The sequence below is a fragment of the Phaseolus vulgaris genome, chromosome 10 (genome assembly GCF_000499845.2).
Source record: "Phaseolus vulgaris cultivar G19833 chromosome 10, P. vulgaris v2.0, whole genome shotgun sequence".
Taxonomy (NCBI): Eukaryota; Viridiplantae; Streptophyta; class Magnoliopsida; order Fabales; family Fabaceae; genus Phaseolus; species Phaseolus vulgaris.
In genome coordinates, this window is record NC_023750.2 from 420063 (window position 1) to 491632 (window position 71570).

Below are 71570 nucleotides of genomic sequence, written 5' to 3' on the forward strand. Positions count from 1 at the left end.
ATCCGTTTGACTTGAAATTTGTCGCATTTTGTCCCAAATTTAGTGGAGATTTTTACGTGGAATTTCAAAAAAAAAACTATTTCGGGAGAAATTTTCACCAATTTTCGCGTAAACCAAGGCTATCATCTACCAAAACTTGTGAAATTTTGCCCTACTTTCTGCAATGTTGTTTTTTGCGTCCGTATTGCGCTGAAAAAAATCACAGAAGTACTTTCATATGTGATTTGCACCTAGGTAAGGAGGCACGTCCATAAACGATTCAAAAAAAGAAGATACGGGGGAAGAAAAGCGAGGACGTTTTGTTTTCAGAAAACCAGGTTTGTTCACTCTCGGTCTGGGACTTACTACGCCTTACTCCTTGAGTGTTTTGGTCTAAAAAATTTACCAGACGTTCGTCACTGTGTCTATTTAGTTTTGGATGAGATTTGAGCCCAAGATTGGTCCCACAACACTGGCAATAAACTTTTTATTGATCACTGCCTGGGCTGAAAGGAATGTTTGTTTATGTGTGAAACTGTTTGATTTTTTTCGTGGGTGAATACTCATCTGTTTGACCTGAAATTTGTCACGTTTTGTCCCGAATTCAGTGGAGATTCTTATATGAAATTTCGCGCAAACCAAGATTATCCTCTACCAAAACTTGTGAAATTTCGCCCTCCTTTCTGTAATTTTTATTCTGCATCCGTGTTGCACTGAAAAAAATCACACAAGTACTTTCATATGTTGTTTACACCAAGGTAAGGAAGCACGTCCATAAACGAATCACAAAAAGAAGATAGGGGAAGAAAAGTCAGTACGTTTTGTTTTGGAAAACCAATTTTGTTCACTCTTGATCTGGGACTTACTACGCCTTACTCTTTGGGTGTTTCGGTCTGAAAATTTTACCAGACGTTCGTCACTGTGTCTATTGAGTTTTGCCTGAGATTTAATCCCCAGATTCGTCCCACAAGACTGACAATAAACTTTTTATTGATCACAGTCAGGGCTGAAAGGAAGGTTCATTTGTGTGTGAAACTATTTGATTTTTTTGATGGGTGAATACTCATCCGTTTGACCTGAAATTTGTCACATTTTGTCTTGAATTCAGTGGAGATTCTTACGTGGTTCTTCAGGAAAAAACTATTTCGGGAGAATTTTTAAGAAATTTTCGTGCAAACAAAGGATATCCTCTACTAAAACTTGTGAAATTTCGCCCTCATTTCTGCACTTTTTATTCTGTGTCCGTGTTGCGCTGAAAAAATTCACACAAGTACTTTCATATGTTTTTTGCACCCAGATAAGGAGGCACGTCCATAAACGAATCACAAAAAGAAGATACGGGGAAGAAAAGTCAAGACATTTTGTTTTCGAAAAACCAGTTTTGATCACTCTCAGTCTGAGACTTACTACGCCTTACTCCTTGGATGTTTTGGTTTGAAATTTTTACCAGACGTTCGTCACTGTGTCTATTGAGTTTTGGCTGAGATTTGAGCCCCAGATTGGTCCCACAACACTGGCAATAAACTTGTTTTTGATCACTGCCAGGGCTGAAAGGAATGTTCGTTTATGTGTGAAATTGTTTGATTTTTTTTGTGGGTGAATACTCATCCGTTTGACCTTAAATTTTTTGCTTTTTGTCCCAAATTTAGTGGAGATTCTTACATGGATTTTCGGGAAAAAACTAATTCGAGAGAAATTTTCAAAAAATTTCGCGCAAACCAAGGCGCGAACCAAAAGTTGTGAAATTTCGCCCTACTTTCTACAATTTTTATTCTGCGTCCGTGTTGCGCTGAAAAAATTCACACAAGTACTTTCATATGTTGTTTGCACCCAGGTAAGGAGGCACGTCCATAAATGAATCACAAAAAGAAGATAGGGGACGAAAAGCCAGGAAGTTTTGTTTCGGAAAACCAATTTTGTTCACCTTCTGTCTGGGACTTACTACGCCTTACTCCTTGGGTTTTTTTGTCTGAAACTTTTACAAGACGTTCGTCACTGTGTCTATTGAGTTTTGCCAGAGATTTAAGCCCCATATTTTTCCCACAAGACTGGCAATAAACTTTTTACTGATCACTGCCAAGGCTGAAAGGAAGGTTCGTTTGTGTGTGAAACTGTTTGATTTTTTCGTGGGTGAATACTATCTGTTTGACCTGAAATTTGTCGTGTTTTGTCCCGACTTCAGTGGAGATTCTTAGGTGGAATTTCAGGAAAAAAAAATTTCGGGAAATTTTTTCAAAAATTTTCGCGCAAATCAAGGCTATCCTCTACCAAAACTTTTGAAATTTCGCTCTACTTTCTACAATTTTTATTCTGCGTCCATGTTGCACTAAAAAAATTCACACAAGTACTTGCATATGTTATTTGCACCCAGGTAAGGAGGCACGTCCATAAACGAATCACAAAAAGAAGATACGGGGAAGAAAAGTTAGGACGTTTTGTTTTCGGAAAACCAGTTTTGTTCACTCTCGGTTTGGGACTTACTACACCTTACTCCTTGAGTGTTTTGGTTTGAAATTTTTACCAGACGTTGCTCACTGTGTCTATTGAGTTTTGGCTGAGATTTGAGCCTCAGATTCGTCCCACAAGACTGGCAATAAACTTTGTATTGATCACTGCTTGAACTGAAAGGAAGGTTCGTTTGTGTGTGAAACTGTTTGATTTTTTCGTGGGTGAATACTCATCCGTTTGACCTGAAATTTTGTCGCGTTTTGTCCTTAATTCAGTGGATATTCATACGTGAATTTCTGGAAAAAACTAAATCACAACAAGAAAGATTGATCTGTTTAGTCTTTAATTTTTGTTGATGAACGTCTACAATCAATTAAGTACTTAATCAACAGTCAACGCTTGTGGGTTGTTCCCATTAGCTTATGAGTCTGAAGACTCTGTCTTTTAGTCTACTTCTTTTAGTTTCTTGGAGGCTTATCTTATACATCCTTTCTACTTCTTAAAGGCTCCCCCTCATATGGACTTTTGTCTCCTGATACCTGCATCTTCTTTTAAGCATGAGTTTTTCTTGCTCCATTTGTTTTTTCATCATAAGAAATTTTTGCTAAGAGTTGTCCCCCTTTTTAAGCATCATCAACAAATGGGTGGTGTCTTGTGGGTAGAACTTCATATAGCAAGTGCGTAGTCGAACCATGAAGGTCTTTGTTGTGAGTAGAAGATAGCAATATTCCATGTGCTTTGTGAATATTTGAGCACTAGATGGGGAAAATGTAATGTTAACAAAAGGTATGGATGAAAAGGGGGTTACATATTGAAGAGGTTTCATTTCTGGTTCAATACCGCTTAAAATTTTTTGCACAAAAACTTGGATATGTCAAACAAATGCAAGTCATGAGACATCAAAAAATCTATATATTTCTCCATAAGAGATGGCAACATATTTTGCTACAACCATCATAAATACTCCTTGTTCAGATGATAAGGTTCTTCATCTTCGTCTTGGTCTAACAATACCTTTTTACCCTTGTAAAAGTGAAAGGGTGTTTGCGTTTGAGCACAGTCTATTGCAAGCTTTTAAGAGGTGGAAGGACTTAAACAGTGATGCACGAAGCCAAAAGTAAAACACTTGCTTTTCAGACGATATTGGTTCTTCTAGAGGACTCGTTATCGTCAAAGCCCTTCTTCTTAAATTCGATGTATCATTGTTGTATAATGAACATGTCTTCATATTCTTCTCATTTATAAGTGTCATATTTAATAATATTTCATATTAAAATTCAAACACTTATGGATACTAATTGATTAAATAACTATAATATAACCCTTAATTTATGAATTTAAATCTCTTTACATATTTTGTGATTATAATATGAATAAGAACGATTTATTCCCAAATTTGTGTTAATTTCAGGATTCTAGGTAAAAAATGGAGATGAAAGAAAAAAAGGAGAATATACAAAGATAAAAAGGGGAAGTTGGAACGCTCCAACACTCACCCAAGCTCGCCTAAGCTAGAAGCTTCTAGAGGATCTCGCCCAAGCGAGCTCAGTCACGCCGAGGCGAGATCATTCTAGAGACGTTGGGCCTGTTTTCGTACAACTCACCCAGGCGAGCCCGATCACGCCTAGATGAGAAGTCACTTAGCTCAAGCCCAACTATGTTAAATATGAGGCGTGAGGCATAACTGTAGACATTCATTGGGAGAATGAAAGGTGTTAAATAGGGTTCATGTTTTTGAACCCTATTAAGTCATCCATAGGATTCAATGGTCATAGAGTGCGTAGCTAAAACTATGGTGAATTGTTCCATATGAATGCAGAAGTAAGTCATACCAGTGACTTATTGCTCTAGATAACTTTGCACGAGGGATTAACTTGGTTTGGCAAAAACAGAAACATGGATTTTGAATAAGAAATTATATTTATAAATAATAATAACAAAGAAAATTCACAAAGCTATCACTAGTGCAGAAAAGGTAATACACAACGGTTATTTTGGAAATTACATAATGATTATAGGATCGTTGTCTATGAACACGTAGTTTATTCTATTGCGAAATAGACATCGACTCTAGAATTGTCGTGTATCAACACACATAAACGACAGTTATGGTCATAATCGCTATTTTATACTCTAATTACAATATAAAAAATTAATAATTCTATTCTAAACTAAAAATTAACATAATATAAATTAATAATAAATACAAAGATGTACAAATTAATAATACTAAAAAAATATTCAAAAAACTTAAAACCACCAAACTTGCGTGAAGGGCAGAAGAGGTGGTGAAGGGCAGTAGTGGCAGCGAACAGCGGTGGCGGCATGCAGCGACATCAGTAACGAAATATTGAATAGGCACGGTGGTGGCAACGATGACAGGAGAGAATAGAGCCAACGCGAAGGCAATGAAAACCTTCCTTTAGGCACTTCCTCATTGGAAAGAGTAACTCTTCAAACCTTTCCTATAGACTAAGCAAGGTGCCTCTTATAAAGAATTCTTCAATCCTCTTGTGTCATGTGTCAACTCATGAGTGGAGAGTTTCTTGTACTTAGTATTGTCACATGGCATGTTAGGATTGAAGAGTATATTTAGAACTCAATAGTCATATTAGAAGTCTCCTTAAGCTATAAATAAGATACTCCTCACTTGTACATTTTAGACTTGAATGATATTTGAAATTGTGCTTATGAAATTCTCAGCAAACTTCTTTGGTGCTCTTTGGCATTCTAGAAACTCAAGGAAGTTGTTCTAACCTCTTCCTTGGCCCTTGTACCTAAAACCTCACTCCCAAACCACTTCTCCTCCACGGCCATTCGATGTTTTCCTCAATGGATTCCTACAAGTCTTCCGCTACCCTCCATCAACTCCTCTCAAACTCAAGGACAATTGTATCACCTCCCAACAAGTTAGAAAACACTCTCGACAAGAGAGAAAACAATGAAAGCTTACAAGGTAGTCTTCATACAGTGAAGTATTTTCAATACAAGGCTCACTCCCCAACTATGAGTGCTTTTAACAATAAATGTGAAATATTCTCTCAACACAATAATACAATGAATGGTAAATTGTTTGAAGTAGTCTTTGTATACTTGTATGCTTCGTCATTTTTTGTTCTTCTGCTCCAATTGTGATCGTTGAAGCTTTCATTCATATCTTTGTTCACATAGTCGTTAGATTCTAGATAAGGAGATCTTTCCTTTTGATTGATTCTACTGCGTCTTGAACTTCAATTGTATTTGAAATGTTTCTTTTTTCAGTTCCAATGTGAACATTGATTCATTAAGGTTTTAATCCCTAGGTATCCTTCATTTCAGTGCATTGTTCATCTTCTTCATCACGTTAGATACTGAATATGGAAACTCTTAATTTGATTATATTCTCTGCACCTTTGAGTATATGAAACAATTGGAATTATTTCCTTTATAATCTTTGATGTTACTGTAATTACCTTGGATGCTGAATATGGAAATATTTTTTTTAATATTTACTATTTGGTTTAAAAAAATATTTCTCTTCTAGGAACATTGATATGATTTATCTAATACTCCTTGAATCACGTAAATTTCGCTCTTTACTTGTCACGTACTCATTATTTGAATATTTTCTTTAGTTAGCTCTTCTTGAAAGTTGTATTGATTTCTTCTTGATATCAGATGCTAAATTAGAACAGTTTTTCTTGTGTCTTTAAATCTTGTCCTCACTTTTATTTTTCAATTGTATCTCCTTTGAGATTCTCTTTCTCATTATGTGCAACAGCTTTAAATGTCTTCAATTTCATTTCATGAATCTCGCTCTACAATAACTTCATTTTTTCCGTTGGACACTCAATAAGGAAACTTGTCCTTGTTCTCCTCTACATCTTGATGATTTCTAAAATCATATCTAGAGGTGCTTTGGTTTATATATCTCAAGTGCGTATTATATTCTTAATATTTTTCAGTAATTGGTAGTGAAGTAATTAATGTGGATTCTTTTTAAGGTAAATTATTCATTTGTAAAGTTTTGATTTGAAGTTTTGGTTTCCATAAAAAAATAAGTTATGTTTTTTTGTTGTTATATGTATTATTCTAGGGAAATGTTTTGTAGTTAGTGGTTGATTAGATGGTTATTTTTGTTTGAAAAATAAAGTTAAAATGAAAGTTGAAAGAAGCAAAGGTAATATATTGTACCATTTAGTAAAATATGTCATTTATAATTTTATATTATTAGTACTTTGTATTGAATTCTGTGTGTATACAAATGCGAGAATGTAAAATTCTTTTAAAGAGATAATATTTAAAAAAAAAAAAATATGTGTAAGAAATTAAATTATATAAGCATATGTAACTTCAAGCATTCACCAATCTCCCACTATTAAAAGAGAACACCTTGATTTTCTTGCCTGATGCTGAAGCTTCTACGTAACTTTTACATTAGTTGCAAATTTTTATATTATTTTGAATGCGTTTCACATTAACATTTGCACAAAAGTTTGATTTTCTTGCCTGATGATGAAAGCTTCTGCGTAACTTTTACATTATTTGAACGCGTTTCACATTAACATTTGCTCAAGTTGTTCCAATTCTTAATAAAGAAAAATTATCGTCTAACGTAACTTTTTAAGACGCAAAAAAAGTTATTTATGGTGACTTTGAATTGATCAACGTGAATGATGCATTTTAAGACTTTACTAAAATTACAGAAATGTTAGAAGTAAATTAAGGATCCACTTAATATTTCTATATGTAAAAGAAGCAAGTTCCAAGCCTATACCATTTATGTGAAGCCAGTGAAGATGACGAGTTCAAGGTCCACAAACACCTCAAGTTCAAGATGCTCTTCTTCCTTTCGAAATTCCCACCGTGACACATCTGTGGCTGCTGCTTCGGCAAGGCCAAGGAGAGCTATTTCCAATCCAAATCACATACTTCCATCAAATTCTTCTATTCTGCAAAACTCCAACAACATCTCTCATCAACAAATGCCAACCCTGCCAAGTTCTCACCCTTTTATTTGGCAAAACCCTTATGTCTCTGGTCAACAACCCACGACACAACCCACAACAGTCTCAAGTTCTGATCCCATCTCTAATGAACAACTAAGCGGAAGATGGTTACGTTCATTTCAATCAAATCCTCCTACTATGCAAAACTCTGATGTTTCTGGTCAACAACCCACAATAGTGTCAAGTTCAGATTCCATCATCTTTGATGAACAATTGAGTGGAAGATGGTCACGCTCGTTACTATCAGATCCTTCTACTTTGCCAAACTCCAACTCCAACGTTTCTCATCAACAACTCACAACAGTCTCAAGTTCTGATCTCATCATCTCTAATGAACAACTAAGCGGAAGATGGTTACATTCATTTCAATTAAATCCTCCTACTATGAAAAACTCTGGCGTTTCTGGTCAACAACCCACAACAATGTCAAGTTCAGATTCCCTCATCTCTAATGAACAATTGAGGGGAAGATGGTCACACTCGTTACTATCAAATCCTTCTACTTTGCAAAACTCCAACATTTCTGATCATTAACCCACAACAGTGTCATTTTCTGATTCCATAATCTCTAATGAACAACTAAGGGGAAGATGGTTGCGTTCATTTCAATTAAATTCTTCTACTTTGCAAAACTCTGAGGTTTCTAGTCAACAACCTACAATAGTGTCAAGTTCAGATTCCACCATCTCTGGTGAACAATTGAGGGGAAGATGGTCACGCTCGTTAATCTCAAACCCTTCTATTTCGCAAAACTCAAATGTTTCTGATCAACAACCTACAATAGTGTTAAGTTCTGATTTCATCATCTCTAATGAACAACAAAGAGAAAGATGGTTGTGCTTGTTTCTATCAAATCCTTATAATTGGCAAAACTTCAACATTTCTAGTCAACAACCCACAACAGTGTCAAGTTCTGATTACATCATCTTTAATGAACAACCAAGGGGAAGATGGTCGCGCTCGGTGCTACCAAATCCTTCTACTTCACAAAACTCAAATATCTCTTATCAACAACACAACACATGACACTGTCAAGTTCTAGTTCCATTATCTCCAATGCACAATTAATAGGAAGATGGTTGCGATCGCTCTTGCTTTTATCAAATATTTCTTCTTCACATAGCTCCAACAATAACTTTGGTCAACAGCACATGACAGTGCCAGGTTCTGATTCCAACATTTTCTTGCATTATTATCTGTTTAAATGAGATATTCTTTTATACTTGGACATGTAATTTAACTTCTCGAATCTAACCTAATGATCTTACTACAGACATCTCCTTAAGTGCTTCTTTAGGTTCTATAACTGGAATTAGCATTTTTGTGGTAAGCCTTCACCTTAAAAAAAAATAAGTGATTCTATTTTTTATCAATAAAAGTTTTGATTAGCAAACTTGATTACAATATAGGTTCCCATTTGTGTGATTGTTGCTTGGATTCTGGGAATACAAATGAACCTCAACTTCAACCTTGCAGAGATAGGTTCACTTGCTTTGGCGATAATAACGATAATAACCCAAACTTTCATATTACAGGTATAGTAATTATGTGCGATCATTTAAGATGGTAGAACATAACACTTTGATTTGGTATATATCTTGATTCAGTATTTCTTCCATTTATATCTTTGTAGGAGGGAACTTCTCACTAAATGAAAGGACTTGGGATCTTCCTATGCTACTTTGTTATTGGGACATGCTTTTTTCATATAAAGAAAACCCTCCAATAAGCATTATATGTAATTCATATAAAGAACACCCCCCAATAAGCATTATATGTAAAATTGTCTGTGTCACCAGAAATATTTCCAATCTATATGTTTATGTACTTTCTGAAATTATAATCCATGTATAAAGTTTTGTCACTATCATAAAAGCTTGAAATTTGACCATGGATCAACCCCTACCCCCCCCCCCCCCCAAATAACTTCATTGTCCACAAAATGAGTTGGCTGAATGAAAAAGCTTTAAACCACCCCCCAAATAAAAGTCAAGATTTCAATTAATTTTTATATACTTTTATCTTGCAAAATGATCCCTAAATATTTTAAACTTATTATAAATTGATCCTTAATTAACTTTTACTATTAAGGCTCAACTTGACTTGTTTGACTAGGTCGACACAACCCAATCTGAGTTTAGCCTGACCTGATATTATTTGACATAGATCCAACCTTGGTCGACCTTGTCTCAGCCTAAATTAGCATGACATGTTTTGAACTTGGTTTAAAATGGGTCTAACTCAACTCAATTCGAAGTGGGTCTGACCCTATCACAATATAAATTAACATGACTTCTTCTGAACTTGACCTGATATGAGCCCAACTTGACTTAGCTCAAAGTTGGTATCATGTTGCCCGCATCACCTAACCTAATGTGGCTCAACTCAACTAGGTCCGAGAAAGCCTGACTCTACTTCACTCAATGTGGATCCAACACAACTTGACACGAGGTGGGCCTAAACTCATTCGGTTTGAGAAAGGTCCGACTCGACTTGACACAATGTCTCAATTAAAATGGAGTTAGAAAAAAAATAGGAAGAGAATAAATATGAATCTGTTAGTAAAAAATATGAAGAATTTTAAATTCATATTTTTTAAAATAAATTAAATATTTTAATTTTAAATAATCAAAATAATCTCACAAATTTCTAAAATTTCAATTTTTTTTATCTAAACAAAATATTTCAAATTCTCTGAAAAAAAAAGTCAATTACTTTCTTAAAATTCTTCGTAAAATCACATTATTATAAAGTTTATGAATTTGGAAATTTTAATTCACTTCATATCCACAGTACTAAATTATCAATTAGTTGAGTAAAAAGATAAGGATTTTGAAGATTTTATATAAACAAAGAAATCATAATAATTAAAAATATTACAGTAATGAATGAAAATAAAAAAATATCAAGAAACCAAAATTATGCATTAATTAATTGTGACTAAAGAGCTAAAAGAAATAGACGAATCAATATGCATTAGAAACAATAATTAACAATAACTTTAAGGTTTATCTGTTTCTTTTCTTAATTTTTTCATTTTAAAATAAAAACTAAAAAAATATTTGATAACAATATATTTTTAGAAAATGTTTAAAAATAATATCCGCTTTTTAATTTTAAATTTTTTTAAAAAAAATAGAATGTGTCTACTTTTAAAAATGTTTACTTTTCTATTATTTATGTACTTTTTGTTTTCATTTTTTTCTTTCTTATCCATACTCTTTTAAAATTATTTTTATCTACGTATTACAAATACGAATTAAGTATTTTTAATTTTTCTTAAAAATTTGATTAATCATCTTTAATAAATTATCTTTTCACAGTCGCATTTTCTTTAATTTATAAGTAAAAAATAATAGATAATTTAATAAATTCAATAAAATGTTAATATACTATAAGTGGTTCTCATACTATTTAAAAAAAAGTCAACTTTAAACTTAATTTTACCTTATAAAATCGTGTATAGTTCACTTATATTATTAAAAAAATTTATCTAGTTCTTAATATTGAATAAAAATTAAAATCTTAAAGAAGTGTGTGATATAAAGTTTATACTGACTTGGTTTAATTAATAAAAACATTAATAATTATAAAGAACCCAATAATTAACAATCAATGTAATTTTATTAGATGAATATCCATTATTTGATATTCGAATTTCCATAATCTCAATATAAGGACTTTGTTTCCAAATAAATGTTTGGAATAATTACATGAATTGATAATGTTTAAAGGCATAATAAATAATTAATCATGCAATTCTCTGCACTCCATTCAATTCTCCATATCAATCCACACATTAATTTATTAATATTAAAATACTAATTTCAAACTAGAAATTCTCTACATTCTTACCTAATGAGATAAACATAGATTGAAATAAATTATATAAATGTAATTTAATTCAAAATTAATTTAAATTTTAGCTATTTCTTGAGTTTCAGTCATCTTTAATAATTTTTCCTATTTAAAAAACAAAATATTAATTAAACCATATGAAAACAAATAATTTAGGTGATAAATAAAATGTAATACAATGAGATAAATGTCAAAATATGTTTTATATATATATAGATTGGTAAACAAACATAAATAAATTTTAAATTTTGATTCTCAATACATTTTTAACATACCATTTCGAATATAAAAATCTAGAATTCAAAATATAATCATATAAAAACTTAAATAAATAAAAAATAAAGTTGCAAATATCTAAATTCGGAATATCTAACTATCACTTCCAAATTTCTACATCTAAACAAATATAAAGCTAATAGCAATATTAAGTTTTTAATTTTATAGTAGGTGTATGTCTTAAATAATAAGGTGGAGTGAGAAACAGCCATAGAAAACACGTGTTTCCTTTTATCTTTCTTCTTCCATTCATACTTTAAATTGGCTCCAACTTCTCTCTCTTCGCACCAAACTAAGTTATCCTCCGTTTTTTCTCTCATTTCCGACACTTACCGAAGTTTCAAATTTCCGACATGGCAGAATCCGAGGAGAGAGCCACGCTTACGTGGCGCAAAATCCCTGTCCTCAAATCCTCCGCCAACGACGACGTCGTTCCTCCGCTCCGAGACGGCGTCGTCGTCCTCCACTTCGCACCCGGCAGTGGCAAACGCTGTAATTTCGCGAGCGTGTCGGTGGCAGAAAGGAAATTCGACAGGGAATTCTCGCCGACGCCGGCTCAGCTTCTGCAGCACCCACTCGCGTTGGGGGCATTGGTGCCTAAAGACGCTGCTCTGTTCCTCGCTGCCGCCATCGCCGGCGCCGCCGCGAAATCCGTCACCGCCCCCCTTGACCGCATCAAGCTTCTCATGCAGGTGCGCATTCGTTTCGTTTTTTTTTATTGCCGTTTTCGCGGATAAGTTAGTGTCTGAAAGTTCGGTCAACACAACATTGGGTATTTTGTAGACTCACGGCGTGCGAGTTGGACAAGAAAGTGCCAAGAGGGCGATTGGTTTCATGGAGGTATCGAATAATCACAACTTCTTTTCCTGTGTTTGGTTCTGTTTATATATATATATATATATATATATATATATATATGTCACTAGTGTTGAATTTTGTGACGCTTATGAATTTGTGATATAATTTAAAATTATAGTTTTGGTTCACCATGAATCCATGTTTTAATTTTATATTAGAGCTTCTCTTGTTAATGAGTTTCGGTAACATGTCTCCTTTGGAGAATGGGGCCATGTCTCCTTAGGGAATTTTTTTATTAGTGAGAACACAACCATGAAAAGATTTTCTAAATCGAATTTGAAAACGGGAAGTAAAGTTATGAAAAGATTATTCTGAGAACCACAAAATGTGGAGTAGCTGGCTTATTCTTTGGCCACTGTTGATAGAATAGTGTATGTGTTGTTATCAACTTGTCGAAGTCCATTATTGAAAAGTGGGAGTGTTTGTAAATGCTTGATAAGATATGTTTCTTTGCTTTTGGTTAATGGTTGATAATTTGTGGTGTTTGTTTAGGTTGTTTCCTCTTGAAAGCATGATGATTGTAGCTGTTGGAATATTTTAGGATTCTTATTGTTTTTCAAATCTTACTGAATAGGCCTGTGAGTATGATGCTACAACATTACTTGAGCTCAATTAATGAGCAGAATGGCATAATCAGATTTCAAATTATTAAGTGTCTTCTTTCCTTCTCCATTGAAACTCTATAATTTCAAATGTAGCTGTTTTATTAGAAAGGAAATGTTCAAATTGTGTCTGTGATGACTTCCAACTAATGGATAGAAGGACTTCTTAAGTTTCTAATCCTGTGTAGAGCTCAGTTGCTAATCTTTGCATAGCTGGTCCCAAGCTTGGATATAAGGCTGCGGGTTGTGTTATGCAGTTGCAGTCATTGTATAGCTTTGTTGAATCCCTATGATTAATTACCTTTTCTGATTAAGGATATATATATATATATATATATATATATATATATATATATATATATCATTTACGAAATGCATATTTTAGCTGTCTTTCCCAATTTCTTTCCTTGATAATCATGTTGTTGTCCTTATTAGATGCATGGCATTCTCTCATAAATGGTTTGAATAATACCAGTGAATTTTTTGTTGGGGCTTACATTGTCATTATTTACAGGCTATAAATGTTATAGGGAAGGAAGAAGGCATTAAAGGTTATTGGAAGGGCAATCTCCCCCAGGTCTCTATAATTAGGAACGAATTTATTGGTAATTGGTATTTCTGTATGTATATCTTCTTATTCTGTTGACTAGTCTTTTCATTTGTTTTAGTGTCTCTACTTTTAATGTTCCAGGTGATCCGAGTTATACCTTACAGTGCAGTCCAGCTTTTTTCTTACGAATTTTACAAGGTTAACTGTCAATTATCTTTCATGAATTTCTTATACCCCCAAATATTGCATGTTGGTGTCTAAGTTATACCTTTGAATTTATAGAAAATATTCAAGGGAAAGGATGGTGAGCTCTCTGTTGTGGGAAGACTTGCAGCAGGTGCTTTTGCTGGCATGACATCAACTTTTGTAAGTAATTCATTGTGATGCCCAACCTTGTATGATATGCAGCTGCTTTCGTAATGTTGCTTTGTTTAATCTAAGGGATTAAACCTTTGTGTGTTTAAACACTTATGAGCAACTTCTTATTTTTAAAATTAAATTTTTTTATATTTTTCTTACTTCTGAATATCAGTGTATGTATCTAAGGTTGTATATGTTTATTTGTAGATCACCTACCCGTTAGATGTTCTAAGATTACGTTTAGCTGTTGAACCTGGTTATCGAACAATGTCACAGGTATTTATAAACTTGCCTGCCTAGGTATTTTCACAAGATCTTCCTCTGTAACTGAAGCATATTGTTTCTAGGTTGCCTTGAGCATGCTAAGGGAGGAAGGATTTGCATCTTTTTACTATGGCCTTGGGCCTTCTCTCATTGGAATTGCTCCATATATTGCAGTGAACTTCTGTGTGTTTGATTTGTGAGTTGATCAGTAAGCTTTTGTCTTTTAAGAACATTGGATATTGGAAAGACGTTGACATTAATTTATTCTGACCTTCTATGGACAATAGATTAAAGAAGTCATTGCCAGAGAAATATCAGAAGAGAACTGAAACCTCTTTACTCACTGCTGTTATTTCAGCATCACTTGCCACAATTACATGCTATCCTCTGGACACGGTGCGAAGACAAATGCAATTGAAGGGTACACCTTATAAGACAGTATTAGATGCCATTTCAGGTTAGTACTTCTCGGATTTACCTTTTAGCATCAGCATGCTATAGTCACCCATGTTATGCACACATTAATGACAATAAAGAACTATAATAACCATATTTATAAGTTTTTCTTATCAGCTTCAAAGTAATCACCATTGTTATGTGTGTCTTAAGTCTTCTTCAGTATTATCATTACCTCATCCGTGGATTACATGCCATCTTTAGTTAGGAAAATTCATTCTACCATCATAGCAGGATCAGGAATGTTACTAATAAAGTTACTGTACGATAACCAGGGCATGTACACCTTTGAAGTTTTAATGTTTAAGTAGTTTTATACAATTATTTCATTGATGCAGGTATTGTGGCAAGGGATGGAGTTATTGGCCTGTATCGGGGATTTGTGCCAAATGCTTTGAAAAACCTACCAAATAGCAGGTACTTGTGATCTTCTATTTCTGATAAGTTTTCAATCTTCACACTGCACCTCTTGATATTCCAGTTCTGCTGATTCTTAATTCCATTCTTGTGACATTAACCACATTGTTATGGTTAATTACCTGATCCAGTCCATGTTTATATTTACAGCATCAGGCTTACTACATATGACATTTTCAAACGCCTAATTGCAGCTAGTGAGAAAGAGTTTCAAACAATTACTGAGGAAAACCGCAACAATCAAAAGAAACCCCAATGATTCATATTGTTGTACCCATTCTTTTCCTGCTGAAATTTTCAGGACCAATCCTTCAGCAATTAGAATTTGCAGGAATTGCCTTTTTGTTTTGATAGCCAAATTTTCAACATTTGAGTTTATAGCAGCAGCAGTTATGTTGTATCTCAGGGTTGTAAATTTTGCAGGACACATACTTTTTTTTCTGCTAAAAGTATTTTAGCTTTTGTTTTCTGCCAGGGATTTTGTTAAACTGTATTTTAGCTGTATTTTGACATACTTTTCCAAACACACTATTGTGAGATGAATTTTTTGTTAGTGCCAATAAAGAACTTGGTTTTGTCTTTTATTTAGTGTCCCTGGCATCAAATTCATCCCAGAATAGTATGTTGAAAATAATGTATTGATGATACTATCCATTAATATGAACAATTTATAGGAATCATAACGTGAAATTAATTTAATGTTAAGGTTCTGGTGGGGCCAAATATGCATTTAAAGTGGCTATCCTAATCACACCCACCACCAGATCAACATATAGGCAATTTCTCCTGATTTAAAATTCAACTATTGTCTTTGATTTCATTTTTCTTACGGATATACGAATTAGAAAATTAGTTTAGTATCTTGATTTTTAAACACTATTATGAGAGATTAAGAAAGTTTTAAGAAATTATATCAATTCCTCTAATTTAGTATTTATGTTGATGTGTCCCAAACCTTAAATAATTTATATAATATTTTTAATTATACTTCACACACCAAAAAGGGTTAATAAACAATAATTAGTTTTCAAATAATTCATAAATAAAATTATATAATATTAAGAAAAATAATAATGTATTGTAAATATAATGATTCATAACTCTTAAATTAATAGATGATAAAAGAAAATTCTATGAAAAAATAAATGATAGTATTTTTTTAAAGAAAAATGAATATATTATCTTTGCAACAAAAGTACAAAAAAAAAGTCAGTAGAATACTTATGTAAAAAGAATAAGAATGTGTTATTATCTCCACAGTAAAAAGAATAAAATATTTTATAAAAATTTAAATTACATAAAGTTTAAATATGATTATTGTGTTTCCAAAATATAAATCATTTTTACATTAAAAAATTATATATATATAAAGTTACAGCTAAAATTACAATCGGGATGAATTGATTGAGTAAAAAACATTTTCTAGTTAAAAAAAATGATAAAAAAATTGAAAATATTTAGGAAAATCAACATAATGTATTCATGATGAAAATAAATATGCACGCATATTTTTATATAAGTTTTATTCAACAAATAATCTACATTGAGTTTAATCCAAACAACCTTAGTTGGATTATTCTATTATTTTTTGAATTATTTGTTACAAGAAGTTATATGCAACTAAAAAAATCACAATCTTTTTTGAAATATTATTGAAAAAGAAAAATAAAGTATTAAAAACACTTAAATACGTATAACCACACTACCCTATTGTATTCAAGTGACAAATGTTCCTAAAAAAATTACAACATAAATCCTATATCACTTTCACTTTTGATTAAGTGATGATTATTTCTTCAAATGTAAAATATGATTCTTAAAATGTCACAGTGAGAATCAAATGACTCAAATCTTGTGTCATTAATATAATGGATAAGTTTGGAAGAATTTCTAGACTTTTTTTCCCAAATGGCATGCTTTTGGTATTTCCTGGATTTCACCATTTCATATTTAATTCTCTTGATAACATTTTTGGTCTCTCACCATCCTTGGATGAAGTCATTGATGTCCATTGCATGTCATTAAATTTTTTTTATTTTTTATAAAAAAAAATTATATTAGGCATCACTATGCTACTTGACATTTTAACTAGACTGACACTTCAAGTAACAATAATCATTTGTCATCACATGAAAAAAATGACAAATGATTATTAAAAAAAAAATACAAAAATATGAGGATACTAAACCAAAACTCATATGTTAACAAAAACGATATATAGGTAGACTATACCTATTAATAAAAAATTCTAGGTACTCATATGCACAAATTTGCATACATCTATGTACTATTTATTTAATTCATTTGTCTAATTTAATAAAAATAATAAGAAATAAAATAGAATATATGATAATAATTAATAGAAATAATAATTAACTAGATAATAATAAATGTTATTTTTTTTAAACTGTGCTAACATACAATTTCTTCTAATAACATTTTTATAATCTTTGAGAAATTTTATGAATAATGTATTTTAATCCAATTTTATTCACACATTACTTAACAAAAGAATGAAAATTAATTCTAGAACTTCACCCAGGTAAAACAAGATCTAAAAGGCTTATAATCAAATCAGGAAGAAATCAAGCAATGTACAATATTATATAATATAGTGAATTAAATAATATAACTATTTAAGGTGTAAAATTTTAAGTAGAAGTGAAAAAATAAAACAAAAAATTGGTTCAAGTCTTCCATTACTTCACTGTTGTCCTCAAAGAAATAAAAGTAATTCATCCTATTTCATTTGTAAAAAGTATAAATGGAGAAAATTTCTCTTAATTTTTACATATACTAATATAGTCTTTTACATTATAATGATAATATATATATATATATATATATATTTAAATTACCAATTATGTATTCATATACTAAACTTATATCATATAAGATTTGTTAATTTGAATATGATATGATGTTAATTAAAATATATGTAAACATTATCACAATGATGATTGTTTTTCCTTAAAAAGCACATAATTGAAAATAAATTAGAATAAAATAAAATAATTGACAGAATTTTGAAAGAAATAGAATCTATATCTGGATGTGAAGTCACATCAGTAATAAACTTTTAAAATAATAATAAATAAAAACATTCTTTTTACTTAATAATATAAATTATCAAGTTTTGATATAATACTATTTCAAAGAATTAAGACTAATCTAATTAAATGAAATAGAAATGAGAGTAATTTAATTTAAATATTTTTATATTAGATCAATTTTGGTTTTGAAATCAATTTTTTTTATCCCTCAAAATATATTTAGTGTAATTCACACACTATCCCATCAAATATAGTGATTATGGCCCAAATTTAACACCTAGGTGACTTTTTATAGAAAAATTTCGGTCAATTATGATATAAAATAATCACGAGTAAAGCTTACAAAATTATTTAATTGGTAATTATTGAAAAGCAATAACAATCATTAAATATTTAAAATAAGCATAATATCATTGTCGAGTGGAATACCGGGTGTAGCAGGTGAAAGCCAATTCTCGGGTAGAGTCGTGTGGAGGCAAGACACCAAAGTCTCCAAAACTTAACCGGTTGATTCGGTTACTGTGATCAATTCATTCGTACCCTCTTCTTTAGTTTCCAAGAGCCGCTATCTCTCTGCTTTTGCTAGTGGTACTGTCTTAGCTTTGATTCTCTGTTCTCTGTTTTGTTCTGTTTCGCGTGTAAGTTCCTCTGTTACGCTTACCCCTTTTCAAAGTATTCGTCTTCTTCAATAATATCTTCTTCTTCTTTTTTCCCTTATTTTATTTAGGGGTTGAATTTCTTGGCTTCAATTTCTGGTTGGAAGATTTGCAAAGTTCAAACTTTGCATGTGTTTTTTTTTGTGTCTTCTGTTGTGGTTTGTGATTTTTTGAGGAGTTTGAAAATAAAGGGTGAGTCAGGGGAGAATATTGCATGAACAGAGTCAAAAGGGTATTAGCTGTTTTTAGGCTTTTTCAATATTTTTCGTTGTATGTATTTGTTTAAATTTTGTTAATTGTGGCCTCAAAGCATGTCACAGGAAGAAAATCATGTACTATTATAATACATGCGCTAAGGATCTTGCATGTGCTTCTATTTTGATGATTGTTATATTGTTTTTTTGATGATTCACTTTGGTTTTTGATCTCTGAAATCAGAAGGAAAAGCCAATTTCATTTGCATGTGTGTTAATTTTTTTGTTTCTACAGAAACTCATACACTAGTTTCTCTAGGGTGGACTACTAGGTAAATATGTAACATTTGATCAACATCATTTTGACTCTATAGTTCTTGTGTGAATTCTGATCTTGTTACAATAAATATATGATTTTTATGAGTTAACCTATAGTGCATGGCAGCGGTTTGTGAAATTATGTTGTCGCCACAAAAGCTCAAACACAATGAACTTGTATATGGTGGTAGATACTTAACATTTTATCAGCATCAGTTATTCCATTATAGGTTGTATTTATTTACTCTGATTTTTGTGGGATCCTGATTTATGTGTTGAGCAAATTTTTTTATTCAACTTCTTGAAGTTCTATCTATCTCTTGTCCCTTTTTATTGAGAATATTATAATTACCTTATTTGATTACTGGAGATTGTGGTGGTACAGGAACTTAAACAATGAAGAATGCCAAGGGCAAGGGAGCAGCAAAGGTCTCAAAAGAAGCACTGAAGCCTGTTGATGACAGGTTAGTTTGTGTATCATCACGGCGAAATTATTTGTGGCATTATGATTTTTTCATATAACTATGTATCTCCTTGTCAGAGTGTTGGCTTTGTGAGGCATTTATTTATTTTTAAACAGTTTATTAATGTCGGATTATACATACTTGATGGTTCGTCCAGCTTTGACAGGAATAATGTAGTGATGGAACATATTTTTCTACTGTTTTCAGAAAGATTGGAAAGAGGAAGGCTCCTAGTAAGCCTGACAAGGGCAGTGCACCAAAGGCAAAGAAGGAGAAGGCCAAGAAAGACCCCAACAAGCCTAAAAGACCACCCAGTGCTTTCTTCGTGTTCCTGTTTGTATCTGTCTTTACACTATCTTTTTCGTATTCCTAAGAAAATATTCTGATCATTCCTGGTCTGTGATAGTGAGGAGTTCAGGAAGACCTTTAAGGCTGAGAATCCTAATGTGAAGGCTGTGTCTGCTGTAAGTAGCTTGTTAAATTGCTTCACCTTCAATTATGATGTACCCTTTTCTGAATAAACATCTGAATTTTTTGCTACACTCTTTAATTGAAGGTTGGGAAAGCTGGAGGAGAGAAATGGAAATCCCTATCCAGTGCTGTAAGCTGTTCAATTTTTTATAGATAATACACATTTTTGCTTTTATTTATATGGATTTACGCTTCTTTGTCGTGATTTTAGATGCATTCAGATACAAGTTTGTGTTTAAGTATATATAGTTTATTATTTGTAAGCTAATGTTGCTTCAATTGAATTCCAGTACATCAATACACATGTACCAAATGAACTCATTCCATTGAAAAAGGGATTTATTTTAATAATTAATTTTGACTCCTCTCTTTTGAATGAAAAGGAAAAAGCTCCATATGAAGCCAAGGCAGCAAAAAGGAAAGTCGAGTATGAAAAACTTATGAAAGCTTATGATAAAAAGCAGGTAAATAACTTGTGCTGGTTGTTCTGTTTTGTGTGGTGTTTCTAATTGTCTGTCTTGTTTATATACTTTGTTTTCTATAATGGTTACAGGCAAGCTCCGCAGATGATGATGAATCAGACAAGTCCAAATCTGAAGTGAATGATGAAGATGATGAAGCCAGTGCAGAGGTATATATTCTGTATATTTTCTTGAACTGAGCATGATAAGGAGGTTGCACTTAACGAATATTATCTATAATTTCTGCAAACAGAGTTGCTTTTTGTTTCAAGATTTTAGTTCTAGAGGGTGAACATGAGAAATAAAAAGTTTTGGTGAAGCAGTAAATGTAGTGGATTTAGCTTTTATTTGTTTTCACGTTCCAAGAAACTAAATGTGACTGATAATTGGATTCATGTTCAATGGAATTTGAATGGTTTTGCAAACGCTCTTAATTTAATTATTACCCAACTTACTAACCCTTTTGACTTACCAAGAGAAGTTTGTCAAATATGGACTTCAAAACGTGGATGGTACCTTTTTGATTTATCTACTTGAGATGTGGGGTTCCATATGTATAGGGGCACATAGCTTAAAAGCTATTGCTGCTTCTTTTGAATTTTTCACTGAAGGAAAAGAAAGATTTGTATTGCTTTGACTCATTGTTTTCATATTTATACAGGACCATCAAGAGGAGGATGAGGAAGAGGATGATGATGATGAGGAAGATGAGGATGATGACTGAGATGAATGTTTAAAACCTTGGTTTATGATGTTTTGTTGGTGAGGGTGGCTATTATCTATTCTGACTGTGCATACTAGGCCACTTTTTTTTTATGTTTGATGTCGGTAGAAAAGAATCTCTTCTTTTGTTGGCTCCATATATTGCCAGCTACTTGAGCTTCCCTCACTTAGCTATCGTACCTAAATTACTCTGTGCATTGTAGCCTTACATGGGTTGCTTTAAGTAATGTTAAGTTCTTTCTCTTCAATGCATTGACATAATAAATTAGTATAAACATAATCATCGTTTTTCTGATCAATCTTTCACTACATATATGAGAAAACTTTTGTCATTTTCATCTCATTGCGATTGTTCATCAGTGCAATGAGCTAATGTCACTCAGAAAATGGAATGACTTATCAATTTGTTGTCACACCTGCATAATTGATTGATTCCAGGTCATTACTATGTTTTAGCAAAATTTTGATGAAACATGAGGTGAGTGGAACTATGAAAAGATTTAAATGCTTTTAGTATCTATTTTGATTTCTAACCCTTGAAAGTGTTTTTCTATTTTAATTTTTATCACACAAACTGAATTTTGGTTTTGATATTTGATACTCAAGAACTTTAATGGTTTTAGAATATGGCAATTTCATACTATATCAATTAGTGTTTGTGATTTCATGTCAAGTGATATATCTTTAAAAAAAATCAAAAATTTTAAAATTAAATATTATTTATATACCTTTAAACAATTATTAGCAATAAAAACAGTTTTCAAAATTTAAATAAAATTGGGGATTAAAAAAAATTCCACTTGTTTTAAATGACTAAAAATAGTAGAAAAATATAAGAATAACAATTCATACTAGTATTAATTTTCATGAAAGTTGCTTTGTCAAACGACTTACTAAATTCCTTTCAAAGATAGTAAATTTTCACTGATTTTGTTTTGTTAAGTTTGAAAATTACTTTATATTCACTGAGTGGAAAGTAAGATTTTTTTAGATTTTAGATTAACAAGAGGGTTACCTTTGTTTAATTTGAAAACTAAAAGAAGTAGATTTTCCAAAAATGAACTTGAGAAAGTAGAGATACCAAAAGTATAGTTAATTCTTGATTTGAATAATGTGTGAGATTAAATGAATGTACACATAAAATGAAAATTGGCTATTTAGAAATACCAAACAACCCTAATTTAGAGTAATGGATGCCGAAGCAATAAGTGTTGATTGAATAGGTAGTTATAATTTAATGAGTTTTGTGGTAGTGCTTTTGATGGCTTTAAATAAGTTATTTTGCAATTGCGTAATGTTGAAAATGAGAGTGCTTATTAAGAAAGGTAGCAACAAATTTTGTAATAAACAATAGATGGTGCCATTAAGTATATCAAAGGACTACATTTCATCCTCCTACGTTTTTATGATTAAATAGTAACACTTTAATATTTGATGAGAAAGTTGTTCTTAAAGACGCGTTTGACCTTTGGGAATGGGATTTTGAAACGCCAATAATTATCTAATGTTTATTAAAAAAAAAAACAAAAGATTCAAATGTTAAATTTCTTTCTTTTATTTCAAACTTATTAAATTAAAGTATTTATTAAAAATGTAAAATTAAAGTGAGTTTTAGGGTGTGTTTAGATTGAGGAGAGGATTTGAGAGAGTGGATTTGGAGTGATTTGAGAGGAAAGTGTAAAGAAAGTGAGGTTTTTTGGATTAGGATATTTAGAGTGGATTTGTGAAGAAAGTTTATTGAAGTCTGTGAGTGATATGATAGTTGTAAGAAGTTTTTTATTTTTTTTAAATGTGTAAAATAGAAGTTTACAAATTTACCCTTTCTTTAAAAAATATTTAAATAATAAAATATAAGATTTTTTTATATATAAATTTTAGTTAATTAAGATTTTATAAATATATATAAAAATATTTTCATAATACTATTATTATATAATTATCTTTTATTATAAATAATTATATTTATTATTATAATTAATTATTATTATTATTATTATTAATATTATTAAATAAATTTATAACATCAAGGATAATATGGGTAATTAACACTGTCTATGTGGCTTTCTTCGTATATCTTCAGGCACAAGTGAAGATAAAAAAGTTATTTTCGTGCCTTTCTTCGCTCACAAATACTCGGTAATTAATAGAAACAAACATAAATAATCCATGCCTTTCTTTCTTCGTGTACAGTAAATAGGCATAAACAAACAGAGGCTTAGGGTGTGTTTGATTGGGGAGGGAATTTGTGGAGATTTGAGGGAGTGGATGTGTGAGGATTTGAAAGGATGTGAGGTTGTTTAGATTCATGATGTTATGATGAATTTTTGAAAATGATTTATTGAAGTTTGTGAGTGATGTGATGTGATGGTTGAGAGAAATTAAAAATTATTTTAAAGTTGTAAAATATAAGTTTATAAATTTATCCTTGCCATTTAAATATATTTTGAATAATATATTTTTTTTAAATTTGAGTTAATTAAATTTTTGTATATAATATCCATAATTGTCAATATTATTATTCTTACCAAGTTCTTCTAGGATTATGGAGATAGACAAGCATAATCATTGTTACATCTCTATCTTCTACCTTGACATCAATGTTTTAAAGTTCCATTAAGATTAAATTGAGTCTGAAATAGTGTATTTTCTTAAGACGAAACTCAAACAACCTCCTCTTCAACAAAAAAAAATGGACTTTGTCATGAACAACTTCTTTAACTTTGCCACAATGTTATTCACAACCTTGTAAAGAACATCGCGTAACAACAACATAAGGATTATTGAATCAGTCTTTTTCTCCCAATTTTTTTTCCAGAACTTCATGTGCTTATGGAAAGTGGTGTCCACATTTGTTGCTCCTTGAGCAAACTTTCATCTTGATTTTCCATATCTAAAAAATGTTTTTCCCATTGGACGTCTCGATCTCAGATGAAATACTCATATTCTTACAAAAACTAATCACAAATGCAAAATGAAATCAAAATTGGCTTTGATACTAGTTTCTTTTGCACTTAGTGCAAAAATGAGTCCAAAGAACAACGAAAATGAAATATTGATTTCAAATCATACCAACGAGAGACGAAGAACAAAGAACACACAAAATAAGATAAATATGAATAAAATTGTCTTGTTTTTTATTAAGCTTTATAAAATGATATTTCATTGCAACTCAATGTAAATGACATGGAGTATATATCATCCTTATTCAGGATTAAAAATGGTTACATGTTAGTTAGAAGAACACAATGACAACTAATTAACATAACAAATTGCTTACAATGATGATCTTACAACTAACATAACACAAAAATTATAATCATTGAGAAAATTAGGTCTAAGTATGAATCTTTGAAACTTCAAGACAACGAAGATATATTATCACTCATAACCAACAAACCATCTTCACTGATGATACAATCACTACTTTCACTCTACCATAAAAATTATACACAAGTGAAACTCGTTATTGCCATTAATTTGATTTTGTATTAGTTTAAGATAAATACTTAGATTTATTCATATATATGTTTTTAAATTATTTAGAAGTCATCACCATGGTAGTCAAAATCTTGAGTTGCATCGTAAGATCGTACAATTTTACAATATATAGTCATGGTTCCGATTTGGAATCACCATAATAATAAGATTCTGGCAGATAGCGAGGGATTAGCGTTGCAAATCACAACTCACGTGAGATCGTCGAGTTTCACGATGTTGAAAATCGTCATATGCATCACTTCTTACATCATCGTGGCGGCACGACAACAATTACACTGTCGCGAAGGCGTGCGACACGGTGGTTGAAAGGTGGGTGTGGTGTGGCAACAACAGATAAGGTAGTTGATATTAGAGTTTCTTTCTATTACAATCTTCCGATTTACAATTCATATTTATCTTTCCGATCCTAAGTAAGATCTTGATGTTGACTACCTTGGTCATCACACACATAAATATCTTTTTGATTTGTATCAAGATCTCACACCCATGCATAACATAAATAAGTTTCCATTTTGTGTGATGAAGGGAAACATATGTTATGTGTAAGATATTTTCATAAAAATAAATAAATAAACTGTGTTGTATACTTAGCAACACATAGGGTGGCATTAACAACGACCAGAACTCAATATTGTACATGCCTAAAGAAAAGGAAAAGAACAACTAATTTATATCCAAATTTCATAAGCTGAACCCAACAGGGTTTGGATTACGGAGAAACTGGCAATGACAAAAGTTGGTAATAGCTACTCATGATCAACCAAGAGAAGATGCTAGAATGATATTTAATAGATAGATGATACATAAGAGAAAACACCAAGTCTACATAATATGATACTGTTTGTCTGAAATGGTAGAAAGGAAGAAGAAAAATAAATACTATGTTGTAGCTAACTATCTTCTAAAGATCCAACAATCATCTCATCAAATTCAAGAAATTAAATTTATAAAAATGAACAACCACAATTGTTCAGCTTGGTGAGTATTGTCCTATTGAAAGATGGGAAGGTCACTGCGGGTCAGTTGATACTGGCTTGTGCTGACTTGTGCAGGAACAAGGCTACTTAAGGTGGCCTCTTCTCCAGCCTCTGTTGACATTTTCACAAAATAACTATGCCTGAAAAATTAAATCATTAGAAACTGCTTACAACTCAATGGTAAAAAAAAATCAAAAGCCAAAAACAACTTATATCTACCATCTAGTATCAGCTGTCAATTCAGGATGGAAAGCAGTCCCAAGTATGTTCCCTTGTCTCACAGCAACTATAACCTTGCTTTCTTCCTCAGCATTCTCCTGTCATGTCCAAAACTACAATGTAACCAGGTACTCAATGGGGGAAAAAGACCAAGACATTAATTATGACAAAGTTGATTAATTTCCAGTGGCAATTGGAAGACAGTGTTAGTATTAAACTACTTTAAGGAAAATAAGAGCTGTTAGGTTATAATATGAAACATTGTTTGAGATTAGCAGAAATATCAATCTTGTCAAGCAAAGAACTAGAGATTGTGTAAATGTTCAATAAAGTCATATTGTTAGACCATTTCTTTTTCAATTGCTGAGTGGTTTTGAAACCATACATTACAACAAACGAGTTAAACGATAGAATCTAAAGACAAATATCTGCAAAACACTCCCATAAGATTGTGAAATAAAACTACAACATAAACTAAATAGGGAAATACAGACTTAGCTAATTCTTCTTTAAGGAAACTAATCACCCAAGGAGCATTTCCTTGAAAGCAGCATAGCCAGAGCAAACACTTCAGCAGCATGCTATGCATACCACACCAGTTGGCAGCAAAAAGTTTCTATACTTCAACCTCAAAATTCAAAATTATAGCCACCTTATGCATGTTGCAAATGTCACTCAGCTAGCAGTTTATGATGACATTCATTTTTTTTATTGATAAAATATGGATCAGTATTAATATACAATGCTGAAAGGTAATGATCAATCTGCATTTACATATTAGTATAGAAACCTAATGATACCAACATATTGGGTTGGAAATTAAGTATCCGATAAGGAACATTGTTATGAGCAGTTTTCACAAAAGAAGGAAACTGTTCCAAGGAGAATAAGCATACAAAACAAGGAAATACAAGGAGATCAGGATCATTGAATAATAGTGTTCCAAACTCAAAAGAATTGAATACTTGTATACTTATATTTATATCTATAATCTATCAATGATTTCCTCTCATTTATCTACTTTCTTCTTTTAGTTTACCCTTCAAAATCCTGCCAATAACATCACTAAACGAAGTCCCAAATATAAACTATCAACAATGTCTATTTGATCTTTGCTAATTCTTGAATTTCTTATGCTATTCTATCCATGATATATATGCACCTTTGAAATTCTAACGGATCTGGAATAAAAAACAACTAACAACCAAAACGTAGAATTGACAAAAATGATGAATAACTAACCGTTTTGTCTCCAGTAGGGGAATCAAAACTTAACAATCTGTCAGAAGATACGGGATAATCAGCCAGCACTTGAACTTCTGGCCCTGCTTCAAGAATTGCAGGTGCACGAATAAAAACTCCACGAAATGTTTCAGGACCACCTTCCTGGGAGGCAAGCTGTGGCACTGAAAGCTCTGCCTCAAAGCTTTGAATCTAAACAAACATGTATTTTGGTTAAATGTGATAAGATTATTTAAGTGCAAAAAAGAATTTGTTTTTCAAGCCATACATATTATCTCTTCACTAATTCATTTAGTTTGTGCATCACATATTGTATTACATGAATCTTTAACAATTATAATGGCACAAATGCTAAAAAATTTAAAACAAGAGAAGTTGATTTTGCAAAAAAAACTAACAAAAATCTGAACATTGCAATTATTTTAGATTTTGATGCTTCAAGTTAATAAGAAACTTGACTCAAGAAGGAAACAAGTAGAACAGGGAAGGAAGGAAGGAATACATAATATATCTTAAAATGTGTTCTGCTTGCAATACCTGGCTACCAAAGAAATTTCTATGCACTGTACAATCAAGTCCACCAACCAAATCTTGTCCACCAGTCTTCTGTCCTGAAATTATGTTTGCCATTTGAATTTTTTAAACCACTACCTATTTTTCATGTGAGAAAAAAAATTAAAACTATGATAACTGATATTGTCTAAAATTCAACACAAGGGAAGAAAGGAGAAGAAAGAAATAAACCTATAGCTTTATTTGCCAAGAATATAAGCCCTGCACAGGTTCCCCAAACAGGCTTTCCCAATTTTACAAACTCTCTCAAGGCAGGAAACTGAAAAAATCAAAACATTCAACATAAATCACCAACACCAGAATCACCACTTGCTTCCAAGAGCATAAAGTTTACAACAGTAGAGTGTATAAAGTTCAGTGCACTATCTAAAATCCACTCATTCATAGTCACAAAAACACAAAATCTGGTTCCCTTTACATCGTTTTCCTTTGTCTCTCACCTTTACCCATACCAAAGTTACAAAACTCTCAATAACCTTACAAACAATACCCAATTCACTGCACCGGGCTAGATACTAGATTCTCTTTGAAGCAAGTCTTGCAATAATAACTTAAAAGGAATAAACCACATACCTACATGAACAAGAAACTGTACCACAAGCATGATAGCAAGGACTCATGACAACTACAGAAAACAAAATTAAAATGCAGAAGTGAATACAATTTGAAAATCCTTGATTTTGTCGCAGTTTATCATCACCAAAAAGGTTGTCAGAGTTTTACAACATGGTGGTATAATCAAATTCGTGAAGTTCAAAAAAATGCTCTTTCAAATTCCTTTTCTTTTAAAAAATTTACGTCCAAGTGACCTTTTATTTAAAAAAAAATCATAAAAGGTGAAAAAGTAGAAATATCTTAAGCGGGTGAATCGTATCGATGATTACAAATTACATAGATTCATTCATGTATCATAAGATACAATTCATTTCAGGTTCATATTGTGATACGAAACAGTAGGTAGCCAAAATGTATCGAATCGTAAGATTCTAATAAACTCTTTCCTCGTCGTAAAATGTAAAATGACCACAAGTATAGGACCAAATGAATAAATAGTTAGACCATCACATTACAAGAGAAACATAAAAATTTGCCCAATTAAATTCCATTTAAAAGAACACATACAGATAGATACATAAAAGCAAGGTTAAACTGTTCACTTGTTATAGTTTTCCCCGTCAAGTTTTTATCCCTATACAAGGAAACTAAGTTTTAGCTTTGTTCCGGTATCGTCAAATATAGTCCAACATCGCTAAGGGCGAGGTCAAGCCAGTTGAAATACACCTTCCTCCCTTAACCCTTAATCCACCAGGCGCCTTTTAAAGAAAAAACCGGAGCACCGACCTCCTCGGATATGGTGATCGACCCTTGTCATGTTATCTCTACTTGAGGTCGGAATAAGCTTTAGTAACAAAACAGTCTTTTAGCATTTTATCATCCCCACCAGAAAGTTTTTAAACAGTTTTACAACATTTCAAATTCTTCTATGACATGAACATCAGAGACCAAACTTAATTGTGACCTATAAGGACTAAACTCAAAGTTTTTTGTGGTATAGAGACTAAAATTACTTAAAACAAAGGCAAAAGTAGGACCAAGCGAATAATTTAACCTAGAAATTAAAAAACTGGTATCGAAAGAGACCAAGTTATGATACTCAGCGAGCTTAGCCATGGTGGTGCTTTCTCCACCGGGGATGATGAGGGATGTAACGGTGCGAAGCTGCTCCGGCTTTCGAATCTCCACACCTTTCACCCCTAACCTTCTAAGAGCTGCAACACAAGAGAACGAAGATGAGACCAAAACACTGAATAAATGAAAAATGAAATGGAAGATGAACGTGCCAGCTATGTGCTCGTTGAACGATCCTTGTAGCGCGAGAACGCCAACGACGGCCATGTGGCGGAGAGTAGAGAAACGAGGTAGCAACGGTCGGAGGTAGTCGAAAAGTTTTCAGATTATAACGTTCTGTAGAAACAAGTTTTGCTTTTGTTTTTGTTTTTGTTTTGGTTTTGGTCCTGTCGTTTGGGTTAGTGCACTGTGTTCACAACTTTCCCTGGCAACTTGTTCACAACCTTAGGTTTAGTTAGCGCCGTGAAACTAAGCATGGTTGCAGCGTATTTATTTTTTCTTTCAAGAATAAATAAATAAAAATGAAGGAGTGTGGCAATTCTAAAATTTGAATTAACAGTAGGATTTGAAAAATAAGATAAAAATAAAGAAAATTTTGAATATGGATTTAATATATTTTGTTTCTATACATGTAAGTTGTATATTTCGGTATCCGTCCATAATTTCTACATCTTTCAAATTTTACTAAAGTCACTAGTCTATCATTCGATATTTTGGCCTCTAAACTTAGATGAGTTTGAAAGCGTTGTTCGACAAATTGATCTCATCACTTGGCCATTCAGTCCAAACAACACAAACAATTTTCAGAGTAATGTGTGTGACGATGACAATTATCCGAATAATAGATATAAGTACCTAATTAAAATTATAGTATAATATGGTCTAGGAAAAATACTCAGATTATGCAAAAAGGTCATATATTGTTCACAACTGAGATTAGGGTCCACCATATAATAAGTATAAATAGGAGTCCAAAGGACAAGTAAACTTAGTTAGAAAACATTACATTTATTGTTACCTAAAACACACAACTGACTTAAGCATCAGAGTGTTTTTACAGGTATCTTACTCTCACATGACACCGAGATGAGTAAAGAGAAAAGCTCTAACATTCAGAAGAAAGTCGAGAACGCGATCGAGAGGACGTGATCAAGAAGGAGAAATTAGAACAATCATTGCTAAGACATTCCAAGAGGTATAAATTGAATGTTTGGGACATTACCTTATTCGATCTGGTGAGAATAATGATACATTTTGGTTTTAGTTTTGTTAAAAAATATTGGTTTTTGTTCTTGTGAAATTTATTTATTTTTCAAATAATCTTAGTGATATAATTTGTATTTAAACATGATTACTTAATTATAAAAAAATTGTTAATAAGAAAAAAAATTTAGTGATATATATTTTAAAGTTGTCAATGATATATTTTTAAAAGCACTTTATTATATGCTAGTAAAAGAGGATAAGAAACATTTTTAAAAAAAAAATACAGGAAATATAATCAATAAAATGAAAATAGTTTACAATCATATACGAAAGAAATATGAAACAATGATGCACATGTATTTTGTTTACCTCATTTTATTTTACAACCATCTCTCTTATTTATTTCTATAAATCACCTATTATTATTTAACCTCTGATTTTAAAAATACAGAGCATGAAGTGTTTATTCTTCTAACTTTTATATAAATATAAATTTAATTTTTATATTGGTAAGAACATTTTTAGTTTCTTAAAATTAAATTAAAATATAATATCATGTAATACATACGCGATGATAAAAAATAAATAATTTTCTTAAAATAAAATTAGTATGTATGAATCCTTATGTTATTCCTTTTATATTCCTAACAGTGATATTTCTCAAACTTTATAATACACATTATTGGAATATATATATATATATATATATATATATATATATATTATGGTTCGTAGGAAGACCCGTTGGTTCTGTGTACTCCACACCTCACCCGCCAAATCAACCTGTTGCGAAAATTAGTTGTAAATTAACAAAAAAAAATGAAAAAAAAATGGGACCATACGTGTTTGGTTAATATAATATTTTATATAAAATAGAACTCGTTGAGTTTCTTAACCAAAATATATATTAGTGTCATCATTAGTTTGGATATGAAATTATATCCTGTTAATATTATTTATTACTAATAAATATCCTTTACTATACATAAATAATTTTATTAATAAAACACTATTCGCATTTATAATATCATTATATTGGTCTTTAAAAATTAAGAGTATATATTTTTTATTCTTCTTCTTTACGAAACTCCTTAAGGGTTTTAATAAATTAATTACAAAGTTATTACACCAACCACTCATGCTTATCCTTCTCAGCATTCTCGATATTAATGGCATGAGAATTTTTAGTTTTTATTTTTACCTAGAAATGCAAAGATAGATGATACATGAAGGATTAACTTTTTCTTAGAGAAGATATGAAATAAAAGCTTCTCATAAGTAAGTAACTTTATAAAATGAAAAGTACAAGGATTTGCACTTTTTCACAAAAAAAATATTACAAAAATAACTTAAAAGCAAAATTACTTAATTGTTGTAAACTCTTATATGGTCCTTTTGACAATTTTATCTTTATTAAAGTTTTTAGAATATGATTATTCAGTACAAGAAAAATAATTTTTAATAGATATTATATTTAGTATTTTTTTGACGGTTTTAATTCTAGTTAAATGTATTATTTATGATTTTTTTTTCTAGAACATTCAGCATAGTTAACATAGATCACAAACGATTTTTACTAACTCATAACTATTTTTTGACGATTTTTAAACCCTTGTTATTTTCAGGAGTTTTCAAAACCCCGTTGTTTTTAGGGAGTTTGAAACCCCGTTGCTTTCAGGATTTTTAGTAAGGGTTTTCATAACCCCATTACTTTCGCTTTCTTTTCTTTCAATATAAATAATCTCATTTTTCTCTATAATATTTTCCAACTTTATTTCTTTTTCTACTATGTAAAAACAAAACATTAATTACTAATAAAAGATAATTTTTTTTAATACATATGTACAGAAAGAGAAATAGCTGTTATATATTACGAAATTACAATGTGAATGTAGCTGATAATATATTATGATACATTTTTAATATTCAAACAATTTTTAATAACTCAATTTATTTTAATTGAAAAATAAAAAAAAATACTTTGAAGAATTAAGTACTTCAAAAACTGTGAGTAATATATTCTTTTATTTGTAGAATAATTTTAGTACTTTTGCGCACACATACGATAGTTTTACCAATTAGAACAATATAACTATTCTATGAATACTGTAATTCCGGTAAATTTTGGTGAAAAGTAGTTTTAAGATAATTAATTTTGTTTGAAAAAAAAAAGGTTTTTACCTTAGAAAATTGATATGTATGGAGTTAAAATCTCAAAAAATTGTTGAAATATAATGGTAAGTTACAAATTTTCGTATTTAAAAACAAATCTTATTTTTCAGAAAAAATGATCTTGAAAAATCTGAAGTATTGTCCTAAATAAATAGCTGAAATGGTAAACAACATTTTAGGATAAAAAAAGTTGAAATCAGAAACTAAATCATTCCAACATTTAAGACCACCACTTAAGGGTGGAGCAAAATATGACTGCAAGCAGTGATGAACTAACTGAGATGAACATGCAGTGATGAACTAACTGAGATGAACAAGCAATACTTTAATTTAATTTCAATGGATAATAGGTTATTATTTTCACTATGGAGTCATCATGTATTTACATTTTGAATCAATCCAGCACAAACTGAAGATCAAACAAAAGGGAATTTGAAGTAAAAGGAATTTGAAGTAAAAATTATCTATGACTAAAGGGAAATCAGAAGTGCTGCTGAGAATAAGAATTTAGTACAGATCTGGCACCATGAGAGGAGATTTATGAATGTACATATGCAACCTAATTAAATTCTACAGCTCCTCAAGCAGATTCAAATTCATTAGGTAAAAATCATTAGCGCTGAGGATAAGACATAAGTGAAGGATCTGATAAAATCAGAGGCAACTTGTCAACGAACGTAAATAGTCTTTTTAGATTCTCCTTGTTGATTGAAGCCAAGTCATTTATCTCATTGTTGTTCAAGTAGATCCAAAGGTCACCAGAATTTACTCTTTGAAGACTGTTCCGACAGAAAGGGCAAGATTGAGATCTTGAATGCCTAAAAAGCAACAAAAACTTAATCCTTGAAATGTAAACAATGTCAGCAAGTAGCACAGTCAAAAAGTTAACTACTAAGCATGACTCAAGCCTTATATTTATTCTCACTTAAAGAATCTTATTAGGATGAATCTGTTCATACCACCAACAGAATAGATGAGAAATAATTTCTTCTTCTTGACTGATGGTAGATCATTTGTTTATATTGTTCTATACTAAGCCAAATATAAATACAATCAGTCCAGTTCTGTTGTACCCTACAACTACATGTTCTTGGTATCAAGCAATATCTATTAAATTGCAATTCCAGATGTTTAAGACTATAAACTGTTTTAATTTTTTTACTACTATTTTACCATTAGAACTTGTAAATATTTTCTCCATCAATGATTTTGACTGCAGTTAGTTTGTTTAAGAGGGTTAGATGATGCTTTTCTTGAAGTTGTTTGTTTTGCCTTTTTACTTGCTCCTGTAATGTGCTGCTACAGTTTCACTTCTCGTATTATCGTAGCAGTTTTTAATTACAAACTAAACTACTATTATTTGCCTTCCAAAAAAATGACTCAAGTTTGCGAAAGGTTTGGGAAAACAATGTGGGAACCATATCATAATGTAACAGCAATTACAATGTGCTCACCATTTCCTGTAGCATTTTATACACAACGTGTGGTTGCAATTGGGCAAGACAACCTTGTTGTTCATCTCCATGCAAATACCGCATTCTTCTTCTCTCTCAATATCCATTTCAGATAGTTTTCCTTTTCTTACATCTTTGGGCATGTACTTTGTAGCACATAACTGCTTCTGTTTTCTTTCTTCTACATCAGTGATTCCTCTGTGGAGTTGAAGTAAAGAGGGAAAGATCACACCTGTTGTTGAAGAATATAAGTAAAAGCAATATCTGGAGTTTGAGCCACTTTTTCTAAAGGAAAACAAAACCATCTAAATGCTTCATAAAGGTATGACATGGTTTCAAATTTTTTTTCAGGTTAAAAAGGAGTTTTACTTCCTGGTGAGAGGAAGGGATGACAAAGCAGTCAATCTTGAATTCAATCCCAAGGACAGGCATTGTGGCATAAGCTAAAGCTAAACCTTAAGGGGACTTTGTGCCACATAAGCTAAAGCACTCTGACCAACATTCACTTACCATAGAAATCCTTCAGACTGGCTTTTCTCTCATAAATCGACATGGTTGTCTTCCCATCCTCATATACCTGGGACAATTTCAACACTTTATTACATGCTTCACCAAAAAATGAAAGCATTGGTCAACACTATCATATTTGATTGTGGACTATTTAATTGAGATCCACGAGGGGCAGCAATTTCACCTTGTATATGAGAACTCTAAGCAATCCCAAGGCTCCAGCAAGATGACAGTCAGTCCACTGAACCAGAAAAAGGAAAAATTGAGCAGCTGGACTATAAGACAATCGCATCTGTAAGCAGGCCCCATCACTTTCTCTTGGATAATCAGAAGCACTGTGCGGAACACAAGGTTTACATAATGAATTGGTTAAAAGCAAATACGGAAAAAATATATTTTCTAAGAAAAAAAGTATTATTGAAAAGAGAACATTAACTTATAACACACCCAATTCATGCCCGAACTCCACACTCAAAATTGTAATAGCCACATAAAGGATCCATCCTGAATTCCCCACGTAAACTTATCTCATTTTAATGCGCACAAGCACAAGGGTCACATATTAGTGTTTTGACAGAAATTGATGTCATCAGCAGAAAAATAAAACTGCAATTGAAAGCAGCAACTTAGAGAGCCTATACAAAAGCATGTGTAACAGTGTAAGTTCATTTGTTCAGAAAAAGTGAAAGGCAATGTCCACTTGAATTTTGCATAAAAAGCATATACAATTAACAACTGGAAAACATTAATATTAATGAAGATACACTTCAAATCTTAATGGCGGGCAATGCATCCTTGAATTTTGCCCAAAAGCATCTACCGATGGTTGTGAGCAAAACTGTGGGGCCATGTTTAGAAACTAGCTACTAGCTGATACCTAAAAATTTCAAATTGATAAACTAATTAATAAATATAAAAAACATAACTATATAAGTTTTATTGTATAAATAAAATTTGTGTTTTTAGACATAATATATTATGACGCAATTTTAATTTTATATTTTTAAAAATAATTAAATTTGTATTTAACTTCTTAGTATTTCTGTTTACTTTTTTTAAAATTGTATATATTTTCAATGTGGAGAAGTAATTTTATTCCAAAATAATTTCATTTTTATTTATTTTCAAAATTTTAAATTAATTTACTTTGAATTACATACATTTTTAAAAAAAAGATTATAACATATATTAAAATTAGTATAATAATTTAATAAACATTCGATATTCAATATTTTAAAACTTGAAATCACTCTCAACATCCTACTAGAAATATACAAAGACAACTCTTAAATAATAGAAAAATATATTAAAATATAAAATATAATAAAAATTTAAATAAATTACAAAGTCCTAACCTCTTAAGATAAAATACATTGAAATGTTTTACCTAATATTTTTTTAATTACTTAAACTAGGTTGTAAGCTATGTAGATAATATCTAACTTAACCTTATATATCAAACAGACATTTTCTTGTTAAGACAGTTAAGGGAAAATAAAAATGAAATAACCCACAACACTTAAATGGGCATGTTCAGTCTCGAAAATGGCAAAAGCAAAACATACTTGAAAAACGAGTTGAAATAAATAATAAACATATAAAGCCAAAGAAAGGAGCCTGCTTAGTGCTTTTAATATACATTGTTCAACCAATTCCAAACTTTGCTTTGCTTCACACTCAATATGAATTCTTTGCATTGTGAACTTTTTCAACATTCGTTTAGCATTTGGTGGACATTTCATTTAAATAATAAAAAAAACACAAAAGAGTCTATCCCTGACATATTAATAAAGAAACACATATAAATCCCTAAAACTATTTAGGGTTGGTTTTGTTTAAATATCTCAAACTAACCTTTTTTTTCTATACCTAAAAAATTTACAGATCTATATGATTTTTTTTTTTTAATTTCAAGAACTAAATTTACCATTTACTAAAAAATTACGTAAATGGCACGCACACTTGCTATTTTCTCAAATTAGAACAAACCAGAGTCCATAACTACACACCCACAAATTATAAATCCTAAAAACAGAAGAAAAAAAACACAAATTCCATATCTCGCATTCAATTATTCGAAGGTTCGAATCCTCACTGAATCTCAACAACTCTGTTTTTGAATTAGGACGTTATCCCCAAATATCTTCTAACAATCTCTAATTCAAGAGAAAACTACAATTACCAACTCCATCAAAGTCCCAAATCTCTGAAACTAATCAAAACCAAAACAATTCAATTCCACAAACCAAAACAGAATCAAAACTATTAGCAAATATTATTGCAGAGAGTGAAAGGTGGAGTGAATTACAGAGTATTGGCAAACAGAATGTCAGCTTCAAGAGCTTTGAGGGAATCCTTGAAGGACTTTCGCATCTCTCTGATACGCTATCACTGTTCCTTCTTCTTCTTCTTCTTCACGAGAGCAATTAACTCATTCGATGATAAATAGCACGTGGTGACGAAATACCTCCTCAGAAACTTGAACCGGTTCCTCCTCAGAAATTAACGGAGGCGAAATTAAGAGGAAGAGAGAACGGAGCGAGGGAAAGAGGAAAAAGTTTTGTGGTTTTGGCTTGAAGCACACGTAATCGCTTTATGCATATCTCATCTTCCCCATTACTTTATTCTTATTATTATCATCTGCGATCACCAAATTATAAATCTTAGATTTTAAGAGGATATGATTAGGGTTTAATCAAATTATCACCAAAACTGTCAGAACAATTTTAATCACGCTATTAATACAGATTATTTCGTATTTGTTATGTGCAAAGTTTTTCTTATTCATTTTACTTATAACTGTTTTAAACAAATTATATTACTTTTAACCTTGTATTGGATTCACTACAAATTAAGCTTAACAAATTTAATTATAACAAAATAAAGAATAAACCGAAATTATTAAGGTATTTATGTTATAATTAAACAATTTTTTTGGTATCGGTCTTAAATATTTTTTATATTTAACATTTAATAGATGTGTTGATATACTAATTTTAATAGTATCACATGCATATCTAAAGAATATTATTATTATTATTATTATAATAATATATAGTTTACTATAATTTTTCCTTCTCAATCTATACAGGCACTACTATCCTAAAAAAAAGATATTGATGTGCTTGCAAAAATAATTCATAATTTACTAAAAAAGTATGAAAATGTTCATTTTACATACATAAAATGTTTCTTTCAGCTCATAATCAAATGCTTTTGAAATAAAAATGTTAGATAAAATTGCAAATAATTAAAAAAAATCAGGGAAGTAGAACTATAGGAAAATATTTTTGAAATAAATAATTTTTTAAAAATATATAAAGAAAAGTATTTGAACTAAGCCTGTATTTAATTTAATTTTTAATACATTGATAATGATAATTTGGGAAGAAAATATTATGTGAAATATTTGAAAAAATTGAGTTGAATATTAGGATAGGAGATTTGGTTTGAAATTACGGAAGTGACACTATGGTTGACGTGGTGGATATTTATGAAATAAATAAATGAGTAGCTGACATAGTGTTAAATATGACATTCCACATGGTTCTGTTTCTATTCTTCACTGACAAAGTTACTACATTAAACAATCAATTAAAAAATAAAACAGGAAAAATCAAAATAATAAAAGCATAGTCCAGGTGGTATAAAATTTCAATACATCTGTCTTCTTCTAGACAGTTCTGATAATAATAATAATAATAATAATAATAATAATAATAATAATAATAATAATAATAAGTATATCTATGACTATTTTTTAATTAAATTTTATAAAAAACAGATATAAAATCATGTTTTAATTAATTCGTAAAATGGTAATCAGAATTAGTTTTTATTACAAGAGAAATATTAAATACATTAAAATTAGGTAGTATTTAATTGTGAATATTTTAATATATAATAATATGTTACTTCTTATATTTATCGATTATTGTAATTTGATTTTGTATCAAATATAATATAATTTAAAATCATATATAGTAGTTTAAGATATTCACTATAGTAATTACACCAAACGAATAAATAATAATTAAGATATTCACTACATATAGTGATTTATTATGAGACGAGATGGAAAGTTTTATTCTCAAATAATAATAATATATATATATATATATTAATCTAAAATTTTGTCGTAGTCCATTATGTTTTTTTAACTATAGCTCTTTGAATTAAAAGAGCTTTGAATTTCATGAAAACATTTGGTGCGCTTGATATAGATCTTTATTAGACTATTACAATTGAATTTCTTATATTTTTACCTTTAATATTGAGTAATTAGCTGGTTTTTAAAATCATACTTCAGTAAAAGTATTGTTGTAGAAGGAGAAACATTTACTAAGAAGCACCCAAATATTAAAGTGTGTTAAGACAAATACAAGCTAAGTTTTAATCTGTTAAGTTTTGTCATCTAACACTTAATTTTTATCATAATAAATAAAATATTTTTGATTTATTATGTAACAATTATTAAACAAAAGTTAAAGAAGGTATTTGATCATGACCAAAGAATAAGTCCTTTGATAAAGATGCAAGTCATGTTTAAAGTACAAGAAGTAAGACTAGACGAGATCACATGAGACAAATGTAATAAAGGAATAGACAAGTCCTCATGAAGAATTAGATGACCCTTACAAGTTCACACGACCATGTTATTATTAGATGCATTACTCTTATGTATACCTTTATCATCAAATGACTTTATCTTGCATGTCCTCAAGATTAATCTCTTATGATATGTAAGTCTCACAAGATGATAAGAAAGAAGATATGAAGTTTGTTGTTGAACCAATCTTCTACAAAAAAAAAAAACATCAGGATAACGCAAGGTTAAGACAAAAATGAATAATAAATGCTCTTAACATCAATAAAAAAAATGTAGCGCTAGATGTTGAGAACCAATAGTAGTTGAATACATTGTTAAGACACTCGATGGTCTAATTATTGTTGGACAGTCTAATCACTATTGCATTTCCTACTAGACGATCTTATGAGGATAAACACGTCTTTAAAGGTTTTGATAATTGATAACTCTCTATTTTTTAATATTTTTCTTATTTTCTATTTTATATTTGTATTTTCTAAACAAAATAGATTTTTTACAAAAAAACATCTTAAACATGACTTTTTGTAGCTTCTATTTTTCCTGAATTGTCTAATGTAATGTTTTGACCTTTTAAAGAGTTAATTTGGAGTTGGAATTGACCTAATAATCATGGAAGAAGCTGTTAGGAAGAGAGATTTGGAAATCAAGAACTAAAATGATAAAGAACTGCAAAAACGAACTCTAGAAGGTCAACCTTTCGCTGGAGACAGGCAATAGACAGTCAATAGTAGTAGTAGTTGGCTCTAGAGGGTCAATAGTGCTTGAAAACGAGCTTTGGAATCATCTTGGGAATTATGTGAAATTTTGTTGTAATGAAAAGTTGATTTGGAAAGTGATCTAAAAAAGAGAAAAATATGATAAATTAGAATATGAAAGAAGAATATATGTGGTCTGAAAAATATAGAAAAAAGAAAGAAAAATAGAAAAAGTGAAGGTGAAAAGAAGGGATTATAGTCTATGAGCAAAAAATGTAGCTTCCTACTTATTTTTTGAGCCTAGTTCCCCATTGTTCTTCAAATATTTTCAGGTTGTAAAGCCTAAAATCCTTTTGATTATCTTAGCTTTACCCTTGCCACATTACAAGCCATATAGAATTCCTTTTGATCTTAAGTTGCATATGTTTTGAGTAGTGGAAATTAAAGGTTTTTCAAGTGCATGTTAATGCTTATGTTAATGGTTATATTCATGATGTTCTTTGAGTGAAAAAATAACCAAACACTTGAGAGAATGAGTGATACACATACCCTGATTAGGTTATAAGTTTTGGTTCATAGTTTAATTTGATTTAAATTTTTCTTAAATTTGGTGTGCGAAAAACGTCTTGATTGGTTTGATTCTTTGAAACTTCTGTTGATGAAATTTTTGTCTTTTTGTCCACATCAGTTTGTACAATTTTATGAAAAATATAAAAATTTTCTTGTTTAGTTTCGTCTTATTTTGTCCAACTAGTTTCTTGTTTATAAGTGTGGGAATGTGATAACTCTAAGTTTTCAGTATTTTTCTAGACTATTGCATTTCCTTGAGGTCTCTTTTGTTCTTATTTTATGCTTTTAGAATAAATTTGTATTTGCTCCAAAAAATAGAATTTTTACAAAAATGTCTTAAAGATGATTTCTTGTAGCTTTTATTTTGCCTTAATTATCTAATGTAGTGTTTTGACCATTTGAAGAGGTAATTTGGAGTTGGAATTGACCTAAGAAAAGTAGAAGAAGTTGCAAAAGAAGGGAGATTGAGAAACCAAGAGCTAAAATGATGAAAAAATGTAGAAATATGCTCTAGAAGGTCAATCTTTCGTTGAAAATGGGCATTAGACGGACAACAATAACAATAACTGGCTCTAGATGATCAATAGTGTTTGAAAAAAGAAAGTTGTTAAATTTAGTTAGGTTGTAATTGAGAATTAGGGATCATTAACTCTCAAAATTGAAACTCATTCCAATATATAAACTCTAAAAATAGAACTAATTACATAAAGAAAAAAAATTAAATTAGAGATAAATAGATATAACCGTAAGTAAATTCAAATATTATTATTAATATAAATATTTTTATTAACATTATTAATAATAATATTTTTTATTATTATTAATATAATTTTAATAATATTTTATAATATTAATTTTATGGTAATATTAATAATATTAGTATAATATGAATAATTATAAATAATAGTCATAACTAATATTTATAAATAATAATTGTAAATAATAATCGTAAATAAAAAAAATAATGAAAAAAATTTAAAAAAAAAAGATTTCAGCTTACCTACGGAATAAAGTTGGTAGGTATTGTCTATGATTTTTTTAATAAATAAATTTAATATAATAATTATCTTGTTTTATTATATTCCTCAAGAATAAAAGTTAGTCAAGTTCATAATAAAAATTAAGATTAAATATATTTGAAAAATAAAATAAAGAAATAACTTTCGACACTATGTGTACAAGTGGTGGCTCATTTGTTCAACTAGTAATAATTTCTTAATCCATACATGTCAAAATGATTGACCATAAAAAATTTAAATTTAACAACAAGTAGTAATCAACTACAACCAAGCATCTTTTGGAAGCGTAATAGCTTCTTATTGACCACTATGTTAACAAATACTTTCGCACTAAACTAAAGCAACCACTGATTGCGCAAGTGATAATTTAAAATATTTTTTGAGATGATGACATTCCAAATCAATACTAATCTATCATGAAATAAATAAAGGAAGAGCACTTGTACCAGCTACCAAATTCTTTCACAAATGCATGGTTATGACCTTATTTTACACTTTAAATAAAATTTACCTTCAACTTTGTTGTTAGAACTCAATTTTTTAAATTCATTTGCACTAAATATGAAAAATTAATCTCATACACGATATTATTATGTTAATATATTTACTATCCAATATCGAAAAATACTGAGTAGAAATACCTACTGAAATAGTGGAAATTAACTATAAGCAAAATCTGCATAACACATATGTACTGGAAGTAATTAAACTTTCGTTGTCGCTTGATATCCGATAATGGATATTAGTTACTAAGATATTTTCATAAATCCAAAAGTCTATAAATACCACCACACAGAGTATTCATCTCAACTTCAATATCTTTTACTTATTTTATCACTTTTATTTCTAAGTTTTCACTGACTTGAGCATCGAAGAACCTTTTGCAGTGGATCATGAAGCATATTGTTTTAGTTGTGTTCAATCCTGAAAATAAAACTAAGTCTCCCTAACCTGATGATGGCAGAGCCCCCAACCACACACAACCACATAATAATGAGAAGGAAGATCTAGAGGTTGTTTATGTATTTATTTGCACATATGGGTCTAATTGAGCTTTTGTTTATTTTTGTAAGCCCAATTAAGAGAACTCTAGGGTGAAGGAATGTAAAAACATATCCAAGAAGACCTCCAAGTCATCAAAATATAAACTAGAGTTTTGGTCAAAAGAACACAAGAATACTGAGCTTTTGCTGACTAGTCAACATTATTTTGGGGCCAAGCTTTAGCTTAAATAAATTGTATAAAGTTGTTTAGGATTTCATGGGCCATGTATTGGGCCTAGTAGCATAAAATAATTGGACCAAATATTTGGGCCAAGTAACATAGGTTTTTGGGCTTTTATTTGTGTCAATAGTAAAATACGTCTAGTTATGATTAAAAGTGATTAGTTAGGGTAACAATTGGTCTTCTTTGAGCCCAATGTAACCCTAAAACGTCTAGGGTATATTGGAGGACGGAAATTACTTTGGCATGGAGCACATGGACGTCCACATGGAAGCCTAGGAGTGGAGAGGATTTAACATCGAAGGTGTGAGCTAAACATGGAAAGCATGACTCCACATGGCACCTTCTCATTGGAGAGTATTATTTTGAATTTTCAAATTTTGGCTCCAAAATGTTTAGCCCTCTCTTCTATAAATTGAGTTGCTTGGCTCAAGAATTACTAAGATCAATTTTATGAGTGTTATGGTACCAAGTTGCTAGCTTTTGCACTCTCTTGTCTAAACCTCTTTAGGTTAGACACCTTTGGTCTTCTCCTTCACCTCTCTAAGTGATATGGCCCAACATAGCTCCATTGGAGCCATCCTTGTCTGTTCCATCCATTTGCTTCTGCCATTCATCTCAAAATTCCAAGGAAATCAATTGGTCATGATGGCAACATAGGTTGAATCCAAAGACAACATTACATGCACATAACTCATTGTATACAATCTTAGATTTACACAAAACTTAGATTTACACAAAACTATAACCAAATGAAAAATGTAGTAAATCTAACACTACACCGTTGCAGACGATCGTCTGATAGACTCTCTAGTGAACCTAACTATGCAGACGGAAAAATAAAGGATATGCAGGTAAAGACGTGTAAATAAAAGGCAATGTAAATGAAAATAGAAGTGAAGAACAAAATTGGTAAGACCCAATTGTCATAACGTTTACCATACAATCGCTTGTTATTCGTATGATGGTTGCTTAATAGAAAATGAAACAAATTTCAATGAAAGATTATGAACTTCATAAATGTACTTCACTTAACTATCAAACAATTTGAGAGGAACCACTTAACAGATCATCTGACAGGAAAGTGAAGAAAAACAATAACATAAATTGCAGAGAACGTAAATGACAGAAAACTTAAATTGTGAGAATCATAAATGGTAGAAAATGTAAATGACTAGAAATGTAAATTACTGGAAAACATAAATGACAGAAAACGTAAAATAGATTAGTGCAGAAAATGTAAATGACATCGAATTAAAATGTAATAGAATTGAAAAAAAAAAGTTGACGACATCCTTTTTTACATTAAATAAATAAATATTTAATTTTCGCAAAGTGTAGGGATTAATGCATCGCCTTCTGAACTCGGCACCATAGCCCTCTATATTAGCCGTGCCAAGCTCGACATTTTCCACCTTAACTATGCTTCTCTCTTAGCAGTTTTGTCCCTTTCTTTGCAAAATTGAGTTACGCATACCTCAACCTCGTTAAGTTTAGTCATTGCCTCATCAACGTCCTTGAGCCTTGAAGGTGCAATTGGCTCCAAAATAGGGTTGAATGGAGCCTAAACTCAAGTAAATTAAAAAACAAACATAGTGTTGATAAGTGTCAAATCTTCCTAAATTTCATATCGTCCTTGGTAACCGATCGACCGAGTCAAAGAGGGCCTAGATAGTACCTGGATTGGTTGTACAATTGCTGACATGTAAGTAATCTCCTCGTTCCTTCATTTGAATCTCCTTCCTCAAATGTTGGTGCTCGGTCAGGGTTAACCTGAAAAAGGTGCTCCGCCGATCAAGTACGTAATCTGTGTAGAGATGTATATTTGTAAACTGATTAAAGCGTACCTTGCACCTCTGTAGAGGGTGTTTTTATAGTGTTGGTTATGGACCCTTGTTGTGTTGGGCTGAATATCAGTTATTCATTGATGTGCATCGTGATCCTTGATTTGTAGGGAGATATATTAGTATATAGGTATGTTGGAATATCCGAAGAATATTTGTACCATCTTTCAGTTAATCAATATTTAGTTGATTTGTCGGAGATGTTTTCTGCATATTCCGGGATATGAACGCGACTTATTAAGTTCTTTTGTAACTGTCGTTCTTGTCATTTTTTGTGTATATTGAGGTGTTCTTTGACTCGGTCGATTACCAAAACCGAGACTAGCTTGTCCGGTACTGACCGATACAGTATGCATAATGAATGTTTTACATGAAAATTATCACAAAAATAATATATTTTCCCTCAAATTTATGATTGATCCTAAAGAAGATGAAGATAAGCGAAAATTAGAAGGAAACAACAAAACAAAACAAAGGATTAGAAAAATTGACCAATCCGCTCAGGGCATGTATCATAAGCTAAGCGAATTGGTTTCAGAGAGCAAAGAAATGAATACCCTAAGAACATTGGGCGCTAAGATATGAGATGTGCGGATTCAGGCTAGAAATAGATCAGATTAATAGAGTTTTGGAGATTGAGCAAATTTAGGAGGCTCTGAGCAAAAAGAACCCTTCATGATTAAGAAAGAACAAATTGGTTTGGGCTTGGATTGGAGCCAAAAAGGTTTCTTCAAATTAAGAAAACCCAAATTGGCTTAGGCTTGGCTTGCAGCTAAAAAGGGTTTCTTCAAGGTTAAGAAATCCCAATTTAACTTAGAGAGACTTGAAGCTTACGTGAGCCAAAAAGGTTTCTTCAGGGGTTAAGGGAAAGTTTAGATTTATTAAGATTTGACTTGGAGAAAATCAAAACCCAAATATTTCTTCATGCTTAAGAAAGTATTTCATTAGGCCAGGCTTGAAGCGAATCTCTGCAAAACTAAGAAACCTCAAAATTTGCTGAAACCCAAAAAAAGGGCTTGAAGCCAAAAGGTTGCTTCAGAATGAAGAAAGCCTATCTGATTGGCTTTCCGCTGAATGGAAGTTGAATCTACTAGAGCTCCTCGCTAAACTCTAGAAATAGAGAGGTCCTAGAACTTCATTTAGAGGCTTAAATGAAGGACGAAACATAGATACATATAAAGGAATAAGACCTGAGCCCAGAGGCTGAAATAAAGACAAATGTTAAGGTAAAGGTTAAAGTGTAAGCTGTTGACCAACAACATTCAGGGACCCATGTTTGTTATTCTTAGCTTCTCATCCTTGTGCTTCACTATAAGATTTACCATGAATTGCTAAGTTTATCTTATTGGAATTGAAAAGCAATATGATATTTCTTGGATTATTGTTATTTATGAATGGATGTTTTCTGTGAAATTCAAGTTCTATTGGTTTGATAGTATATTTAATGCTTAATGGTGAGGAACAACCAATGATGCTCATGAAGCTCGAATGAGTTTGGAAAGCAAGTTCATGTATTTGAACTCTATCAAATCAACTAAGTATGTCAACTATTAGGAATGTAGTTGAGTATTTGGTTTGAACTATTCCATCTTAATAAAAAGTAATTGATTATGATAATTTATAATTCTAAATAACATAAATACAAGAAATTCACCAGATTTGATCATAAAAAATAATAAAAAATAGTAAACTCGAATAAACATCACATTAGCAATAAAAAAAAATATAAAGTTATTTCAATATATTTTTATTCTTCTACTCAATTACTCAATTATTATGTCAAAGTATCAACCTCACTAAATAATATATAAGGATTATTATAATTCTTTCAAAGAAATATATACAACCAACTATTATCATATTTTCAGTTATTTTTAAGGATATTACTACTATCAATGCTGCACCCAGGTAAATCTAATAGCTACCTTTTTTTCAAAACAATTTCTAAACACCAAATAGATTAACGAAGGAATAAAGCCAAAACAGAAAAAGCCACTAGATTTTTTGTGTGGAAGCCACTGAAGCATGGAACCAGCACCACAAATTCCCAGGAATAGAAATCAGAAACAGGAAGCCGAGGGGTCCACAAACAGAGTCCACGTCATCACATTCAGATAAACATAACGATAAGTGAACCCTGATTTCCATCGTTAGATGGATACTCTCGAAGATCCAACGCTTGAAAATCCCCACTCGCGGATTATCCAATCTCCCACCTCTCGTCAAATATATCTCCCATCCCTCTCTCTCACACCAACCACTAACTACTCTACCAAGCACAACTCTCTCCCCCCCACAGCGCAAGTTAGCACCAACTCATGGCCACCGCAACGGCAACAGCAGCGGCCACGTCCTCCTTCATGGGGACGCGCCTCCTGGAAGCGCATTCTGGGTCGGGGCGGGTCCAGGCCCGATTCGGGTTCGGGCCGAAGAAGAAGGCCGCGCCCAAGAAGGTGTCGAAGGGCTCGGGCACCGAGAGGCCGTTGTGGTACCCCGGCGCGAAGTCACCAGAATGGCTTGACGGGAGCCTTATCGGGGACTACGGGTTCGACCCGTTTGGGCTCGGAAAGCCCGCGGAGTATTTGCAGTTTGAGCTGGACTCGCTGGACCAGAACCTGGCTAAGAATGAGGCCGGGCTCATCATCGGCACCAGAACCGAGGTTGCAGACGTGAAGTCCACTCCCTTCCAGCCCTACAGCGAGGTCTTCGGCCTCCAGAGGTTCCGCGAGTGCGAGCTCATCCACGGACGCTGGGCCATGCTCGCCACCCTCGGAGCCCTCACCGTCGAGTGGCTCACCGGTGTCACATGGCAGGACGCCGGCAAGGTACGCTTCTCTGCCCTTGCTTCTTCTCCAGATATCAATCAAACATTTCCTTCCATTGCAGTTTTAGATGATCTTTGCTTGAAAATTCTTCACATCCTTCGGTATGAAAATAAAAAAGAGAAATTAAAAGTGATCTTGCTAAAATTAATTTATATTAAATCATAAGACCTAATTGTATCTAGATCTAAAACCTTTGTTGACAGAAGTTTTCCTATAATTAACAGGGATAATTTTGTTTAGTTCTTTAGAAAAAATATTACAAGAAGTAGCATGAGAGAATGATATTGAAGAATTTAGAATGTGTTTTGCATGGTTTAAGGTGGAGCTAGTAGAAGGATCATCGTACCTTGGACAACCACTTCCATTCTCAATCACCACATTGATCTGGATCGAGGTTCTGGTAATTGGGTTCATTGAGTTCCAGAGGAACGCAGAGCTTGACCCAGAAAAGAGGTTGTACCCTGGTGGCAGCTACTTCGACCCTCTTGGTTTGGCCTCAGACCCAGAGAAGAAAGCCACTCTTCAATTGGCAGAGATCAAGCACGCACGTCTTGCCATGGTGGGCTTCTTGGGCTTTGCAGTCCAAGCTGCTGCCACTGGCAAGGGCCCACTCAACAACTGGGCTACCCACTTGAGTGACCCACTCCACACAACCATCATTGACACCTTCTCATCCTCTTAAGAAAAAACAACTCTTGTACCTGCTCTCTATATTATAAACGTCTTTCGGCTTTGCGTTGTAATTAATCAAACATTTCACTTAGCTGAATTAGTACTTGTCAAACTGGTAACTTTTATTGGAGAGGCTTAGCAGAGTTCTTCTGCTTCATCGTAAACTGTTCTTCTCCTGTGAATCTTAATTAAGCCAAAAATACAGATAAAATTCAGATCACCATCAAAGGTAAGGGCAGGGGATTAGTTTGAGGCTATATTGCAGATTATGTTTTATCCATTTTAATGATTTTCATTCTGGATAACCCCTGGCTTACTGAAGTTTGTGACAATGGAGTTTAATACTTAATTCACGCAATTCATTGCATCTAATAATACTGCATTTTGATTGGCATAATCAACCGCTTATTATATGAAATACCATGGTTTCATCTGTTTGGGATTAAAGGTGGATTAAACAAAATGATACAATTGATTAATGATATTTCATTCATTTGGTTTTGTTCTAGAAATGAAGGATTAGTAAGCCCATTCCTTTTTTTGTTCATTTCTGTTTCTTTATTATCACCCACATGTTCATGTTTTTAGTTTCTATTCATTGCATTCATTACTAAGTATATATGTTTAATATCAAGATTCAAATTAAAAATAGTTTTAAATGACTTGGTGGTAATAGTGAGATTCACCTATTAAATAGTTTTAATAGTCTTATCTTTAGGGTTGACCAACGACCTACCAAAAATATTAAGAACGAATCTAAGTCAATTGGGTAAATGACATAACATTACACATCCCCAAGTTTCAAGCTTTGAGTCCACAGGTTAAAAGAAAGGGTAAACCAACACCATAAATCAAGCCTATGGAGATTAGATTTGGATTGTGATGCTACATAGTCTCTCAGCCTTGTCCTTTTAGCCTCTAGAGCCTAGAGGCTAAAGAGTCTTGATGTCGCCCCTTTCTTTACGATACATGTCCAACGTATAAACTTGGCGATGACCCATGCCAAACAGAGAATTTGCGACAATGCCTACCAAGTGCATAGAGTTGATGACAATTCCTACCTAGTGCATAAACTTGGCGACAATCCCTACCAAGCAAGAGGAATTAGTGATGATTCCTACCAAGTGAAAGAACTTTGCAATGATTCCTACCAAATACGAGGCTTGACAACATTCCTGCTACCGACTTGGCGACAATTCCTACTTAGTGTGAGTGACAAAAATACCCTTTCTTCATTTAATGAATCACATGTTTTATGTTAGGGTAGGTTGTCAATGTATCATTACTGTTATTTTTACTACTTGAGTGTCAAAAAAAACTTTATTTATTTCAGAATTGCTCTATCTCTTCATGTGAAGTCCACATTTTAGCAAAAATTTATTTTTTCAAATCTTATGCAAGATTGTCAACATATTGATGTGAGTTGATTTTAGATTTAGCCATTTTTAGATGTGATATTTTACTTAAGATTGAGATTTTAGCAATTAATGGTGAGGACCTAAGGAAGATTCTCATTGTACACGAACTTAACCAAATAAGTAAGTGTGAATGTTCACTTCACAAACACAAAGATGGAAAAAAAGATATAGTGAATATGGAATGCAATTGCAGAAATGAAATGGGAACATGGTAAGTGATAAGTGTCTAATTTCAGTAATATTTCATATTAAAATATAGGTACTTATGAGGATTTATTGCTAATTTACATATAAAATAATCCCTAATTTATGAATTTATATATTTTTACATTTTTTATGATCTTTATTTGAATAAGAGTATTTTATTCTCAAATTTGGTGTTAATTGCATATTTCTAAGGAAAATTGGAGATTTGGATTAAAGATGAATGATTTGAGCTAAAAAGATAAAGATAGAAGGTCCCAGAATGGAAAAAGATGCAAAGAAAGATTTGGCCTTTTTTATGTTTTATCATTTAGCCCATTAGCGCGACACAATAAACAACCTAACCCTAGAAAACTAGGATAAATAGAGGGCTAGAGGCTCAACCTTAGTGTGCTAGATTGAGAGGAAAACACCATAGAGTGAATTGTAACCCAATTGGGAGAATGGAAGGTGCTAGAAGTATGCGTGGCTAATTCTACCCTTTGGGATTAGGAGTAATCTGCTCAAACTCTTATGTATTGAGGTGATATCTTATATATTAATATTCTGTTCTTGATTGATTATTGGTATTGTTGTTTTACTTTTAATTTTCCGTGACAAATTGAGAATCTTAAATCTGACCGGGAGGTATTTTTAGGGTTCGGACCTAAACAACAATACTTAAAAGTATGAGCTTCGTTCTAAGTTGTTCTTATAATTATGCGAGGGATCGATAGTTAGGGGACATTCTTAAGGATTTTATATGTGAGGAATCGATATAAATGATTTTTATACGGGCATCAATTTTAATCAAAGAACTTAATATTGACATGCTAATCAAAATACTTGAGAGTGAGAAAGATGAAACTAATCCTTATTTTTCCAATTGAAACAACTAATTCTTTGTCTGTTTTCTTATTGATCAGTGTCAACACAATTAATTCAAAACTCTTTTAATTGTTCTATTTTTATATTTAGCGATTATTGTACTCGATAATTCACTGTTCCTTGTGGGATCGATATCCATCCTTAGGGACAATTATTACTTCTGACAAACGCGGTGCACTTGCCGTAAAAAGTCATCAGTAAGCATCAATGGTGGTCATTGCCAAACCAAATGATGATCCATACTGTATAAATGAGCCAAAACCCAAAAACACAATTTAAGAACAAATATGAAAATCAAGAACATAAATGGAATGGAAAAATGGAAAGGAAAATGGAAGAAGAAACATAAGGAAGGGATGGTGAGGATGATCACGCCACTTGGGGTGTGGAGGCCACCAAGATAAGTGGAAAGGCCGCCACTTGAGTTCCTCACACTCTTCAAGATAAGACCATGTAAAGAGGAAACAAGCCTCACTATAAGTTCTCACAAATTGTGCAGAGTTTCTTTACTTTTCAAATTTCAACATGAAAATACAATAAGGGCGACCTCCTATTTATAAGTGAATGAGCCTTGGAAAACAAACAAGAAGGGTATGATGGGAAAAGAAGAAATATGGTGCGGCTAGGGTATTGACCTTGATCAATGCTGCACCATCATCCTACATTCTAGAAGGTAGGTCAAAACAAGCCCAAAGTGATAGCTCACCCCTTCCTTTTATGCTAAATGACACCTATATTCTACTGAAATTAAAAATAATGAAACCCACTAATGCTCAACACCCAAAGCCTGTGCTCTGCTACTCGTGATCCTCTTGGGCAAACTAGGTACTGAGGTCGTGATTGGAGAATCTGGTCCTGACCTTATGTCTTGAGGCATGCTCCTAGTCTTCCTTCTCAGAGGTTGGGTCTAGTCAGGAGACGCACTCTTTCCTAGGTCCTCATCACCTATAATCACTTATTTCTTCAAACAATTTAATGACAATAATATATAAAATATAAAATAGAAAAAATATGATTAATTTACACGGTGTTGTTTTAATTCTGAATCCATGATTTTATATTTTCTATTTTCTTCATCTTAGCAGTTGAATGAAGATTAAAATAAGTTTTAATTGGAGCAGTTGAATAGTGCACTTTAAAACCATTTTCTTGCTAGTTGCTGCTTACAATATTGTATATAGACTTTATCTTTTCCTCTGCCAAACGCAGTCTCCTTCATCAATTGCAACACTTCTTCATCAACATGACACGGTCAACGATTTCACCCTCTCCGATCTCCATCTCCTTGACGCTCTTGTTCATCACTTCTGCGTGCGCCACATCGTTGAACGAAATCGAGAACTGCGAACCCAAACTTTCCGACGGATTCACGGTTCCAAGCCAAGTAGAGAAACAAGAACAAGACGCGATCAAAGAGTATTTGGATAGCGTATTCGAAAACGCGCTTTTCGGCAGTGATTCTACAGAAACAGTGCAGAATAAGGAAACATATCCAGATACCTATGTCATCGAAGCAGAGAGCAATACACAGATTAAGGACGAGGGTACGTGAATGCGTAATTCTCGATTTTTTTTGTTTGCTTGCAAATTCCATATGGTGTTCTTATTTGTCTAAGTTTTATTTCTATTTTTTTTTTTGGTTTAATGTTTTTATGTCTCTATGCATTAGAGATTAAATACTTGCTTAGAGAGTAAAGCAAATTCAATATAACTTTTATTTAAAATAATTATTATAACAATAAAAAATATTTAATTGAATGGAAGTATAATTTTATTAAAGCATAATTATTTTTTTTAATTCTTATAATTTATTTTCTCAAATAGTTTAACCTTTTAAGAAAATTAAGAACAATAATAAAAAGGTCACTTATTAAATGATTTTATTAAAATAATCCCATTCTTTCAATAAATGTATTATTATTATTAAAATAATATGGATGCAGATAAATCAGCTTATAAACAGCCCAAAGAGTCTGTGGAAGAACAGAAGCTGGTAGTTCCTAGACATATACAAGACGAGGGACCAGAATCGATCAAAAAATATTTGGATGACTTATTCAGCATCGCACTCTTTGGCAAAGATTCAACTGAAACAGGACAAAATCAGGAAGCACATCAAGATACCAATTCCAATCAACTTCACAGCAAAACACACATTGAGCAAGAGGGTAAATATTTAATGCTTAAATCTTTTGTTAACTTGATCAAGATTCTGTTTGTCTAGGAAACCTTATTCTTAAGGATTTCTACAACAGAAAAAGAAAATTAAAAGGTGAGATGAGTGTTTTCACCGTTGAAATTAATTTAGAACTAAATAATTCTTAATCAGAATTTATTTACCATGTAGTGAATCCTAGTCTAAAGAGAGAATGACCCTATACTATAGTGATACCAAAAATATGGCATATAATAATTCACTAGAATACTCATATTGAGGGTAAAAACGTTATGTTTTTATTTATGTTCTTCATCACTTAAATAGTTGATGTTTTATGAATTTGTAGAGTCATTGGGCCTAAACAAACTTATTATTTGAAGTAATGAAAAGAAACTAACGTAGCCATGTTTCACAAGTCCATTATATCATGTAGTCTTTCATCCATAATGGGTGTTCTTAGGTGTTGGATCGTGTTGTATCATTGTCATCTTTTGCACTAGGAACTTTGTCCTCAAAGTGGGGATATTGTGTGGTTTGGGTCATGCTGGTGGTGTGTGGGAGGAGTTGTGTGATATTCAGATGTGATTAGAGTGTTCTGAAGAGTTAGGAACTCGAGGGAAAAAGGGGACTGAGTCACATGGGTAACATGAGGTAACATATTTTGATTTGCGGAATTGGACGGTGTTGTGAGGGTGTTAGGTGGGAGGGTCTTTGTGTTAAATGGTGGGCTTAGTGAGGCTTCTCAAGATGTTGAGTTGGTTAAAAGAGTTTGAAGGTGGAATTCCTTTGAAGGGTTTAAGGAGAGAAATATGGAAGACTATAGGTTAGGGGTAAATGGAGCTCATATGCTATCGTGCCCTATTTGGTGAACGATCTGATAAGGCCTTGAGTATCATGGAGAGAGTTTGGTAGATGTTTGTTACTCAACTGAGTGTTGTCGGTAAGGTTCGAGATGAACCCATACCCATTCGTTAACTTTGAAGGAGAGGTCGATGTGGTGGTAATTAGCTTGGTCTTGCATGTGTTGGCATGTTCTATGGAGGTTCAAATTCAGTTCATGGCAGCCCGAAACATTGAAGGGCATTGGTCAAGCCAAAAGGCATGACTAGAAATTAGAAATTCATAGTGTCCATGAAGTTCTGAAAGTTGTTTTGTGATTTTCTTCTGAGGTGAGTCTAATTTGGTGATAGCTTGAGTAGAAGTCAATCTTAGTGAAAACTGTAGTTGAACCTAGTTCATCTAGCAATTCATCAATGGTGGGTATGGGATAGCAGTCACCTATTGTGACTGTGTTTCATCAATGGTGGGTATGGGATAGCAGTCACCTATTGTGACTGTGTTTAAGGCTCTCTAGTCCACATAAAAACGTCATGTACCATCTTTCTTTTTTATTAAGAGGATTAGGGAGGAAAAAATGCTAGTGCTCGACTAAATGAAACTGTCACGAAGCATATCTTGAATTAGTTGGGAGATGATGCCTTTTTTAGAATGGAAGTAATGGTAGGGTTTGACATTAATAGGAGTGGTGATGGAAAGGAGAGGAATTTGGTGATCATGCGATCACGGTGATGGTAGGTCGTGAGGTATTTAGAATATGATTTGGTATTGTAAAAGGATTCATTGGATGGAGAAGGGGATATGGTATAGTGGGAAGGATGGTGTTTGTATGCTGAGTTTAAGGGTAAGGAGGGTGTGTGAATGGATAACAAGTGGAAGGATGCCATGGCGTTAGTGGATAAAATCTGGAAAAAAACAGATGATATGTAGCTTGTGTAAGGTTTGGGGAAGTTGTGGTTGTGAATGTGATTTGGTGGTTAAGGTGAGTAAAGGCAATGCTAAGAATTGAAAAATCATCTTTAATGATTCCCAAAGTGCACAACTATTCAATCCTCATAACCACATATGTTCTTTCAATTCGGAGAATGTATAGGGGAATGGTGAGAATAGAGTTTTGGAGAGATAAATCCACAGAAGGACATATTTCCTAACATGTGATGAAAGCACCATTGCCTACCATTACTATAAATGTTGGGTTGGGTTTAATGGGTAGGTGTAGGTGGTGTGCAATTCTTGGATGCAAGATATTGTGTGAACTTCCAGAATCAATAAGAACTGTGATTGGGAGGTTGTGGAAGACCCCAATGCATTTCAATGTTTGGGGTGATGGTTGCTTGTGATGATGTGGAGTAATAGGTGGAAATGGATAATGTCTTGAGGAGGTGTAGGGTATTGTCGTCGTGAGGATCTAGGAAAGAATACATGTCTTCTAGGAGCAATAAAAATCAGGAAGTCAGCCTAAAGTGAAGTTTATAAAAAGAAAAACAAAATTGGGAAGTAGAACATTTGTGGTTAGGGATGAATTTTTCATCACATTTTTAACACAATCCTAAGGACCGACGTTCCTGAAGTTGTATGGGTGTAAGTCATTTAATGGGTAGATTAGTGTTGGTTTTAGGGATGGGAGAAGGGCGTAGGTGGTGGTGGTGGGGTTCTGAGTAGTGGGTTGGAAGGGACGAAGGGTTTTGGGTTTGGAATCATGAATGTTTTCCTCTATGATTTCAGCAAGGTCAATAGCCTGGAAAATGGAGTAGGGTTTCAATATGGTTAGTTCTTTGTAAATCTCAGGGTTAAGACTTGATATGAAGTAATTTAGAATAGTGTTAAGGGACAAACCCCGAACGCAGTTGTAGAGTTTTTCAAACTTAGCCTGATATATGTAAGCTTTGGTATGTTGATGGAGTTTGAAGAGTTCAACTTGGTGGTTGGTATAAGAGGATGGGCCAGACAAAGTTCTAGGGAACAAATAAAGGAAAGTCAATCGGTGATGAGGTTTTGTTAACTAAGAGCATCTTCATTCATGTGGAAGGGAACCATAGATAAACCTTTGTTGAGGATGAATTTGGTAAAAATAAAAGTATTCTTCAGTTTGAAATAATCAGTCCAAAGGATCTATTCCTTCAAAAAGGGAAAGTTGCAGTTTGGGTGGTCTAATGGCAGGTAGTGAGGGTGGTGGAGTGTGTGCCTGATCATGTGTAGATAGGGGTGGTGAAGCAATGAGAGGAGGAAGGGATGAGACATGGTCCATTAAATTGGTAAGAGAGGATGGGAGGATCTTGTTTCTGGCTTCTATATTGGTACGACGAGTTTCGTTAGCCTTTATTTGGATTTGGATGGCCGAGAGACGATCTTGGATGACTTGAAAGATGTCTTCTAGGTCTTTGGATTAGGGTTTGGGAGGTATGGAACTAGCAATGAAAACACCAATATTAAGTTTTCACTACAATGATACCAAAAGTATGACCTACAATAATTTACTAGAGTACTCAGAACTAGGATAAAAACTTATCTTTTTATTCATGTTCTTCATCATCTAAATAGATTATGTTTTTTGGACTTGTTGAGTCATTGGACTTAAACGCACCCATTACATGAAGTAATAAAAAGAAACTAACATAGCCATGTTTCACAAGCCCATTTCATCACGTAATCTTTCATCCATCATAAGTGTTATGAGTGTTCCTTTTGTATAATAGGCCTACTAAAGGTGTTGGATAGTGTTGTATCACCATATCATATTGTTTCTTTTAATTTTTATTATCAAAACGAACTAAACCTTTTTATTATTTTTCTAATATATATATATATATATTAAAAATATAATTAAATTATATAAAGATTTTTTAAATTATATTAGATTATATTTAATAATTAAAACTTAAATTGTAAGTTTTTATCTTTTAAATATAATAAAAAAAATCTTTTAAACTATTTTTTTATTTTAATTTTTAATTTAAAAATAGATGGAGGGATCAATATATCTTATCTCTCTATCATTGGGCAGATAGAATTGATCATAGTTATTAGAGGACTGAAAATATGAATCTAACTTTCACATAAGCAATAAATTGACAAAACTGGTCTATTTTTATAACTCCTTTTGTTTTTTTAAAGGTTAATCACTTTGTATATGCTTGTGTAGCTGAGAACAACATGGATGCTGATAAATCATCTAAGAAATTGTCTAAATCGAAAAAGGAAGAACAATTGGTAGATGATGATTTTGCAGTTAATGTTGACCTTGAGATCGTGGGTGATGGAGAGTATGTGCTGAAGATCAAAAGGGTGAATCTAAGTTCAAACAATGAGGTAGAAAGGGCTAAGCATTTGGCTCAAAATGGAGCAATGTTGTTACATTATGGAGAGATACTTCAAGAGATGGGAGAGAAATTGATTACCCAATCCCAAGCATTACTTGACTCTGTGTTTAAAATGTCTACATCTCCTAAATTCAACTCTAATCAATCATACTAACTCTCTACTTTCATTCTCTTAAGTTATTTTGAATGGTAACTTATAAGAAAACTACCAATTTAGTTTATGAATGTGAAATTGTAAGATGTTATTACTTTAGTCTTTAGTTGTATTTAACAAAATGTAAAAAAAGTCCATGCTTTCATTTTAGTCTTTCACTGTATATTAGTTAATATTATAATTGAAGTACTCAAAATTTTGAAGAGAAATCAGAAAATAATTTTTTTTAACGAATTGTTTAGTTCTATGATAATGCGCTTAGTGTATTAATAGTTATTTTTTGTTTTCCTTATAAACTTATAGTTTTGTAGTGTGTCTTGTTTGTGTTTGAGCGTGTTTTTTTTTGTCTTTTTTGTTTTGTGTTATAAGTATATAATCTTTTCTTGATTTCCTTGTACATTTTTCATTCTTCAATCAATAATATACAATTTTTCTATTATAGATTGCTTTTATTCACTTCTTTCACATGAGTTCCAAAATCTGAATGGGTGAATATGTTTTCTACAAAAGTTTCTTGGATTTGTTCAAGTTCTTCTAAGATGGTATCAGATCTCTTCATTTGAAGAGCTTTAGTGCACGTCTTTGATTTTTCTTTCCTTTTTTGCATTTATTTTCAACATGAGTGAGTAATCTATTCATTTTTTTTCTTTACAATGTCATTTATCTTCATCCTAGTGAAAACCCTCTTATTTCTCTTGTTTTTAACCCTAATAACTATTATTCTTGGACTAGATTGGTCATCACTACTTTAAGTGCTAAAAACAAGTTTTAGTCCATTCATCGTAAGATTTGTTGAATTAATAGATAGCAAATGGGGGGGGGGGGGGAGGCTGAATTAAACTCAAAATATTTTTAACTGATATATTTTGAAAACACAAACAATTTTTCAAAAAATTAAAATTTTTGTAAAGAAACAAATTAAAATTAAAAAAAAAAAACACTTTCAAGAAATTTGAATCTGTTATAAAAGAAAATAACTGATTAAAAAAAATTCAAAAACATTTTCAACACACAATTCAAATAAAAAAACAACTAAATCATTAAGACAATTGATACGAAAATAAAAGATGACATTGAGAATTAAGAAAATCAATCAATTAACTCAAAAAACAATTGATTTCAATTTCAATTTTGTTTTTTATAACAAAACATAAATTTTGATTATTAAAAGATGTCTAGAAAAATAACGATTTATGAATTGTATTCAACTACTTCAGAAAGCAATCAATCCATAAACACAATACACTGTGTTAAAGAAAATCAATTCATTATTTTATGGAAACAATTGGTTAAAAATATCAGTCCAGATTATTATGCATCAGTGTAATAGTGCAGAAAAGAAAAGAATCAGGAACACAAATATTTGTATACTGGTTCACTCTTTCACAAAAGCTACATCTAGTTACCACTTCATAGCAAAGTGGTTATCACTAAAAACATTGAAAGACAACTCTTGAATCCTACAAGAACCTATAATGTAACACCCTGTTACCGAAAAATAAACCCCAATAAACCCTAATAAACACATAAAACAAACAAGAGTAATGAAATGAATTAACCTGGTACAAAGAATCAAGGAACTCTATAGGATCCTTCTCCACACGAAAACAATGAAGTATCCTTCACATCACAAGATGATGATCTCAATCCTCCAAGAATATCAGAGAAACCAACAATCCTTCAAAATCTTATGAAAAACATATTGCAAAAACTTTTTCTCAAAAAAGAAGTTTGAAAAATCATACACATTTTTTTTTTCTTTAAAAAGTTTTGAATTCAATTTATACAATATGAAAGAGCATATCAATAAAAATAAGTTAATAAAATCAATTTGTTTAAAAAATACGAATTAACCTATTGATTTCACTTAAACAGATATAATTAGGCTAATTCTAGTTTTCTCACATGTTAAAAACTTAAAATGACGAACTCATTATATTTTACATATTAAAACATGTTTTTAACACATTAAATCATATTTCAGAAAATGCTAAAGAGGTTTAATTGTTTTCAATCAATTAATTAGAAAAAGAATTTTTTAAAAAAACTCTTTAGAAATAAATTCAAAAACAAGTTTAAAACATTCATTTTTGGATTCATCATCTTGTCAAGCAAAAGATAGATCACACAGACTCAAGACAAGAAAATACATATTTTTATTGGAAATTCAAGTTTTGTGGATTTGGTAATATGCTTAATGCTTAATTACGAGGAACGACCATTGATGTCATTGAATCATGAATCAGGTCAGAAGGCAAGTTCATGTATTTAAACCCTAACAAACTAGGCATATATCTCAATAGCCACAAAGCCTGAAAATGAGAATATGGTGAATTGTTTTATCTTAATTCAAAAATAAGCTATGACAATGCACGAAATTGATTGGGGTAGTTTACGATTCTAGATAACCCTATGCAAGAAATTGACTTTGTTTGACTCTATGTAACAGAGAACTTGAACAAACATGGTGTTTATAAATAACAATAATACGATAAATTCACTAAGTTCTTTCAATCCCAACATTTGTGTTATACTAATTATTCTTTACTTCATTATTTTGTCAAAGCTTCATCTCTCGCTAAATAGGATTAGTATAGTTAGTTATTTATAAAATATATGCAACTAATCTCTATCTTTGCATCACTTTACTATGATAAACATTAATGTTTTGTTGATATAACACCCCTCAGTTATACTACAATTAACTAGGTCTACTTGTTGAAATAAAAAAATTAAATTCATTCCATCACAAAAAGTTAAATTTTTAAATAATTTTCTTTATAATGAGGAAGAGAATGTGTCTTCCATCCTAATGTATAATTAATTTTTTTAATGTTATTAAAAATCTCATTTATGAAATATGATGTATTTATTATGTTTAATAAATGTAATTATGATCAATGATTACATAACTACTACTATGAAGCAGTATATTAAAATATAATAAATAAAATATAATATATTTATTAAATTTAATAAATATATAATTATGATTAGTAAATACATAACGATCTAACTTTATATACAAAGTAATACAACTAAATAAAAATCAATTACTACTTCATTAGTACATCCATCACAAATTATAAGAAAAACAATAAAAAAAATCATTAAATAGAAATTATTGGTATATAAAGTAACTTTTATTATTAATAAAAAATTTATAAAGTAGTATTTAAATTGATATCTAACTATTAGTTATCAAAGTTTTAACTATTAACGAATTTATATTATAAATTAGTCTCTATTAATTTTTTAAAAATTAATATAGAATCTAAAATACAAATAACTAAAATTTTGGTAACTAATTTATATAAAAATTTAGAAACCATTTTATAATTATTCATTAATAATAGAAATTATTTTAAATATTAATAAGTTTTTAGTTTATAAAATTGTATCAAATTTAATCAAAATAATGATTAATTATTTTCTTATCTAAATTTAATTATTATTTAATAATTTTTCTTGTGAAATTTTGAGCAAAATAACACAATTGCACTATTTATTTCCTCTCTCATATTGTGTCAAATATTTACACAAATAACATATTATATCATGTAATTAGCCAAATATCACGGTTTATTGCAACAATTCAAAATTTGATTTCACTTTTCACTATTTTTTATGTGAAATTGTCAAATCAAATTTTCAAAATAATAATAATTCAACATTCATAAGTATTAATTTTGTTAACAAATTTTTCTTATTTAGGTATTTTTCTAAGTAATATTTTTTTTAAATATATATTTTTAAATACTAATTTTTGGAAATAATTATTTTCTAAATTATTATACTTTATACAATTTTTCTAAAAAAAAATTATAAAAAAAAATCGTATAATTTTTTTAAAATAATTTTTAAAAAAAAGTCAAAATCATCAATTATCATCTGCCCTTCATTAAATAAAATAAAATAAAATCAAGTTTAGACTAGAACCCAATACTAGTGCGGTATCTTTTGTAAAAAATATTGAATTCGATTAAACTCATTTTTATATAAAAAAAATTATTTAAAATCGTTTTTTTTTAAATCGTAATAAATATCAATAATAAGATAAATTGATAAAGTTATTTCAATCTTAAGAATTATGTTATTCTCATTATCCTTTCCTATAAATGCATTAGTATAATTAATTATTTATAAAATATATACAACTAATATTTATCTTTACATACTTTATTTAAAAATTATTATCACTTCATCTTAAAAATTATTTTTATAATAATCAACATTAATATTTTGTAGATACAACAACTGTCAGTAGTACAATACAATTGTTTTGGTACTTACTGAAAGTGTCTTCCATCATAATATATAATTAATTTTTATAATATTATTAAATATCTTATTTATGAAATATGATGTATTTATTATGTTTAATAAATGTAATTATGATTAATAAATGCATAACTACTACTATGAAGTTATATATTAAAATAAAATGTATAAAGAATTAAAATATAATAAATGAAAGATAATATATTTATTAAATTATATATATATATATATATGATTAATAAATAATACATAATGTCTGATCACTACAAGAAAATGATGAAATAGTAACCAATTTTTAGAGACTAAAATAATTATTTGAAATAGTAACTAAATTAGAGACCATTTTAGAAATTAAAAAGAAAATTGGTTTCTAAATTAATTTATATTATTGTTAAATAGTTTCTAAATTTGTATTTAATTAGCAACCAAGGTTTTAACTACCAATTATTTAGTTTATAAAAGATGAAGCTTACTAATGTCTGTCTTGAATGTGATTTTACCTTGATTTGTGTTGCGTTTACTGCTAGAACTAATGTTTTGTGATGCTTTGTGATCGATGGAATATTTGTTTGTGCTGATAAGTTAGCTAATTTAGAATTTATTCATAGAGAATCATTTCATTGGTATAATAAACTTCCATCTAGTATGTTCTTAGAATTCTTTATGAATATGTATAATCTACTTATATATAGTTTTTATTAACATATGAGTTTTGGTCTAGTCCCCCCATATTTTTGTATTTTTTTTAATAACACTTTTTTCATGTGATGTCGTATAATTATTGTTACTTGAGGTATCAACTTGGGTGAGATGTCAAGTTGCATAGTGATGTCTGACATGAAAACTTTTATAAAAAAGAAATACTTTTGAAATTTGATTTGAAAATTTAACAAAAAAAAGAAGGAAAGAAAGGTTTTTAAAATAGTAAAAATATAGAACTAAATTCTAAAGTGTCCATTTAGTTAATTGTTTAACACATAAGCAAATATGTAACACAAAAATAGAAAAGAAATAAATAGTTTAAATGTATTATTTTGGTAAAAAATTCTATATAGGGAGCTCAAAGAGATTTTTGAGTCTATTTAAACAAATACTTTCATGTCTACTAAACATATATACATTACATAGAGAAACATTAAGAGTAAAGTTGATTGTTAGAAATGACTAAGTTTTTCTTTTCACAAGTAGTTGTCTTTCTTCTTATCATTTCAGGTTTGATAATTTTCCAATTTCAAGTTAAATTTTTCATTGATCAATAATTTGTTGTAATTGTATTTTGTATTATTTTTCAGTTATTTCAGGAATAAGCGTAGCAGATGCCCAAAGATGTCAAAAAGTGTTAGACCCCAAAAGCTGCAACCTCCAACAATGTCGATCAGATTGCTTCAAAATGTTTCAAAATTTTCGACCGTTTGGACAATGCATTCGCAACAATAGTAATAATACTTTTGGATGTGTGTGCATCTTTGATTGTCATGCAAAACCGAATTTGGTGTAAACTTAGTCACTCGTGACATGTACCAAGTTCAAGAGGGTGAAAGAGATATAAGGTTATTAAAAGTTAACCAATAAACATGAATTTTGTGACTGAAAATTTCACATTTGTCCCTTCTTTGTTAAATGTATTTGTCTTTTCGTTTTTTCTTTTGAAAAAAATATAAATTAATTTGATTATTCTTTTTCTAAAAATAAAAAAAGATTAATCATTTTTAAGGTCTTTGCATAAAATAAATGTTCTTTTGTTCAAAAATTACAATTTTAAATAATTTTTTTTATAAGAATGGATATAACTTTAGAGTGATTCAACTTTTATTTTAAAATCATATCTATCACTAAAATCGTGTCATTCAAATACAAATTATCCATTTTCATTTAAAAACACATTTTCACGAAAAATTGTAATTTCTAAAAGAGGCACACTACTATACTGCTAAAAGAAAACTCTTCTAGTGCAATAGTCCCCTTCTACTAGTTGTTAATTTTCTATTTTCACATTAGAAATGAGATTTTTTACTACTTGGTGAGATTTAATATTTTTATTAAATAGTCACTTGAATGAATATAAAAATCAAATACGATTCGATTTAAATGTAATCTAAAATTAAAAAACATTGAACCAAATTTTTAATGTTTGATTTGGATAAACTTTTTGTCAATATAAAATTGTAATTTTTTTTTAAAAAAGTCGTTAAATACTTTATGATGACCATTTGTAATATAGCATATTTTTAATCATTTAAGTTTACACTTTTAACATTTTTATACTTATAAATAAATTATATAATCATATAAATTGCAACGCAAATGTTCTATTATATTGTAAATGAAATACAATCAAATTTAGACGTATTCATATTCATATAATTTATATATATGAATATTGTTTTGTTTCTTGTTAATTAATTCTAAATATATAATATAATTTTTAAATACAATAATATATATATATATGTTTTATTTTGTTGTTAATTAATTCTAAATATTATATTTAAATATGTAACAATTTTTTTTTTCCAGTTTTGGTTTTGTATTGAACAAACATGAGAAAAAATCCACACTATTATCCCAAACAAGCATTTAATGCGTTTCTTAAATATGTATTTGCTACATGCCTAAAACAATTACATAATACTCAAAATAAAATAAAATAAAATAAAATAAATGTCTTTGTATTAAGCTTATTAATTTACTCTTTTCAATTAAATATTTTATTACTATTATATTTTTAATAAACTAATATATTGTTTAATTTCTTCAAAACTTAATGAATAGAAAAATATCAATTAAACTTTTTTTAATACTACTAAAAAAATTATTAAATAAAAATGAAGTTTAAAAAAAAAGTAATTAGTTACATTATTCAATAAGCTAGATACTATTTTATATATAAAAACTTTATTTGTATGTAAAGTAGTTTTTTTATTAATAAAATTTATAAACCAAATTTTAACTAACAAATAGAAACTAATATAGAAACCAACTTTTTTTTAGTTTATAAAATGGTATCTAATTTAGTCACTATAGCAACTAATTATTTTTTTTGTTTCTAAAGTTAGTGTCTATTTCATAATTTTCTTGTAGTGTGCCAAATTTAAAATCTAAATTAATTGATAGCTAAAATCTTGGTAGCTAATTAAATATCAATTTAATAAGTACTTTATGAATTTTATTAATAATAGAAACTATCTTAGATACTAATAATTGTTTTTAGTATTTAAAATAATATTTAATTTAGTCAATATAGTAATTAATTAATTTTTGTTTCTAAAATTGGTTTTTATTTAATGATTTTTTTTAATGTAATTTTATTTTAGTTTAATCATATTTTTTTAACCTATGTTTTAACCATTTTCAAAATTTATGGTATTGGATTTAAATGTTTTAAATATATTTATATTTAAATTTACATTTTGGGGAAAAAAATTGTTAATAATAAAAAAAAATACTTTCATGTGATGGTAGATGATTGTTGTTACTTGAGGTGTCAGCCTAGACTAACATAAAAGCTTTTTATAAAAAAAATGAAAAAAATATTTTGATATCAATGAACACTACAATAATATTGAAATTTAGTGATAAATCAATAAGGATGGAAAAACACTACCCTCTCCAAACAGTGAAAGAAGATGATGATTATTAAAACTTCTTGAGCTTCAAAAGAAGCTCAAATTTTCCTGTCAAGAAAAGTTCCTTCTAGAAATTACTTCATTTAAGACTTCATGAACAAGAAGATAAACATTTAACTAAATCAATTCTCATTAATTAAAAAGGTGAGTTACAAGGGTAAGCGGTCTTATATATAGATGCATAAGTCCCTTGCGGTTCATGATACGTGGAATGTGAGACTTAAATTTAAGTCAAAATGTAGTTGTAAATGTGTACAATTTCATAGTCCTACCTAGCCAAACAACGATCTTTGCATTTTCCACTAAAATTAGCCTATTCTAGGTGATGTTGTAATCTACAAAGTAATTTAGTTTTAAAGGAAACTTACTGAGAAAGTTAAAACAAAACTACATCACCATTCGTTGAAATAAAACATTTGATCTTGGATTCATCATATTATCAAGACAAAGATAAATCGCACAGACTCAATACAAGAAAAGACTACCTAAACATATTAAGGCACACTAAATCTTCATCAAGATTTCATCAAACACTTTGGATCCTTGAGATGTCGAACAACTATGAGTTGGTAAACTTTTCTTGTTGTTGAAAAACAATGTAAGTTATTGTTGTTTATGAAAGCATGTTTTTATTGGAGATTCAAGTTTTGTGGATTTGGTAGTATGCTTAATGGTGAAGAATGATCATTGATGCCCTTGCATCATAAATCAATTTAGAAGGCAAGTTCATGTATCTGAACTCTAAAAAACCAACCATATATCTCAATAGCCACAGAGTGTGAAAATGAGAATATGGTGAACTGTTTCATCTTAATGCAAAAATAAGCTATGACAAATCAATAAATTAATTGGGATAGTTTAAGATTCCAAATACACCTGTGTAAGGAATCAACTTGGTTTGACTATAAGAAACAGAGAACTTGAACAAATATGGTGTTTATAAATAACAATAATAAGATAAATTCACTAAGTTCTTTATATCTCAACACTTGTGTTATACTAATTATCCTTTACTTCATTCTTTTGTCAAAGTTTCATCTCTCACTAAATATTATAGTAGGATTAGTATAGTTAGTTATTTATAAAATATATGCAACTAATCTCTATCTTTGCACCACTTCATCTTGAAAGTTATCTTTACTATGATAAACATTAATGCTTTGTGGATATAACACTCCTCAGTTCTACTACAATTAACTCGGTCTACTTGTTGAAATAAGAATTTTAAATCCATCCCACCAGCAGAAAGTTACAAGTTTTACAAATTTTCTTTATAATGAGAAAGAGGAGGTGTTTTCCATTATAATATAATTAATTTTTATAAAGTTATTAAACATCTCATTTATGAAATATGATGTATTTATTATGTTTAATAAATGTAATTATATCAATTATTACATAACTACTACTATGGAGTTATATATTAAAATATATAAAGAACTTAATAAATGAAATATAATAATAAATATATTATTATGATTGATAAATACATAACGTTTGAAGTAACTTTATACATAAAGTGTACAACTAAATTAAAATTAATTACTACTTCATCAATACATTTCATCACATATTATTATAAGGAAAACACAAAAAAAAAATCATTAAAGAAAAATTATTGGTATATAAAGTAATTTTTATTATTAATAAAGAAATTTATAAAATAGTTTTTAAAGTGATATCTAACTATTATTTACCAGGGTTTTAGCTATTACCTACTTTATATTCAAATTTAGTCTCCATTAGTCTTATAAAAATTAATTTAAAATCTAAAATATTAGTAGCTAAAATCTTGGTAGCTAATTCAGATACTAACTTAGAAACTATTTTTTAATTTTTCTTTAATAATAGAAATCACTTTAAATACCAATAATGTTTTAATTTATAAAATTATATCAAATTTAGTCAAAATAGTGACTAATTATTTTTTATCTATAAATTTGATTGTTATTTAATGATTTTTTTAAGTGAAATTTTGAGAAAAAATACCATTGCACTGTTTATTTCCTCTCTCATATCATATTGTGTCAAATATTTACACAAATAACATATTATATCAAATAATTAGCCAAATAGCACGGTTTATTGCAATAATTCAAAATTTGATTTCAGTTTTCACTATTTAAAAAAAAAAATTATGTGAAATTGTCAAACCAAAATTTCCAAAAAAAATTAATTCAACATTCATAAATGTCATCTTGTTAAAAAGAAATCTTATTTACATATTTTTCTAAATAACTATTGTTTAAAATATATATTTTCAAATACTTATTTATTGAAATAATTATTTTCTAAATCATTATATTTTATATAATTTTTCTAAATAAGATTTAAGAATGAAATCGTATAATTTTTTTAAAATAATTTTTTTTTTAAAAACTCAAAACTTATCAATTATAATCTGCCCTTCATTAAATAAAATCAAGTTTAGACTAGAACCCAATACTAGTGCGGTATTTTTTGTAAAAAAATTATAGTTCAGAATTCGATTACATTTTGAACTTGATTTTATTTTTTTATTTTTTTTAATTTAAAAATGAAGGAAACATAATTTATGAATTTTAGTTTTTATAAAATAATTATTTTTAAAAAACTAGTTTGAAAAATAATTTCTTAAAAAATATTTATAAAATTAGTTATATAAAATATAATAATTTAGAAACTAATTATTTGAAAGAAATAATTATTCACTAAAATATATGTTTTAAACAATAATTATTTAGAAAAAAAATGTAAATAAGAAAAATTTGTGCACAAGGTTAACAGTTATAAATTTTTAAATTATTAACTTTTGAAATTTTGGTTTGAAAATTTAAGAGCAAAAAGGAAAGAAAAGTTTTAAAAATAGTAAAAATATAGAAATAATTCTAAAGTGTCTGTTTAGTTAATTGTTTGAAACATATGTGCTATTTAAGCAAATATGTAACACAAAAATAGAAAATAAATAAATAGTTTAAATGAATTATTTTGGTCAAACATTCTATATAGGGAGCTCAAATAGATTTTTGAGTCTATTTAAACGAATATTTTCATGTCTACTAAACATATATACACTACATAGAAAAACATTAAGAGCAAAGTTGATTGTTAAAAATGACTAAATTTTTCTTTTCACAAGTAGTTGTCTTTTTCCTTATCATTTCAGGTTTGATAATTTTTCAATTTTAAGTTGATTTTTTCATTGATCAATAATTTGTTGTAATTGTATTTTGCATTATTTTTCAGTTATTTCAAGAATAAGCGTAACAGATGCCCAAAGATGTCAGAAAGTGTTAGATCCCACAGGCTGCACCCTCCAACAATGTCAATCAGATTGCTTCAAAATGTTTCAAAATTTTCGTGGGGTTGGAAAATGCATTCGCAACAATAATAATAATACTTATGAATGTATGTGCATCTATGATTGTCATGCAAAACCGAAATTTGTGTAAACTTAGCCACTCATAACATGTACCCAATTTAAGGTTATTAAAAGTTAACCAATAAACAATAATTTTGTGACTGAAAATTTCACCTTTACCCATTCTTTGTTAATTGTATTTGTCTTTTCATTTTTCTTTTTTGAAAAACATATACTTCATTAATTTGATTGTTCTTTTTTTAGAAATAAAAAGATTATCTCATTTTTTTAATGTCTTTGTATCAAAGTAACTCTTCCTTTGTTCAGAAATTACGATTTTGGATAAAAAAAAATCATGAAAATGTGTAAGCTGTATGTGTACAACTTTAGAGTGATACAACTCTCATTTTGAAATCGTATCCATAAATACAACTTCCCCTTTGAAATCATATTTAATTTATTATGTTAAAGAAACTTATCATATAATAATTATAATTCTTTAATGAAATTTAACTTCATATTGTATTCATATATCAGACTCTATTAGAATGATTTGTTGTATAGAATTATAAAATCGATAATTTATGGTTATTGTATATTTTTATTTTTTATCTTTATCATATTAGAATTTATTAAAATGAATTACAAATTCATGTGTTAGCACAATTAAAAGTGTCTAATTTTATAATAATTCTTTTAAAAATCACATTGAAATATAAAACTATTAATAAAAAAAATATGAATCAAATATAAAAATTGATTATTCAAAATTTGAAGTAAATATAAAATTTGATCAAATTAAATAATATTAATATATTTTTCTTATACATGAATTTTCAACAATAACACTAATTGGATGATCATGTCCACATATTTAAAAAAGGAGTTGAAATAATACACATAAATTATTTATACTTTGGAGACCGTGTATATTTGATTTTTTACTTTCAATCATTATTATATGTATTTATATTTATTTAAAAAATTATAAATTTATATTATAAAATTTTAATTTTGTTAGTATCAAATTTTTATTTAATGTATAATATTTTTTAAAAAAAATAATTATATCAAAGAAAATTTCTTATCAATTGATAATACAACTTTTCTTACACATTAAATTCTAACAAGCGGATAGAGTAATTGAATAAATTAACTTCCTAAGGTATAAAAAAAAGCAGTTATATATGTAAGATATAGTGATCAAATAACTCAATAAATTGGATGATATAAAATAGATAATTTACTGATTTTTTTGTCATGAAAAGTAAAAAAAAAAAAAAGAGAAGGAAGAAGAAGCACCCGCTCTTGAAAAAACTGGCTTCATAACCAAAATGGTTATGAATTAAGAATACACACAAAAGTATAAAATGTAAGATTAATCTCATGGTCAGGTCCAGGCTCAGGCCATGATAAATGAATATGGGCTAATTCTACTTGCACCAGATCAATTGTGATGTGCACCCATCATTTTTTTAAAACCCCAAATTGCCTTTGTTATCATTTTCGGATTTTCTTATCCGGAATGAGAAAAAAAACTTATGGATCTTAGCGTTCGGAAGACATTCCTGTGTTACGGATGATCATATCTGGAAGACACATCTCAATTATGGATTTGCATATCTAGAACTGCGCAGATATGGATATCCAGAAGATTAAGGATAAAATACATATTTTTTTTATATAGGTATTGATCTGTAGGGAGAATTAGCAATGAACATGCACATTTTAGGCCCATTCATTTCTGGGCAATTTCTTCCTACACCATATCAATTCTAACCTCCACCCTATCATTTTTCTAAATTTCTATAATTACCCTTATTCTGTATTTAAAATTCCAAAATAATAAATATAATTCAAAAATAAAAAAATTAAAAAAATCTAGAACACAAAATTGAAAAAGCATTCTGGATAAAAATTCCCAGAATTCAAAAAATTATTCTGGATATCTAAATCTTGAATATTTTTGGATAAAAGATTATGGAAGTAATTTTTATTTACACCCTTTTTTATTATGATTATTTTCGTTATTTTGGAAGGGTATTTTTGTCATTTTGAATAATAGGTTGGGTGCATGTTGGAATTTATATGGTGCAGGGAGCATTTGCCTCATTTCTGTGGTTTGGTTATATCTCGTTTGTCCAAATTCACCAGCAGGGTACATGGCAGACTGAGGCCCAATATCAAGCCAATGCATGATATTTAGGGGGCAATTGCTTCCTGTACCCGATCAATTATGATTGGCACCCGACGAATTTTTAAAAATTCCATTGTGCCCTTCTCTTCTTCACTTTGAAAAATAGTGTATGGTGAGTTGCAGAAGGAACTTGATTTTCTTTAGATTTGAGATGCAGAAGAGGATATTTTACTCCAGAAATGAAAATGCGCACAACTATATTCCGCACACAAATATCCAGAATTCATTCACACCTTCCGAATGAAATCATTGCAGTTCACGACTACTACCTTCCGCATACAAACATCCGGAAGTGATTTAAACACTTTTGGATCAACATATCCACAACACACAACTTGATTTCGTACAACAATATCCAGAAGTCACAAAATGATTTCCGCCTAAAAATTCCGCAACGCACACGCACACTTTGTCTTCTCCGATGCCTTCTCCGGTGCCTTCGTTCACTATCGCAGATGATGCTCAAACCTTCGCATAACAGTGGACGACCATCAAGCTCTTGGGTTCATATTTGTTCAAGCCTCCACTGTCGGAGAAATGCAAACGAAGGTGCGAGAATGCGAACCACGGTGTTGGGTGCGAGAATGCGAATCACGGTGTTGGGTGTGTGATTGGGTGCGAGAATGGCAGAGACGAAGGGTGTGTGATTGGGTGCACAAAACAATTAACCTAATTTCATTTTCATTAAGGGTACTTTGGTACTTTCACAAACGCAATTGGGTGTAGGTCAGGTTTGATTGGGTGCAGGGAGAATCACCCTATTTGGGGGTATGACGCCAGGCATGGCTCAATTATTGCTTGGTTGCATCGATTTTCATCTCATCCTAGTTTATC

The 71570-nt window shown here is 30.4% G+C and overlaps 7 protein-coding genes across 10 annotated transcripts; 5 read left to right on the forward strand and 2 right to left on the reverse strand.

Moving 5' to 3' along the window:
* The first annotated feature begins 7184 nt into the window (after positions 1-7184).
* On the forward strand, positions 7185-9290 carry LOC137819149 (vacuolar cation/proton exchanger 1-like). Its single transcript, XM_068622913.1, has 4 exons — positions 7185-8579; positions 8689-8741; positions 8825-8950; positions 9049-9290. Exons 1-4 carry the CDS (start codon positions 8366-8368, stop codon positions 9064-9066), a joined length of 411 nt encoding a protein of 136 aa, XP_068479014.1. The 5' UTR covers positions 7185-8365; the 3' UTR covers positions 9067-9290.
* A 2469-nt stretch (positions 9291-11759) lies between these two features.
* On the forward strand, positions 11760-15761 carry LOC137819148 (probable envelope ADP,ATP carrier protein, chloroplastic). Its single transcript, XM_068622912.1, has 10 exons — positions 11760-12241; positions 12333-12389; positions 13524-13586; positions 13701-13757; positions 13842-13925; positions 14127-14195; positions 14267-14379; positions 14471-14640; positions 14978-15056; positions 15207-15761. The coding sequence occupies exons 1-10, from the start codon at positions 11903-11905 to the stop codon at positions 15313-15315; spliced, it is 1140 nt and encodes a 379-aa protein (XP_068479013.1). The 5' UTR covers positions 11760-11902; the 3' UTR covers positions 15316-15761.
* A 2763-nt stretch (positions 15762-18524) lies between these two features.
* LOC137818407 (high mobility group B protein 1) lies at positions 18525-21644 on the forward strand. 3 transcript variants are annotated; one of them, XM_068621817.1, is made up of 8 exons: positions 18525-18697; positions 19663-19741; positions 19949-20074; positions 20148-20205; positions 20298-20342; positions 20596-20676; positions 20766-20843; positions 21335-21644. In XM_068621817.1, exons 2-8 carry the CDS (start codon positions 19674-19676, stop codon positions 21395-21397), a joined length of 519 nt encoding a protein of 172 aa, XP_068477918.1. In that variant the 5' UTR covers positions 18525-18697; positions 19663-19673; the 3' UTR covers positions 21398-21644. The 3 variants fall into 3 exon arrangements, with proteins under 3 accessions (XP_068477918.1, XP_068477919.1, XP_068477920.1); XM_068621818.1 differs by having other exon boundaries at positions 18629-18745; XM_068621819.1 differs by lacking the exon at positions 18525-18697 and adding an exon at positions 18744-18997.
* Positions 21645-25652: 4008 nt separating this feature from the next.
* Positions 25653-30021, reverse strand: LOC137818606 (probable pyridoxal 5'-phosphate synthase subunit PDX2). The gene is made up of 7 exons (XM_068622130.1): positions 29747-30021; positions 29547-29674; positions 28077-28164; positions 27870-27943; positions 27333-27524; positions 26091-26188; positions 25653-26011 (listed from the first exon to the last, which is right to left on the reverse strand). Exons 1-7 carry the CDS (start codon positions 29799-29801, stop codon positions 25885-25887), a joined length of 762 nt encoding a protein of 253 aa, XP_068478231.1. The 5' UTR covers positions 29802-30021; the 3' UTR covers positions 25653-25884.
* Positions 30022-33236: 3215 nt separating this feature from the next.
* LOC137819415 (E3 ubiquitin-protein ligase AIRP2-like) lies at positions 33237-37517 on the reverse strand. Of its 2 annotated transcripts, XM_068623264.1 has the most exons (6): positions 37185-37419; positions 35324-35753; positions 35061-35211; positions 34877-34943; positions 34367-34598; positions 33237-33730 (listed from the first exon to the last, which is right to left on the reverse strand). In XM_068623264.1, the coding sequence occupies exons 3-6, from the start codon at positions 35166-35168 to the stop codon at positions 33526-33528; spliced, it is 612 nt and encodes a 203-aa protein (XP_068479365.1). In that variant the 5' UTR covers positions 35169-35211; positions 35324-35753; positions 37185-37419; the 3' UTR covers positions 33237-33525. The 2 variants fall into 2 exon arrangements, with proteins under 2 accessions (XP_068479365.1, XP_068479364.1); XM_068623263.1 differs by lacking the exon at positions 35324-35753 and having other exon boundaries at positions 37185-37517.
* Positions 37518-46993: 9476 nt separating this feature from the next.
* On the forward strand, positions 46994-48498 carry LOC137818408 (chlorophyll a-b binding protein CP29.1, chloroplastic). Its single transcript, XM_068621820.1, has 2 exons — positions 46994-47662; positions 47982-48498. Exons 1-2 carry the CDS (start codon positions 47156-47158, stop codon positions 48342-48344), a joined length of 870 nt encoding a protein of 289 aa, XP_068477921.1. The 5' UTR covers positions 46994-47155; the 3' UTR covers positions 48345-48498.
* A 756-nt stretch (positions 48499-49254) lies between these two features.
* On the forward strand, positions 49255-57442 carry LOC137818409 (uncharacterized). Its single transcript, XM_068621821.1, has 4 exons — positions 49255-49542; positions 52033-52367; positions 52767-52991; positions 56961-57442. The coding sequence occupies exons 2-4, from the start codon at positions 52067-52069 to the stop codon at positions 57290-57292; spliced, it is 858 nt and encodes a 285-aa protein (XP_068477922.1). The 5' UTR covers positions 49255-49542; positions 52033-52066; the 3' UTR covers positions 57293-57442.
* The last annotated feature ends 14128 nt before the right edge of the window (positions 57443-71570 follow it).

Excerpts from the sequence above, each read along its gene's own strand:
- LOC137819149 (XM_068622913.1), top strand. The coding sequence starts at position 8,366 with ATGGTCGCGCTCGGTGCTACCAAATCCTTCTACTTCACAAAACTCAAA. Across the intron at positions 8,580-8,688 it reads ACAGCACATGACAGTGCCAG|ACATCTCCTTAAGTGCTTCT; the intron begins GTTCTGATTCCA and ends ATCTTACTACAG. Across the intron at positions 8,742-8,824 it reads CTGGAATTAGCATTTTTGTG|GTTCCCATTTGTGTGATTGT; the intron begins GTAAGCCTTCAC and ends ATTACAATATAG.
- LOC137819148 (XM_068622912.1), top strand. The coding sequence starts at position 11,903 with ATGGCAGAATCCGAGGAGAGAGCCACGCTTACGTGGCGCAAAATCCCT. Across the intron at positions 12,242-12,332 it reads GCATCAAGCTTCTCATGCAG|ACTCACGGCGTGCGAGTTGG; the intron begins GTGCGCATTCGT and ends GGTATTTTGTAG. Across the intron at positions 13,587-13,700 it reads GGAAGGGCAATCTCCCCCAG|GTGATCCGAGTTATACCTTA; the intron begins GTCTCTATAATT and ends TTAATGTTCCAG.
- LOC137818407 (XM_068621817.1), top strand. The coding sequence starts at position 19,674 with ATGAAGAATGCCAAGGGCAAGGGAGCAGCAAAGGTCTCAAAAGAAGCA. Across the intron at positions 20,075-20,147 it reads AGTGCTTTCTTCGTGTTCCT|TGAGGAGTTCAGGAAGACCT; the intron begins GTTTGTATCTGT and ends GGTCTGTGATAG. Across the intron at positions 20,844-21,334 it reads ATGATGAAGCCAGTGCAGAG|GACCATCAAGAGGAGGATGA; the intron begins GTATATATTCTG and ends ATATTTATACAG.
- LOC137818606 (XM_068622130.1), bottom strand. The coding sequence starts at position 29,801 with ATGGCCGTCGTTGGCGTTCTCGCGCTACAAGGATCGTTCAACGAGCAC. Across the intron at positions 26,189-27,332 it reads CCCCTACTGGAGACAAAACG|GAGAATGCTGAGGAAGAAAG; the intron begins GTTAGTTATTCA and ends TGGACATGACAG. Across the intron at positions 26,012-26,090 it reads TTGACAGCTGATACTAGATG|GCATAGTTATTTTGTGAAAA; the intron begins GTAGATATAAGT and ends TTAATTTTTCAG.
- LOC137819415 (XM_068623263.1), bottom strand. The coding sequence starts at position 37,249 with ATGCGAAAGTCCTTCAAGGATTCCCTCAAAGCTCTTGAAGCTGACATT. Across the intron at positions 34,944-35,060 it reads TTAGAGTTCTCATATACAAG|GTATATGAGGATGGGAAGAC; the intron begins GTGAAATTGCTG and ends AAATTGTCCCAG. Across the intron at positions 34,599-34,876 it reads CAGTCTGAAGGATTTCTATG|GTGTGATCTTTCCCTCTTTA; the intron begins GTAAGTGAATGT and ends CTTCAACAACAG.
- LOC137818408 (XM_068621820.1), top strand. The coding sequence starts at position 47,156 with ATGGCCACCGCAACGGCAACAGCAGCGGCCACGTCCTCCTTCATGGGG. Across the intron at positions 47,663-47,981 it reads CATGGCAGGACGCCGGCAAG|GTGGAGCTAGTAGAAGGATC; the intron begins GTACGCTTCTCT and ends GCATGGTTTAAG.
- LOC137818409 (XM_068621821.1), top strand. The coding sequence starts at position 52,067 with ATGACACGGTCAACGATTTCACCCTCTCCGATCTCCATCTCCTTGACG. Across the intron at positions 52,368-52,766 it reads TACACAGATTAAGGACGAGG|ATAAATCAGCTTATAAACAG; the intron begins GTACGTGAATGC and ends ATATGGATGCAG. Across the intron at positions 52,992-56,960 it reads AACACACATTGAGCAAGAGG|CTGAGAACAACATGGATGCT; the intron begins GTAAATATTTAA and ends ATGCTTGTGTAG.